This window comes from Mustela lutreola, chromosome 7 (assembly GCF_030435805.1).
Source record: "Mustela lutreola isolate mMusLut2 chromosome 7, mMusLut2.pri, whole genome shotgun sequence".
Lineage (NCBI taxonomy): Eukaryota > Metazoa > Chordata > Mammalia > Carnivora > Mustelidae > Mustela > Mustela lutreola.
In genome coordinates, this window is record NC_081296.1 from 9,802,614 (window position 1) to 9,872,778 (window position 70,165).

The window sequence follows — 70,165 nt, forward strand, 5'->3', positions numbered from 1 at the left end:
AGGATTTGTGAAAGAGCCTGCTTTTTCATGCCGCCATCAGGAGGCCCACAGCCCATGGTTGGGGCCCCTTTCGCTTGGTTTGTGTAACCCCGCTTCATGCCTGTTGCGAAGGGAAGCCCCACGCCCCGCTGCAGCCACAGTGGTGAGGGAGGCTGCACCTGCAGGGACCCCTTGTCATGACTCATCTGTTCCACAAATAAACATTTCTAGCTACTTCAGAATGTCAGAGCCTGAGCCAGGCGTTGGGCTGAGAGGACCTGTAATGTGGGACCTTTGCAGTCCTGCCTTTCCAGACCCAGTGGGGATCCAGAGTCAATGAAGGCAGCTGAGAGATGGGTGCACAAGGGCCCCGGGAGCAGAAACCCGGGGTGCTGGCACACACTGGGGGGTCAGGGCTAGCTTCTGGCAGAGATGCCACCCGAGCCCAATCCCGAAGGACGACAGGGATTAGCCTGCTGAGGAGGGGAGGGGAGAGGGAAGAGAAGGACACCCCGGCCAAGGGCCCTTTTGGGGGCTGGCATACAAGACCAGAGACCAGGGTTGTCCCTGGGCCAAGAGCACCAAAGGGGGTGGCCTGCGGAGGGCTTGGGGTTAGAAAGCCAGGCAGATCGTTAGCCAAGGAGCCACTGGTCAGAGTTGTGTTTTCAGACCACTCTGGCTCCAGAGGAGATTGGACATAGCAAGATCCAAGATTGGAGACCCAGGAAGAGGCTGTCATGGAAGGGACAGTATCAAACACGGCTGGTGGCTAAGGGACACCCAGTGAGGCATCCACGCAGGCTGGGTAAGGAGCCTGGAGGGCCAGAGCTCTGGACCGGAGGTCAGGAAGGAAGGGCCAGGATCTCCCCAGGCAATGCTTTGTTGAAAAGGAAAATCAATCAGTTACTGCGTGCCAAGCACGGTATTTTAGACTGCGCTCTCATTAGCTCCTTATATCCTATCCACAACCTCATGAAGCAGATGCCGTTGCGTTGTGGTCGGCACCTGGAAGACCGGGAAGGAGAGACGAGGAGGCTTTTCTGGGTCGCTCAGCCACTGGCCCTTGGTCACTGGGCGGAAGAGCCGAGATGTGAGCCCGAGTGGCCTGTATCCAAAGCTTCGGTTGCGAATCGTCCTGCTTTGCCATGCTCCTCCACCTTTCCGAACAGCTCTGCGAAGGAAGTAACATATCCCCGTTTCCAGACGAGCCTGTCAAGGCCCAGAGACGTAACTTGCTCCAAATAACACACGCCGTGCGTGGCCACGTCAGAGAGTGAATCCAGTCCTCTCGGGTTCTGACGCCCCAGCTGCTTTCAGGCAGGGCCCGGCCAGCTGGGGAAGGGGAAGGGGTGAGTGAGGACCCCACCCACAAAAGGCTAAGGTGGGAGGGAGTCTAGTGAGAGCAGCAAGTTTGTCCTCTGGAATTCTGCCACCACCCCTCCCAGTCTCTGGCCTCCTGGTGTGTCACCTCGCTCAGCCTCAGTTTCCTCACCGGTAAATAGGCGCAGGAATACTGACTTCAGGGTCACGAGGATGAAGTGAGGGACTGCGTGCCTGACACACTTCTCAGGGAGCGGACAGCTTCTGAGGGCCTGGGGAGCGAGCTCGTACTGGAAGGGTAAACCGGGCATTTCCCGGTCCTTCCTCCCATGAAAGGAAAGGCCTAGCTTTTCCCATTTCTGGAGAGACCATGGGGGAAGACAACTCTAGGTTCTGGCTTCCCTTCCAGCTGGTGCTTATTGATGAGGTGAAAATAGGAAGCCACCACCTCAAGGCTCCCCCACTGTGCAGGCGAAGGCCTGCTTGCCTTAGCCTGCGGGCACCGTCTAGGCGCTTGCTTTGTGTCTGGGAGCCACAGGAGGACAGGAAGTCTGGCTGGTCGGGGGAGTGGTGGCTGTGCAGAGGAAGGCTGTGGAAGGTTGTGTCTCCTCCAGACAAAATACGAAGTTGTGGCTGGACTCAGCCCCTCAGCGTGGCAGGTGTCACAGAACTGAGGATGGTCTCCTACGGCGCCTAATTCAGAGCCTCCTGACAGTTTCAAGTCCAAGGCCTCCGTTCACTCTTGAGTGATGTGAGTAGGCTCCTCCTACAGCTCTGCTTTTCATACCATCGGGGGACACTGGCATTTGTTTGGTGCCCCCAGCATTCGAACCTCTTATTGGGTTCGAGGAAATCCTACATTTTCTGAACTCTGATGGGGAGCCAGGACCAGCTCCCGTGAGGGGACGTCGCGACCCAGGCTCTCCCAGCCGGCCTGCCTGCACCAGACATGTGGGCCCAGCTCTGCAAGAGGGACACATGGGCAGCTCCCCTCCTAGGGCAGTCCTGAGTCCCAGCTACTGAGGTCTTGGCGTCAGAAGTGCCTCTTTTAAACACAGTTCACATCTGGAAGGAGCAACAATTACCGAGAATCTACTGCTGGAATCATGAGGTTTAGGCAAAGTAATACCCATCTGAGAGAATGGGAGGGCAGCTCAAAACAGCATGGGGGTGTCAGACAGGGCCAGAACTAGGGGGTGGGCCTTTTGCTTCCTAGTCTGTGCACTGGATTCTGAAGGTCCTGTCCCAGGTTTCAGGACATGTGCTGAAGAGGGTTATAAAGCTATTGCTGTGGCTGTCCTCACTGGAGTGCAGACGGATAGAGCTGAAGGCCCTGCTTGAGTTAAAGGGGATGTCTGCTGCCCACGGTGCCTTCTGGAAGGTCACCTGGCATTTTCTTGGGCATGTGGGCCAGACACTGTGCAAGCTTCTCTGTGTATATTAACTTACTGAACCCTCTCAACGAATCCTCTCAGCTCTCTGGAGGGCCTCCTGCTGTCTCCGTCTTCTCTCGGGAACCCAGGCACAGAGAGACGAAGTAACTTGCCGAAGGTCACACACCCGCAACCGGAATGCAGTGTGGCCTGAGAGTCTGAGGGGCCCTGGGGAAGGACGTGGGACGCAGGAGGGGAGATGGCATATCTGGGACTCACTGCCAGCAGAAAGCCCTGTGGGACAGATGGAAAATCCCCATCCCCGCCATAGATCCAAGCCAGGGGGCACAAGGGGAGATAGATGCTCCAAGGGATGAGGGCCTTAAAAGACACCGGTGAATCTCAGGCAGGGGAGGGCCAGTGGCAGATGGGCAGCCGTGGAGCCCAGCCCCGACCAGCTGTTGTTTGCAGAGTAGGGCGAGCGCATGGTGGCAGCTGGATTAGGTGTACCCAACTGCCCAGTGACCATCAGGTGGAGTCAGCCCTTCCAGCCGGCCCTGCCAGCCCCACCCTCCCTGGGAGTTTAGCACTTGATAATCTCTGTCCCTGTGGCAGCAGGAGGTGACAGGGCTGTGGCTCCCGCCAGGAATCTCCCACCTCTTGCTGGCCAGGGAGCTTTAGATCAGAGACTCTTCTCCTTTCCAGAAAGGAAGATGTAAAACTAGGATGATGGGTCCAGAGTCCGTAACCAGGGCGGACCATGTCTCCTGACCTACTCTCAATGCCCCTCTCTCCCTGGCCTTTTTGTCACCTTCGATTTGGGTCTGCTGATTCCAGTTGTTTTGTCTGTCCCTCTCTTTCCTGTCTTCGTTTCACCGAGGGCTTGAAGCAGCTACCAAAAACACATTCTCAACAGTAGGCCAACAAAATAGATATTTGTGTCTCTCAGGGCCAGAGAATACATGTGTGAGCCCCCAGAGGTGTGTGTGGAACGCTAGGGTTCCTTAGTGACCCCTTTCCAGAACAACGGCTTCTGCAGCCATTCCAATCCGTCTCGTACCCCAAAGCTCAGAAGCACATTTTGGGCGTACCTTCTCTTTTGTATTACACAAGCAGCTGATTCACTTGGTAAATATTTATTAAGTACCTGATAAGAAGAAAAACATCCCCTACCTTCATTTCTAAATTCTCTTGTCACATTTGGGAAACATTGCTGTGGGGTCCCTCCAGAACCAGACACCGGCTAATGTTTTGAGTTCTGGGTAACACTTTAGAATCGGCCCCTACATATCATTTTATGATTGGTTGCTGTTGTTGGTAATCCAAAGCCTTTCTGCTTATTGTTTTGGAATGTTTCTTCCTGCAATAGTCTAGAAAACCATTGTAAAAATCACTTTATGTAATGCCCTCCAACACTCTCATGGTATTTTTCTGGAAAATGGCTCAGCCAGCAGCTGGGTACGTTCCCCTGCAGTGCGGAGCCAGTGGGGGCAGCCCTGAGTAACTGAGGCCAGAGGTGAGGTATCCCCACCCCCACCCCGGGCTTGCTGAGCGCTCATTATGTGCCGCTCTCTCTTCCTCCCTGCGCCCCCCAAATCCACAAGCCCCGCCTTTGTGGAGTTACATTCCTGCTGACAAGCAGAAGCTAAACAAGAAAAGCAACAATGACATCCCCTGGTTTTTGAAAGACCCCCTGGCTACTGGGTGGGAAACGGGTCCTGCCCAGGGAAGGTGGGGCAGGCAGGACACGGGGAGGCCGGGCAGCAGGCCGGGCAAGACGAGGGGGGAGAAGACACGGGGAGAAGAGGTCAGAAATGGGACCTAATTTGGAGGTGAGACCATCCGGATGAGCTGAGGGATTTGGCCCCGGAGCAAGGAACAGGAACCAATTAGCTGCCTTGGGTGAGACAGGGAGAGGGAAGGGTTTATGTTGGCCGTGTTAGTCAAGATAGCTGTTAGACCTTTCGGGGAGAAGATCTGCAATCTCCTAGTGATCGGTCGCCACTTTGCGGACTCGAGGCTGGGGGTGCGGAAGCAGACAGGACGGTCCCAAAGGGACAGGATGCACTGCCTTGATGGACTCCCCCGGGAACACCCCCTCCCCAGGCATCTTGCTTTAGCCTTACACGCTCATTCCCCTGACACACACAACCCATGTTGATTGAGTGCTGTGTTCAGTATTTTCTACCTGCCCCTCAAAGGCACATGTTTAAGAGGTCATCTAAGTGGACAACATGTCCTTCTGTTAATCCATTTAGTATTCTAACTTCTGAAGACAGGTGAAAGCACCCAAATAGAATAGACTGTTTATAAAATATGCATAATAATGCCTATGAGGCCAGGCTCCTATAACCTGGGCCAGTGGAGGACACGTGAACTCAGAACCTTTTTATCCTGTGTCCCTGTGCCTGAGGCTACCACCTCCCTCTGCTCGGGATGGTTGTCATGCCTCTGACAGAGCTCTGCTCAGGAGCTTGGGCTCACCCCAAACCCCTTTGTGTGGCTTTCCCAGCGTGGCCTCGGGCCCCTTTCAATCCTCTTCTCAGCCTTCCCTGCCTGCCTCTGCCCTGACTGCGCCTCACCCCATCCCACCCTGTCTCGGGGGGCTGTTTCCAGAGCTTGTGGCTGGCCAGCCCCCTTTCCCTGCCCCTCAGCAGTGATTCTGCTGTTCCTTGCCCCCCACCCCCACGATGCCCTCCACCCTGTCACTAGTGTGAACACTAGGCCCAGAGCCACAGCCCTTTCCCCCTCACTGCCCCAGCCCAAATGCCTGCGTTGCTCCCCTGTGCTCCTACAGTGCAGCTCCCCAAAACCCCCAAATCACTGCTGACCTCTGTCTGGGAAGGGAGACTTCAGTCACAAGGTGTGGAGGAGGCAGGAGGCCATGTCCCCCTTGCCCTCCAGGCTCTGTGTGCTGTGATCCTAGAGGGCCCCGAGTGGGTCTAACTCACCTTTGTGACTCCTACTCACCTGGCCCAGCCCTGCTTGTGCAGGATGGTAAGGGGGCCACTTCCTGCTGCCTCGGTTTTGCAGCTTAAAGGCCCACAGCCGAGGGCAGTAGATGCTAAGTACCCTCACGGTCTGAGGCTATGGTCCTTAGGACGCCTGTCATAGGGTTAGTGCAAAGGCACTACCAGGAACCTGTTAGAAGCGCAGACTCCTGGGCCTTATCCAAGACCCACAGAATCAGACACCCGCATTTTAACAAGGGTCTCCTGGGGATCTGTGTACACAGTCAAGGAAAGGTAGCAAAACATGTGGCAACTGCCACCCCATCCCAGGAAAGGAAGAGACTGGAAATTCAGGAAGGTGTATAGTTGACAGGAAACAGAAACTACTCTGGCTGTTTTCAGTTGAGAAGGATTTGTTACTGGAAGGTAGGTGTTTACAACACTTGGAAGGGCCCAGAACATCCCTGCAGATGGGAGCTGCTGCCCCTGTTCCATCAGGAAGGCTGAGCTTTCAGCTTTCAGCTTCTCCTTGACCCCAGGCTGGGGACAGTGTCCTTACCACAATCACCTCGCAACACACGCAGAGCTGGAAAAAATCCAACATGTCCCCCGCCAAAACAGTGGGCTGGGGATAGTCTCTTCTTCCTGCCAAATTTTCTATCTAGTGAGACCTTATTTAGGGCTGAGACTACTTTGGGCTTGGAAGTCAAGTGATGGGGGGAGGGCTGGCAGAGTTGGGGTGCCCGTGGGAGAGTGCCCAGCTGCGGGGAAGCTGTGTACCTGCTCCAAGCCCCCTCTCAGGCCACGTTCTACACAGAGTTGTTGGGAAAACATCCATGGACAGACAGTGCTGCCTGCCTCTGCTTCCTGCTGCGGGGGAGGGAGGCCCGTGGAGGGGGGTGAGGTGGGGCCAGGGTTGGGTGAGACATGCTGCTGGCATTTGGTGGGGCTGGAGTGGGGTGGGGGCGTCCCCAAGTTTCCTGTGGCTCGGTGGGCACTGGGGAGGGAGCCCCATCCTATCTCTACCCCACCTTCCCGCCATGCTTGGGAGAGGCCACAGAAGGGCAGTGAGAAGCACTGGACAGCCATGAGATTGAAGTTTTTTTTTTTTTTTTTTAAAGAATTTATTTATTTGACAGAGAAAGATCACAAGTAGGCAGAGAGGCAGGCAGAGAGAGAGGGGGAAGCAGGCTCCCTGCCGAGCAGAGCACCTGATGTGAGACTCGATCCCAGGACCCTGAGATCATGACCTGAGCCGAAGGCAGTGACTTAACCCACTGAGACACCCAGGCACCCGAGATTGAAGTCCTGTTATGGGTTTGTCTGGATCTTGGATCCCTGAAAGAGAGTGCTAACTATCCTCATGGGCTTTATTCTTAAAAGTCCATAGGGGATGGGGATGATGGAGGGCGCTTGTCGTGATGAGCGCCGGGCGATGCGTGAGAGTGTTGAATCACTACAGTGTACACCTGACACTAATATTACACTGGATGAAAAAAACAAATGCAAAAAATTTTAAGTAACCACAAAGCCACGGCATCTTCCTGGGCTGATGTCATAGAAAGGGAGGCCTGACGTGGTTGATTTGAGGCAGTGATGAGAGGAAAATAAAACCGGATCCCGTCAGACTCCATTCAAGTTCCGCCGGTTCCTGAAACTTGTCCTTCACCGAGGGGCAGCGTCGAGAGCCGGCTCTGTCCTTGGGAGGCCTGGGAGGGGCTGGGCCTGCCCTCTGCTGGTGGTGTCCTGGGAGGCCCTGGGCCCACATGGTGACCCAGTTTCCTGCTTCCGTCAGAGCAATGTGAGCTCTGATTATGGGGGCTGTGAGGGCTCTAAAGGACGGCAAAGTACTTTCCAATCAGACAGAAAATAGGTGAGAAATGCATTTCCGTTAATGCTCCAATTATCCCAATCCTGATAGGACAAGAAAAAAAAAAGAGAGAGAAAGTGCCTGCTCCCAGGGACGGGCTGTCAGGATCCCCTGATTGCCCTCGGCCGGAAGCAGCTTTGTCCTCAGCTCACACAGCTCTGGGGCTGGAGAGCCACCATTCTCAGGGGGCCGGGGAAGCAGAGACCATGAAGGGAGCCCTCCTTTCTGCCCGTCTGCACCTGCAGCCCCCCAGACCTCTGCTGGGAGACGCATCCTGGGGCATCCTTGGTGCTTCTCGGTCTCTTCCTCCCAGAAATAGCAGTTTTGCCCCGTGGACCTGTCTCGGATGGGCCCTGCCCACAGTTCTGAATGCTACCATTCTCCTCCACATTCTCATCTCATTTTTGGGGGTGGGGGCAGTGGGGAGAGCCGGTTCCTGGCCTCTGGTAGAGGCTTTTGGTGACTGCAGGTGATCCTTGGCTGTGGCTGTATCCTCGCCCCCCTCTGTCTCTGTGGTCACCCGGCATCCCCTCTTCTGTGTGTGGTACAGCCAGACCTGGCCCCCATTTTATAAAAGGACACGCATGATCTCAATCAGAGCCCATCTGGATAGTCAAGGCCATCTCCCTTAACTAAGATCCTTAAGTTAAGTCTTATCTGTAAGGACCCTATTTGTAAGGTGGACATGTACCGGTTCCAGACTTAAGCCCTGAGACCTCTGGGGACTGTGATTCAGCCTGCTAGAGCCTCCCTACCTCACTTTATGCTCCGAGCTGTGTGCAGTTTACTGCCCAGACTGTGTCATCTCTGCCCTTTGGTCATGCCATCCTCTGCTGGAAACGGTCCCCTTCACTCCTTACCCCCAACATCTATCTGCCTTCTTGTATGCACTCTTATTTTCAGCTCAGGTGTCACCTCCTCTGGGAAGTGCTCCTTGATACACATATACCTCCCAAAACACACCTGGGTGCCCCCATTCTGTGGTACTACTGGTGTATTACAATGGACTTTTCTAGAATTTGTCTCTCCCACTAGCCTCTAAGCTGCTTGGGGCAGCGACCAGGTTTCACACATATTGTATCTGAATGTTTTAGATTTTCGAGGAAGAGGGGAGGGAAGAGAGACCCCTGAGGGATAGACTCTTGAGTCATCTGGCTTTTTGATTTAATTTTTGGCTGCAAATTTTTAACAATCTGGCTTAATCTACAGTTGAGTGGATTTAAGGGAGTAGGAGGACAGGTGATTGGCTCCTACAGAACATTTACTGATTAAAATCACAGGGAAAAAAAGCTTTTGAAAAGCAATGCTGATGAGGGAGGCAAGACGGGCCTCACTGTTCCCCGTGGCCCGGTCGCATAACCCGGAGCCCAAGGGAGCCTTTCCCCTGTGCGAGCACCTGTGGTGCAGAGCGCAGTACCCGGTCATTTTAGCAAATGCTAGAATGCTAAAAGCACCTGGAGCGGGAGAAGCGGAGGTTCGGACGGTCGCAGAGCTGGTTTCCAAACACCAAGCCTCTTCCCCCATCCCAGGCTAGAAGGGATAGGCCGCCGGAGGAGCCCTGGGGAAGGCTCGGGCTTGGGGTGGAAGAGCTCATGGCATTTCTGGGACACGCGGGCAGGCCTTTGTCACACCCCAAGGCTCTCCCCAAATATGATCCCTCGCGTCCCAGGACCTTGGGCTTTCCTCCTGGCCATAGGCCACCTGCACGTTCCTGGGAGGCCAGAGCCTCAGTCCACGCCACCCCCTCTTTGACCAGAGGGGCAAAATGAGGTCTGATAGGGGAAGGGGTGTGTGGCCTGTCGCCAGCATGTGGAGTCTTTGCTCAATGGGGTCTTGCTGACATTTTTTTTTAAAAAGATCTTTCGGTTTATTTGAACTCATTCCAATTGCTGTTGCTTTTTTCCCTTTTTTCTTTTAAAGATTTTATTTGACAGTTAGAGACAGTTAGAGACAGTTAGAGACCACAATTAGTCAGAGAGGTAGGCAGAGAGAGAGGAAGGGAAGCAGGCTCCCTGCCGAGCAGAGTTTTGGGGTGGGGGGTGGGGGCTCGATCCCGGAACTGTGGGGCTAGATCCCAGGACTCTGGGATCATGACCTGAGCCAAAGGCAGAGGCCTCAACCCACTGAGCCAAGGAGGTCCCCCCGGTCTTGTTGACACTTGTTGCACTGACCAGGCCACCCCCGCCCCCTACTCTGCTGCCCCTTAGTTGACATTTCCTTTCCTGCTGGAGGATTACGCAGATCCAAGGTGGTTAAGCTGCCTTGGGGCACTATGGAAACGGAGCAGTGAGCTGTCTGCCCCCTCCTTCCAGCCCAGCAATACAGAGGAGTCCGGCTTCTCTGGCAAGACTTGCGATGCTAAATTGCAGAGCATGGGCACAATTTAATTTGAACCCGGGCAGGCAGAGGGGAGAAGCCAGATTAATTACCAGAACAAATTTCCAAGCCAAGTCACCAGCAGGACAGGGCTGGGGGACATTACAGGGTCTTTTTAAGTATCTTTTGAAAAATGTTATGTGCATACTTTAGCAGATAATTTATACAATGTCCAACTCTGCAGAGTTGTACATTTTTTTTTTTACAAGCCAGTCCTTCATTTCTATTTTTACTTTACTTTATTTTATTTTTTTAAAACATTTTATTTATTTATTTGACAGATACAGATCACAAGTAGGCAGAGAGGCAGGCGGGGGTGGGGGGGGGGGAAGCAGGCTCCCTGCTGAGCAAAGAGCCGAATGTGGGGCTCGATCCCAGGATCCTGGAATCATGGTCCGAACCAAAGGCAGAGGCTTTAATACCACTGAGCCACCCAGGTGCCCCTATTTGTACTTTATTTTAGATGGTTCATTAATTAATCTCCATAAACACCAATGTGTCACAAGGCACCCTACTGTAAGGATGGAAAAGGTGAAAGGTGAAAGGTGAAGTCTGCTCTCCAGTTAGGGTTTCCCTCCCCACAGAGATGCTACCGCTTGGGGATATATCTTTTCCGATACTCAATGCATATATATTTATGGACTCATATCCTGTCCTTTGTGTACAAATTAATGGCTGTACTTTGTACATTGCCCCCCCCCAACCCCCACCCCAGCAACCTCTTTCTTTTTCACTTAGCAGTACCTGTTGGCCTGTTTCAGGGCTAACGTTCCATTATATGGAAGCGCCCTAATGTCTTGAACTGGCCCGCCGTGGGTGCACATTGAGGTTGCAGTATTTTACCATTACTCGTGGAGCCCCAGGAAACACGCACCTTCGAATCCTTGCTCCACACTGGAAAGAGAATCTGAGCTGCACTGTCCGAGCTGCACTGCAACGTGTTACTATTTACGTTTCAGTGAACTGGAAGAAAATTGAAAATTCAGCTCTTCAGTCATGCTGGCCACAGCTCAGTGCTCCTGAGCCCCCGGGGGCTGCTGGCTTAGGAGGCAGCTATGGGGAGACTCATTTCTGTGGCCCAGGGGGTTCTCTGGGACAGCGCGCCCTGTAGGATAAACTCTGAGAGGGGATCCCTGCGTCTCACATGGTGACAGACACTGCCGAACCTCTTCCCCGCAGTCCGGGCTCAGGCACCTATGCATCTATGCAATGTGTGTGTGTGTGTGGGGGGGCAATGTCCCCTGGGTGCTGTTTGCAAGGACGTTCTGTTCCTGTTGTTGGTGGCCAGTTGAACCCTGCTGTCCCTAGCTTCCAGGGGGCACGCCTGTCACTGGGAGTCTCGCCACTGAGGCCTGGCTTCCTTTGCCTGTGCTGAGGGCAGCCTCTTCCCAGATCCAAGCCACCTCCCTCTCCTCCCTGAGGCCAGGGCGCCTCCCCACCCTGAGTCCCGGCCCTGCCACGTCTCAGGGGACAGTGCTGGTGTCCTGGCACGTTCCCTGTCACCATGACACAGCCTTTACTGGAAGGAAGGCTCGCACGGCCTCTTTCCTCCCCTCCCCCTCTCTCCCAGTCGCTCTCCCTTCGGCGGGTGGTGACCTCTGCGTTGCCAAGTGCAGGTGGCCTTGCCCAGTCCCCATCTGGCTAGAGCTCTCAGCCACAGCCTACACTCTGTGCCTCGGCTTCCAAGACACCACCCGCTGCCTCTCTGATCACTCTGTCCCCACCTTGTTTGCAGCCTTGTCTCCCTCTGGCATTTGTAACTCAGCCTCTCCTTTCCCTGGGCAGTCTCACCCCTGCAGTGGCTTTGATTGGCATCATTTGGGGAATGACGGGCATTTTAATTCCCGTTTCTTGATTACTAGTGAGATTGAGCATCTTTTTTTTTTTTTTTTTTAAAGAATATTTTATTTATTTGACACAGAGAGAGTGAGACAAAGAGTGAGCGCACAGGCAGGCAGAGCAGCAGGCAGAGGGAGAGGGAGAAGCAGGCTCCCCCCTGAGCAGAGAGTCCGATGTAGTGCTGGATCCCAGGACTCTGGGATCACCTGAGCCGAAGACAAAAGCTTAACTGACTGGCACCCCAAGACAGAGCATGTTTTCATAGTTTCTGATCTTTGTGTTCCTTATCAAAGCAGGTTAGAAGCAGAACAGGTTCCTGTATAGGCCAGGGACCTAGGTTCCTGGGCAGACTGGAGCTATGGCAGGTCCCTTCCCCGCCCCCTCCAGGTACCACCGGGCCCTTCTGTATGCACCCCTTTTTGCATCAGGCAGCCCTGCCCCAGCCTGTGTCCACCCTGGGATTCTAGCTACCCGCCCGGCCCCTAGAGCTCAGTTCACTCAGCTCTGCACCACCCACGTGCAGCGGCCACGGGTGGGGATCACGCCATCCTTGTCTCTCGGCCACTCCACTTTGCTTGGGGACCTTTGACCTTACAGCCGCCTTCTTCTGTCCCCTTCCCTGACTTCCCTTTGCAGCTTCAGCAGTAAGACTGACCGCTTTCTTTCCCCAAGCTCATGGTTTCTTGCCTTAAACCTCTGGGATTCCTATTCCCACTTGGTTTTAGACGCCTACATACCTCACTTCATCGCCTGTAAAGGAGCGAGCTTCAAAGTCCCTAACGCTCCCGTCCCTTCTTGTCTAGAAACTTCTGCACACCCACCTCCCCTTCTCCACATGTGCTGAATCTGCTCTTCATCCTCGGTGTTTGAATCCTTCCTGTTCTCTCACCCTTCGGTCAGCTTTTCTTTCCAGTTGTCTCTCTGTCTGGTCTGAACTGGGGACCCTCCATGCCAACCAAGCCATACCCCGTAAGCCAGTAACCCCTCCCCCCTTCACCTGGGCGTGTTGCTTCGCCAGCTTCCAAGCCTAAGGACGCCCGCAGATCCAGTTGCTTCTTTTGCCTGCCACCTCCTCCAGAAAGCCTTCCCAGCATCCCTTAAGCTGAGGGGGCCATTCGTGCTTCTTTCCTGGAACTTCTTTCTGACTAATTCGGCCCCATGTCTGTCCAGCTTCCTTAGACTGTGAGCTGCATACAGGACAGTCAAGCAGTGCCCAACCTGTTTGTGCAAAATAACCTATGTTTGCTTAATTTGGTTGAGTGGACAATTTCTGCCTTGGCAGTGACTGCTCTCCATCACCTGGCACGGATACTACTCAGATTTAAAAAGCAATGTGTCTAGCCAGTACAGGAAGAAGGGAATTGAGAGAAAGCATAAAGGAGCCCAGGGGGAAGGGATTATGCAATTTTTTTGTTGAATGGACATGTCAGAGCACGGTCGCAGGCAGAGGCGACTGGAGAAGGGCTTCCCCTTATGTGCAGTGATATGTGCATCCAGGGACTCTAGTGGTAAGCAGGCTTATTTTGGTGGTGACGGTACTCTTGGGTCAGGTGACGACCTTGGCTCCAAGAAGGGAAAACACAGCATCAATGCAGAAAGGAGAGAAGCTGTATTTGTCCTTTATGGCTTACGTAGAGGCTTCCCTGATGTAGCCAGTCCTGGGCCACCAGCTCCGAGCCTGTAGGAGTAAAGCTGCCCACGTACTCGTGGAAATAATCTGAGCCCCGGGTGCCGGGGAGGGAGGGAGGGATGTATTATGCAAGCTGATGCCAACAGTCTGTGCAAACTCGGGCTCCCCTGCCCAGCTCTGCCTCTTCGTTGCCCTCTTCTCTGCCCCGGGCAGGTGCAAGCACACGGCCCTGTGTTCTCGAGGCTGTGAGGAGGGGAGGGTCTGTGGCAGCAGGGGGCTGGGTGGCCAGCATTTTCAGTCAGTGATGACTGCCTTAGTGGGTCAGGGGCCGGCGAATGTACCTCAGTTTTCCCTGGGATGGACTAAGACCTAATGAGGGAGAGGCAATCGTTTCAGAGCACCCCAGCCTCACTGGCCGCTCGGAGCCTGGATGTGGCACCAAGAGTTCACCATAAGGCAGTGTGTGTTCTCCAGCACCTTGACCCTGGGCACTGGCGGAGGTGCCAGGCATCTGCTTCTGGGCCTGAGACTGTTGATCTTATGCGGCTCCCAGAGTCCTGTCCGTGCTTGAGCATTCCCTTCCGTTTCAAAGCCCTCTCGTAAATTAAAGAACATTTTCTAACACTACAATGTATGGAGGGTTTCAGGAATGAGAGAGGCCACCATTCCGTGGCCTGGGAAGCTGACCCTCCGGGACCACACCAGCCTGCTCCCCTCCCTGCTGGCTTCAGGGTTCAGCCACCGGGACGCCTGCAGGTGATTGGAGGGTGGGAACAGTCTGGGCATTTCCTTCCTTTCTCAGCCAGGCCAGGGTTTGGCCTCGTGGCCCAGTTCTGGGAACTGTTCCTGCTCCTGTAGGGGGGATACAGAGGGGATGGCTTCCTGCTCTGGCTGGTCCTAGAGTGCTATTTATTCTCTCAACCCTGCTCACCCCTCTGTAGAGAAAACCTCATTAACCTTCTCAACCTTGGGAACCATCTTGCTTGGGTCCTGCCGGATAAACTCTCTGACTGTCCTCTGTCGCCCCCATAAAGGCTAAACCATATCAAATCGTGAAGTGGTTCTCGGGAGCCGTGTGAGTGAGCGCTCATGTTTTTTCATGAATCATGTTTACGGGTTAGTTTGATGGTGAGACAGCGGAACTCCTTCCAGCAATGGCCTTAACCCGACAGGCTTCCAGCTGGGTTTTAGTCAGGGGTCACAAGTGAACCTTCATAGGTCCTGCCAAGGGTGGGAGAGAAGGCAGTAGGGAGACATTTCCCTTTCAAGTTCATGCCCAAGTTGTGGTCTTTCCCCGCTCCAACCCCGCATAACCCAGCAGCTTTCCTGTCTAAAAGGGCACCTATGGATGAAGTCCCTGGAGTCCAGGCCAATCGCACTGCCCAGCCAGCGGGGCCCAGATGTGGGCCACCGGCCTCTTGGCTCACCTGGCCCGTCCCTGCTCACGTGGGAGGAAGGGCGCTCCTGTGGATGTGCCTGCTCCTTCCTGACTGTGGTGCTCTCAGTTCTGGCCCTTTCTGCCCAAGGAGGTGGGGTCCCTCCTGTCAGGTCTCCGGAACCCTCGCCTTCGGTTCTGAGTGGTGTCCAGGGAGCTCAGAGGCAGTCAGTGAGCAGCTAGTCCTGCCTGGGACTCCCAAGCTGAGCCCACCTGTGTCCCCACCATCCCGGCTCCACACCAACTACTGCTCCTGCCCGTCCCTCCATCCAGCCAGTTTGGAGAGAATCCTTTCTTATTCCCCTCTCCCTCCCCACCTCAGGGTCCCTGGATCTCAGGTGCGGGGACTGCTCAAGTCCCCCAGCGCAGGGGAAGAGGTCACCGCGAGGGAGCTCAGGCAGTCCTCCCACACCGCTGGCACAAACTTAAAATATGCCTGCTAGTGGCGGAATTCCCACCACCAGAGCATTCCAGAGGGAGGAGGCAAGAAGCTCTCCATTTGGGGCCCCAAAGGAAACACCTGGGAGCAGGGAGGAGGCTGTTGGGTAAGCGGCGGCTCCAGTGTATGTTCCCCCCTCTGCCTGGGGTCTCACGCCTCCATTCACAGTCACCTTACATTCAGAAGTCAGCGGGGATTACTGTTCGCAACTCGGCAGGCAGAAACCTCACAGGTGACTACAGGTGGTAGAAAGTGTTTTATTTCTGCAGAGCAGAGGCAGCATTTACTGGTTTCGGAGTCTGGGCTGCAGGTGCACTGGGGGTCCTCTCGAGTCCCTTCTGGACACCGGTCTCCAGTTGAATGAACAAGCAAGGCCACCACGTGAGGGGGCAAAGCTCCCCCTTGCTCCCCGAGGGTTCTCCAGCGAGCCCGGCTCCGGAAAGAGCTCCGTGTGCCTTCCACGACGTCCGACTGGACATGGGACTTGAGGACAGTTCAGGGACAGGCTTCCTTTCCATCACAGCCTCCGAGCCTTCCTGGGGCGGCAGCCGTTGTGCGGGACGGGGGTGTTGTCTGTGATTGAGATCACTTCCAGGCCCCCCATGGTGAGTCCCTTGATGGCAGACTGCAAAGAGAAGGAACAGCAGAATGCCATGGTCCCAGACACGATGGCCCAGCACGTGCAGGCAGGGCTTGGAGGGATGGGGTGGGGGCTCTGCTCCCTACGGTCCTGACTGTCTTCTCTCTCCATGGACTCCCAACCAAACCCTGTCACTGTGTCCTCACGGCCGTCCCTTTCTCCAGGAGCACCTGTCACTTCCTACCTTGTGCTTTATGATCCGAAAACTGGGACCACCTGTAAACCCCAACACACCTTAAGCATTACCCTGTGTAGTGTCCTCTGCCTGGAATGTCCCCTCCCTCCCTGCACACCTAACTAATGCCTTGCTGTTCTTGGAAAATCAGTATGGATGTCACCTCTTTGAGGATATACCCAGTGGGCTCCCAGCACCCTGGGCACGAGCTTTACCAGCTGGACCCACCGGTCTGTACTGGGGTACCCACTGTGACAACCTCACGGAGCACCTTCCCATGCCCAGTGCCTGGCACGCAGCAGGCACGCCGTAAGCATCTGATGAATTAGACTCGGTGGCCTGGGCTTGCTTCTGAGAAGCTCAGTGGGTTAGAAGATCAGACAGAAACTCAAGCAGTCCTGGAATTCAAGGAGAGGGTTCTTCCCCTCTCCTGACTCTATGCTCAAGCCCCGTTTCTCTCACTAAGGAAGTGCACATGCCGCAGAGCCTCCCGGCCACTTACCAGGCGCCCTGGGCCCAGGCCCTTCACCACCACTCGGATGTGGGTCACACCCTTTCCTGCAGCTTTCTGGAGAGGAGGAGCAAGTGGTTAGTGCTGGGGGAAAAGGCACCCACATATGTAACCAGACAGCAAACACAGAAGGCAGCAAAGGACAGATGAATGCGGTGCAGGGCAGACACCAGCTAAGCACGGAATGGGAACATGTCCAACTCTAGATTTACAGCCGCCTGTGTCCCCTGTTATCCCAGGGCAGCACTGCCACCTGATGGAGATTCCTGAACATTGCTCACATTTTTCTCAGTAAAGGCAGAATTTTAAGACCTCACTTAAATAACCCACTTAAAAACCGTTACCATTAAAAAAAAAAAAAAGCGTTATTGTTTTAAATTACTGAAAATTTTAAGTGTTATCATTTCAAATTTTCTTTCTTGATTATAAAATCAGTTCATTACAGAAAGTCTGGAAAACACACAGAAGCCACTGTTAAGACTGACATTTTAAGTGTATACAATCCGTACTATATTTTGATGATCATTAATATACAGCAAATAATGTTTTGGGGCATCGGGCTTTGTTTGAAGGCCAAGGTTCTCCTTCAGGAAGTACTTCCAGTTTGGCAGAGCAGAGCCTCTGTAAGGTGGGCTGCATGGCAGACTGTACACAGGCCAGGGCCCCAGACCAAGGACTCAAAGCAAGTCTCGCTCTGGACCTTCCTTGGCTCTCAAAGACACGGGTAATACAGAGCGTCTTGAGGATTTAAGGTAATGAACGTAAACTGTCTGGCGTACAGCAGATGATCAATAAATATACTAAAATTTGAAGCTACTGCCAATTTGCTTCTAGAAAGGTCTGAATAGCTCACAGTGAAATCGGTGTTGCATGAGAGAAAGAGAGAGACAGACCTCTTCAGACTGCACAGGGTTGGAGTAGCGAACAGGAGTTGTCAGACACCACTGCTTTTGAATGACGTCGAGGAGAATCTTCCTCACGGCCATGAGCCAGGCAGAAAACAGGACACACCACAGAGCGAGCCAGAAAGAACACACACTTACCACCGCGGCAGCTATGCCTGCTGTTTGTGCGGCGATGCCCGTGGCCTTCTTGGCATTCCGGAATCCCTCTGTGCCACAAGAAGTGCGAGCGAGGGGCTGGTGAGTGGCGGAGACCACCTGGATCTGTGTGCTGGGGAGGCAGGGAGAGCGCAGGACATAATGACTGGTCAGGGCAGTTAGAGCACTAAGCCAGGCCCTCAAAAGCCCGAGTGAGAAAGATAAAAGCCCTCGCTTGGCTGCTCTCCTTTTAAGCTTCTCCGATGAATGCCTTTTGAGCTCCTACAGAAGGTGTCAGGAAAGGTCAGAATCACCCCCTAAGCCTCATCAAAAACAGACTCATCATATCATCTGAGGACCGCTCCGTTATGGACTGCATGCTTGTGTCCCCCCAAAAGTCATGTCTCTGGGAGAGGAGTAGGTGGCAGGGCTGATGGGGCCCCAGAGAGCTCCCTCGCCCCTTCCATCATGAGAGGACACAACGTGAAACCGGTCCCCTGAAACTCAGAGGAATTCTCACCAGAACCCCCCCATGCTGGCTCCTTGCACCCAGCTTCCAGAACTGTGAGGAATCCATGTCCGTTGTTTAAGCCCCCCGTTTGTGGTATTTTGTTTTAGGGGTCTGAGCTAGGACAAGCTGCAGAATCCGGAGTGGTTAAATGTCAACCCAGAAGAAGTCTGGCACGTTTTCCTCCTGGTGTCTTCCCTGTGGCTGGTGTTTAAAATTAGATTGGATACCCGTGTCGGGCTTTTTTCCCCAAGAAGTTAGATGTTTCACATCAGGTCATTTAAAAAAATAAGGCTTTCATTAGAGAAAGTTTCAAATATACCCAAAAATGAAGAGAAGAGGATATGCACACCCATGGACCCAGCTTCAGGAACCATTAGCTCCGATCCGATTTAGTCTCCTCTGTTTCCACTCCCTTCTTCCCCCACAACGGGTTGTTTTGAAGCAAATCCCAGACCCATCATTTCATCAGGAAGTATTTCAGTACACATTTCTAAAAGATGATGGCTTAAAAAAATCCCATAAAACCTTTCTCATACCTAAAAAAAGTGAGCAATAGTCGCTATTGGGTCATTTTAATGCTAATGACACTCTGTTCTACGATCAAAAAGCTTTTTTTAAGTGAAACTTCTCTAGTCATCCCCAACTGACTTCAAGAAATACTTAAGATACGTTCGTCATTTCCCCTTGGCCAGTGTCTCTCTATCTTCTGGTCTAGGAGCTCCCTGCGGACTCCCGGTAAAGAGGGAGGTGGAGAAGCAGCTCCGGGGAGGCCGGTGGGTGGTCCCGGGTCCAGACCATCGGCTTGTTGGTCTGGCTACTACTGCCCTTTCCCCCTGGCAGGGCTCCCAGGTTTTCTGTGCCGAATAAAGCACAGGAGAACTGCTTGTCCCTGACACAACTTCAATAGAGACACGTGGGGTGGGCCATCGGCGCTTATACAGAGCGTGCTACCCTGTGTCCTTATCAGTCTGAGAAGGGAAGAAAAAGAAACCCAGTTTCTCTCATTTCGAGCTTATCACATGAATGCTGGACAAATCCTATGGCATCTCAGCTGTGCACACGCCATCCCCGACCCACAGTCCCCTGTACGGTTCTCTGAATCGCTTCCTGGGCAGGCTGAGCCCAGCTCGCAGTGGGGGCTGATCTGCAAAGTTGTCCCTGCGGTCAGCAAGGTTTCTGTTGCCAACATGCAGCTGGGAAGGCCCCGACACTCATCTGGAAGTCACACGTTAAATCACGACTCTGCGTAGCCCTTCAAGGTTGGAGGTCAGGGCACAGTCGCCCAAAGTCGCTTCCAAGGGACAATACTTACGTGCAGATTTACATTTTGGTGAGTTTGTCAGTAAATCATAGACTCTGAAGCCACCGGTCTCACGTGTATCTCACGCATCCTCTGTCCCCAGTATCCATAACACTTAACACACGCACTCTAATAACCGCTCTCCGACTTCAGAGAACCAGGAAATACTAGTCCTAAGGCAGGCTAAGAAAGCTTAACACTAGGATCTGTCCAACCTAGTTAACATTTTCATGAAATCTAAAGAAATTTTATAAAGGCAGAGGTGGTTTCCCAAAATAAGGAGGAGGGGCGCTGGGGGACCCCTACATCAACATTAACATGCAGAACGTGGCCCCCTGGGCTTGCCCTCCCCCACGAAGGGGAAAGAAGCCCCCCGAGATCTTCCCAGGTGCTCCTCCCTCTTACTTGTTGTAGGATGCTTTGATGTGTGCGATTGGGATCTCCTCGAATTTCTTCCCTGCCCACCTCAGAGGGCTCTCCTGTCCTGGAACTGGAGGGTAAATGCTGTAATTAAAGAAACACTTTAGGTAAATCCTGATTTTTCTTTTTTTTAAAGATTTTATTTATTTATTTGACAGAGATCACAAGTAGGCAGAGAGGCAGGCAGAGAGAGAGGAGGAAGCAGGCTCCCTGCCGAGCAGAGAGCCCGATGTGGGGCTCGATCCCAGGACCCTGGGATCATGACCTGAGCCAAAGGCAGAGGCTTTAACCCACTGAGCCATCCAGGTGCCCCAATCCCGATTTTTTTTAAGTCAGTGAAAACCAACAGCCCTGGACCCCAGACCTGCTCCCGGGATAGCTGTCCCCAGTCCATCTGGTGCTACTGCTGTTCCCACGAACACTGGGCTGAGGCAGTCTTTCCTTAAGTGTCGCCTATGGACACACCTAGTGACTTTCCACTAGGAGAAAAAGAGCATTTAATCCACCCTCCCTACCTTCCTGTGTCCCTCTGGGACATTCAGATCACTGTTTTCAATTCTCTATGGGCCACTCTTTCTGCGACTAAAAAAATAAAAAAATAAAGTCAAACCTCTATTTCTGGTTTCAGATGATAGCTTGACTATTTTATAAAAAAGGACAAAATAATTTTAATAATATTTGTAGTATCATTACTATAAAAAAAAATCCTGTATCCCCCATGATAGAAGTCAGCAAGTCTTTTCTGTAAAGGGCCAGATAGTAAATACTTTAGGGTTTGCAGGCCACGGAGTCTTTGTTGCAACTAGGCAGTTTTGCCTCAAGTGCAAAGACAGCCACAGACAACGGTAAATTAATGGGTGTGACTATTTTGACTATGTTTCAGTAAAAATGGTATTTACAAAAAACCAGGCACCTGGCCAGATTTGGGTAGGGACCCAGTTTGCCAATATCTATCCTAAACCAGTAGCATTCCGTGTTGGCTGAACGGCAGAATCTCGTGGTTCTGATGCTCAATCCTGATGCCTCACTTCTGGATGGGGTCCGAGAATCTATTCCTAAAATATCCCCAGTGAACCAGATGCGAACCCAGGGTTGAGAATACTGATCTAGACATTATGTTGAGTTCAAGATCTTTCTCTGTCTCGGTCTAATCTGTCCTCTGGCTACCTCTAGGTCAGTACTCTAGGTCAGTGTGCAGGTGGAGAAACTGAGGCACAAATAGGAGAACAGGGTCAGCAAGGGAAGCCAGACTTTGTGCCTAGGAGATCTGCCTCCATTCAAGGCCCAGTCTGCCACGCTGTGCTTCCTTGTACTCAAACACAGCGTTGTCCTTCAACATTCCAGACACAAGTAAGCCTGCTGTCGCGTCCTGCCTATATGCATGGACCAGACCCGTGTTTGTACCTCCCCACACCTCCTGAAATTCAACAGACTGCGGTTCAGAAAATATAAGAGTGCTATCCTGATGACGAGCCCCACCTGCTTTCCTAGAGATGTTTTTCAAAAACAAAACAGAAAATACCCAAATGGTCGTCAAGAGTTACAAGTGTGATCCTCCCTGCTAGGCCTGATGTCGAGATGATGGGGCCCTGAGCAGGCTGCTGGCTTTTCAACCTACAAGCCAAGATGGAGAGCGGCTGAGGCTCTGAGAGGACATCGATTCCCCACGGGTCACTTCCCTCCTGACTCAGGGGTCCGAGAACTAAGCCTACTCAAGTGTGACCATACTAATACCATGCTTTCATATACAGTAAGGGTTTTGAACTCGGGAGGATTTGGAACTTGAACCACTTAACTGAAGGCACAGACAAGATCAGGCCTCGAAACCGAGCAGGTTCAAGTACAAATGAGCGAGTGGTTCCCCGAAGAGAAGCCCAGACAAAGGAAAGACAAAGCCGTGGGGGTCTGCTGCCTTTTCATACCTGTCCTCAGAGTCAGGAAAACGGAAGGGCTGAGCACTGCAAACAGTCTCTGCTCTCTGCTGCTGAAGGGCTGGAAGGGAAGGCTGATGTCTACCGCAAGCAGCTCAGGCACGGGAGGGAGGGCGACCACCCTGAACGACCCCTGACAGTGCGCCAGATGCTGGGACCTGGGCCGGGTGTGCTGTATTTCCACTTCCAGATAAAGAAAGCCTGGCCGCACAGTCTGCAACCCACGTGCTAATGGTGGCTAGAGACGACTGTTTAACAATGCAAATAAATGTAGAAAAATGCAGCATGAGAGCTCCTGGCTCACCACTCCTGTCACAATGAGACGTGTGGCATCCACAAGATCCTTCCAGCTGTATGCGTTGTTTCTTGACCTCCCTTTCTCCAGTGATCCTGTGTCCTCTATCCTGGCCTGCTGCTTCCTCCTGTGGTCATTCCTGGCCTTTGTCATTGCCAGGTCTGCAACCTCCTCACGACCTTGGTTTTAAGCAGCACACTCAGGCCACCTACCTTCAGGCACACCCATGCGACCCCTACTCCAGGAATCCTTCCCAGCCCACCGACCCTCCTGCTGGCTCACTTTCCCTCCCCGCCCCCAGGCCCTCACCTCTCTCCTGGCCTCCAGTAAATTTCATAACCAATCATTATCATCGTTCCCTTGCATACCCCCTCAGTCCTCTGCCTCCTCTTATTTCATCGTACCTTCCCGGCAAACCCTAACCCTGGCTGAATCCATCCCTCCAGCCACATCAAGCCTGGGCATGCTTCTATGCAGCTGGCCAGAGAAAAATCCACGCCAGTGTCGACTGGTCTCTCTACATATCATGGTTTCTCAACTTCAGCACTACTGACATGTTGGGCAAGATAATTCTTGGTGGTGAGGGGCTGGCCTTGCCTTGTGGGGTGTTCAGCAGCATTCTTGGCCTCTACCCACTAGTTGTCCCTCCACTGCCCTGTGTTGTAACAAGCAAAAATGCCTGCAGATGTTGCTAGAAGTCCTCTTGGAGGCCAAACTGCCCCAGCTGAGAACTACTGCTTTATTTTAATGACTTCTGACATCAAGTGGGCCCTCAGCACTGTACGCATGTCCCCAATTCAATCATCCTTCCAGGCTCCTGGATGACTACTTTATGCCTTCCTTTGTCCCCTGAAGCCTCTACCTCCTTCCTGTCTCCTCACGGCCAGCTGATGACCTTCGCAGAGAAATACAAGCAATCAGTTTCTCCCAGCTTCCACTACCAAACATCTGTGCCCACAATCTCTGCCTTCTCTCCTCTTGTGATGTTCCACCTGCGTTTGCCTCTCAAGGACATCACTCCAGTGATGTTTCCACCCCCCGTATCATTCCCATCAGCAAAACATGTCCTCAATTCCCCAACCTAAAAACAAACAAAACCCTCTTTATCTCAAAGCCTCCCTGAGCTATTGCCCATTTCTTGATTCCCTCTCAAAGAACTGACTACACTTGATGTTTCTTTCTGTCTTCTATTCTCCTTGAACCCACCCCAATCAGACTTTAGCCCTATTATTCTGCCAGAAATGCTCTAGGCAAGGTCATCGACCAACTCACTATGTTAAAACCAATGAGCAGTTCCATCATCAGCCCGGTAACTTCTCATAAAACATCTGACACAGCTGATCTCTCCAGTCTTGAACTACATTGAAAAAAAAAAAAAAATCCCTCTCAGTTTTCTTACTACCTCTCAGGAATTTCCTTGTCTTTTTTGATGATTCCCCTGGTCTCCTAAATTTCTAAATGTTAGAGGGTTCTAGGATTCAGTCCTTGGACCGCTCCTCTTGATCTACACTTACTGTCTCGATGATCTTGTACAGTCTTGTGGTTTTAAGCATCATCTGTATGATGAATCAAATGTGTGTCTCTAGCCCCAATCAGTCCCCTGAACTCCATTCCAAAAGCCAACACTGTACCTCCACTGGATGTTAACCGAGCAAAGCCAACCTCCTGCAGCCTTCCCCATCTTAGGAAATGACGACTCCACCTTTCCAGCTGCTTAAGCCAAAAATTTTAGTGTTCCTTCCTTCCTCTCTTTTTCTCACACCTTACATGAACACATCCTGTTGGTCCCACTTTCTGTATGTCCTACACGGAAAGCTGTCATCCTGGTCCAGGCCACCATCATTTCCTGCCTGGAATGTTTCAAATATCGAACTGCTTAGAAGATGTCTCCCAGCTTCCATCCTTCCTTCTCTGCACTGTGATATCGACACGGCGGCCAAAGGGACTCTTTAAAATGAAGCAACATCATTTCAAGTCTCTATTCAAAATTCTCCAACGGCTTTCCATCTCACTCAGAGTCAAAGCTGGAGTCCTCACGAGGTCCTACGAGCTGGAACAGATGCAGCCCCAGGTGTCAGCTGCACGACTCCTCCCCATCCTCTCCTGCACTCCTCACTCCACACTGACCTCGCTATTCCTCCCAAACACTAGACAGACACACTCTCACCATCTGTCATACCCTCACGTTTTACATGTTTTCTCTTCACTGCCCCCTAACCACTAGAATTTAAGTTCTACAGGGGCAGGATTTTTGGGGTGTATGGTCACTGATGTGTCCCTAATGCCTTAAACAGTGCCTGACATTGTTGAATGACCCCCAACAGAATCTTGGCTTGAATTGTTTCAGCAGCTTCCCACTGTCTATAGTGGGAAGAGTCTGAAAGCAGCACTGTTACAGATAAGACCCTCAGCCTTCCGATTCCTTCTTTTGCTGGCCTCATCTGCCATCAGGCACACTCCTGAATATACCATGTGCTTTCACACTGCATGCCTTTACACAGAGTATTAGCTTTGCCTAAAATTATGCCTTCCATGTTGACCAGCTTAATTCCCGTTCAATTCAGTTCTTAGCTCTACATTATCTTCCTGGCAGTCTTGCCTGACTTCCTCAGGAGTGAGACACTCAGTCCTTCACACTTCCTACCAACCAGTTCTTACTCCAGCACACTACTGACCAGATTATGCCGAAAATGCTTGCATGACTGTCTTCTTCCTCTGTAGCCTGTGACCTACTGGTGGGGAAAGAATGATCTTTTGTATTTGTACTCCCAGCACCTAGCACAGTACCTGGCACCAAACAGGTTTTCAGTAAACATTTGTTGAATGGATGCGAATGAACATAGGGGTAGCAGCACTGATGGAAAGCAAGGGGCCAGTCCCTAGGGGTGAGCACAAAACCCCCCTGCCCCAACTCAATAATCTACACCGCGGTGTAGCAGCCCCTGCTCCCCCAACTCCCATTTTATATCTAAGGGAAGGCTGTTAGTCTGCCGTGACACCCCTCTCAGAGGGCAGAAGGTGGTATTTACTATACACTTCCGACATTAACTCATTCATTCATCTAACCGTTCACAGAGCGCCCACTTTTTGCCAAGGCTCATCTCATTGGATCCTCGCAAACTCTTTCGGCATCCTCTCCATTTGTAGACGAGAAAGCCGGGGCTCAGAGGCTCATCTGCATTAGGGTCTCAAAGACGTCAAGGGCAGAGTTGAGAATTCACTGGTTGTCGGGCTCCGGACCGCAGTGCCGGTGTCCCGAGGGCTGGGCTTAAGAGGCCCTCACCTGAACCTGCTGCGGCTCGGAGCCGGATCCGCCGCCTTCTCCTCAACCTCCTGCTTGGCCGCCGCGTCTTGCAGCTGTTGGGCGCCGGTGTGGATGGTGGAGGCTGGCGCCCCGGCCACGACCCTGCGGGGAGGGAAAGCTCGGTGAGGTGCAGGCGGCTCAGGGACACAGGCAGGAGCGCAGTCGCGGGGATGGCCGTGCGTTCGGGGAGGAGGTGGTGATCATTCTTACCTGGGCGTCGGTGGCCAACCCCAAGACCGCAAGAGCCAAGACCCCGTCTTTCGTACCACCTGCATGACTTGGATTGACCCCCGTCAGCTTCCGTCCGCGGCGACCTCGGAGGTTGGCGCAGCTGGAGAGGCACCAGCACCTCGAGTGCTCGTGGGGGGGGCTACAAGGAAAATCATCTCATTCCACTCCTTGAGGTCCATTAAAGATTCTTTATTCCCATTTAAATGCTCTGCAATAATTGTCCTTTCGAGTGCTAACTGGGAGTTTCTTCCCTTTCCCCTAAACTCCTTCGCCTACCCCTCCATACTGGAGTGGTTCGTTCTGGTAGTTCCCGGGACAGAACTCTTCCGCCGGCCGCTCCCGCGCTGCCTTGTGGGAGCATGGGATTGGTCCAGGACCCCGCAGGGAGCCGCGGTACATTGTGGGAGGGCAGAAGCATGGCGGCGCCCATAAGGCAGTCTCTGTTTGGGGTGGCGAAGGGCAGGTGGCGCTTCGAGGGGCTCTGGGCCGGTAGCCTGGGTTCTCGCAGCCTAGCCCTTGCGGCTGCACCCTCGATCAGCGGGTCTCCATGGCGTCTTTTGGGCGCGGTGTGCCTGCAGCGGCCACCGCTGGTCTCGAAGCCGCTGACCCCATTGCAGGAAGAGATGGCGGCTCTATTACAGCAGGTAGGATTGAAGTGCGGCTAGCGGCTTCAAGGTGCTGTTGGGGAACCAAGAGAAGCACCGTGGGCCAGGGTTCGATCCCGTCTCCGGCACCAGTCTCAGTGACCTTGGGGAAGTCACTTCACCTCTCTGAACTTCAGGGTACTCAACCTGCGCGATGGTATCTACCTTACTGGGTTGGTTTGGTACATAGAAGGTGTTCAGTAGGGCGCCTGGGTGGCTCAGTGGGTTAAGCCGCTGCCTTCGGCTCAGGTCATGATCTCAGGGTCCTGGGATCGAGTCCCACATCGGGCTCCCTGCTCGGCAGGGGGGCCTGCTTCCCTTCCTCTCTCTCTGCCTGCCTCTCTGCCTACTTGTGATCTCTCTCTGTCAAATAAATAAATAAATAAAATCTTTAAAAAAAAAAAAAAAAGAAGGTGTTCAGTAAAAGTTTGTTTTCACTGGGATTCTTTGTTGTCGCGCCAGGCAGCTCTTTAGAGTTGCTTTTCTTTCTCGCTGAATATGGTAGGTACGCGGTGCTGAACAAGACGGCTTAGTTCCTATCGCAGGTAGTCTGAATGTCTGAAATTTAGAGTCTGATGTAGTGTTTTAGGAGAATATAATGGGCAAACATATAAGATGGCTGTGATAAAGTCTGTGTGTGAGGGGCAAGTGAGGAAACAGGGGCAAATACTCAATGTGAGGGCTGTGAGGGGCTTAAATCCCCATAGACGGCGATTGAAGGTTGTTTGGTTAGAATCTGAGATGTTTTTTGTGTTGGCTGCTGGGAGCTCCAAACTTCACTTCCTGCTTTTTACTTGGCTCATTAACTTATTCTGCAAATAGTTGATTAATTATTTTATAGATAATCATTTATCGCCTATTTTGTATGGACACTGTGCTGAGTGCTAGGAACCAGTAAGACAGATAAGCCTTTGGTTCTCAGAGTGTTCAGTCTAGTGGAGGTGGGCGGGTCAATAACCAAATAATCACATGACTGTATAACTGCAGACCCTGGTAAGTGAAATAAAGGAAAACACAGGGTACAATAAAGGTTTTAACCGGGACATCTAATTTGATTTTGTGGCTGGTGTCAAAGAAAGTGGTACTTAAATCTGAAATCTGAAGGATGAGTAGCAATCTCCTAGGAGAAGAGCATGAGGGAAAACATTCTTGGAAGAGGGAACAGCATCTGTAAAGTCCCTGAGGCAGGAGAGTCTGGTGAGATCAAGGGCTGACAGGGCTGGAGTGTGGTTAAGTGGGCAGGCGGTGCCTGTCCCAGTTCTCTGTTCTTTGTAGCAGCTTGCCCTCCAATCACATTCTATCATTTTAGCAAATGTAACTCAAGCCCAAAGTGCAGGTGACTGTTTTTCTTTCTTTTTATTTTCTTGTGGTGTTTTAATTGTACGTCTGGTTATGCTGGGTGGTATGTCAAGTGTGCTATATAGCTCTGTTTTCTATTCTTGCCTGTTTTTTGTTTTGTTTTGTTTTGTTTTGTTTTTCTTGTCCTTTTAATTTTCTCAGATTGAAGTAGAGAGAAGTTTGTATTCAGACCATGAGCTTCGTGCTTTAGATGAAGCCCAGCAACTGGCAAAGAAGAAAGCTGACTTGTATGATGAAGAAGGAGATGAACAGAATGTACTGCTGACGCAGGATATGGAAGACGCATGGGAGCAGAAGTTCCTACAGTTCAAACCTGGAGCTCGTATAACAGGTTTGTGGTCTTTTTAGGCCAGCAGGAGAAAAGGAAAAGGGGTATTTTGGTTCTCAAAGGACATTTGCTTAGCCTCTGCTTTGTATTTTAAGTAGCAAATGGTTGCAAAGCTTCTTTGGGTGGGAGAAAAATAAAATCTTTTCCCTGTTCCTCATTTCCAGCTGAATATAATTTTTAAAGGCCAGTGCTATTTTTGAGTGGGAGGTAAGAGTGTTGGGATAACCTATTCTTTCTCAGTTAAACTTCATGAATGTATCTGAGTTTACTTCCTAGTGTGGGGGTGAGAGTGGGAGGAAAATCAAGCCTTTCCCGCTAGTTTTCTGTGTGTCATCTGAAATTTCTCCCAAAGCAGAGGATTGAGTTCTCTTATCTCAGATGAAGACCGAAGAACAGAGAAAGTGGGGCCAAGTTAAGTCAGTAATAGTGTCAAAACGAGTGAAGTCGTAGTGTTTGAAGTAGTTTGGGTATAGCTTCTTTTCCAAAGGCTCAAAGTACCTGCACAAGGTAGTGCTCTTCAAAGGAGAAGTTCAGCTTTTGGTCTTCTCTTCTTTCATTGTAGTTTTCTTAAGATTGTGAGACTCTACCCCGAAAGAGGTCTGAATTAGAGAGATGGGTCAGGGTCGTAATTTGATTTTAAGATGGTAAAGGTTGTAGCTCTACCTTAAAGGAAGACTGTAAAACTGTTCTCCTTGGTTCTGGCAGATCACAGTCTTTTTGTCTTCTCTGATCCCCTTTTCTTCATAGAAGCCGATAAAAAGAATGACCGAACTTCATTGCACCGGAAGCTAGACAGGAACCTTGTTCTGTTGGTCAAAGAGAAGCTTGGAGACCAGGATGTTTGGATGCTTCCCCAGGCAGAGTGGCAGCCCGGGGAGACCCTCCGAGGAACAGCAGAACGAACCCTGGCCACGCTCTCAGGTGAGTTCTCTGCCTCTCTCCGAACCTCACAAGACTCCTTTCACACTCAGCCTTGGAATTTGCAGACTGGCTTGTGATGACGGCTGGAAGGATTGGAGGGGGGTCTTAATGGGAACTTTGATATCTATAAAAATTTCACCTAGAAAAAATTTTAGGTCAGGTGAAAATCTTTGTTCAACTGAGATTTTTAAATTTTCTTTTTTCTTTCTAATATAGCACATGGGTCTTATTGATGGTAGAAAAAATAATTCTTTCATTATAAAAAATATATGTTTTTTGAACTCTGTATTTTTTTTCCCATCCTTTGTGTGAGTTGAGCCCCCCCCCCCCGCCCCACTTAATCTACTTTTTCATTCACCAAGTAATAATATCCACCACAGCGGCGGCTGCTGCTTCTGAAAGGAAAGCAGGAGGTCTGTCAATAGGTTTTGATCTGGAAGTTGTAGTCAATGGCTCCTTTCTACAGGAAGACTCTGCTTGGTCTTAGTTCCAAGCCCGGGGACGTTGGCGAAGCTGCTGGATTGGTTGAAGAGATCCTCTTGTTGGGCCTTTACCTCCTGTGCAGAATTGAAGAGTGTGGTTTTAGGTCCTTCCTTCTCCCGTGCCTCTCTTTAAGCAGGTCACTGTGGCTTAGGGGCCCTTTGTGGCTGCCTCACTGAGCAGCTGCTGTCCTACCTGAAGGATGGAGAGCTTCAGTTTCTGCTCAGTCAGCTGTGTCTTCCTGACAAAGTACAGAACTTTCATTTCCAGGTTTCCACAGTTGTGCATATTCCATAGGAATGGATCATTCTAGTACCTTTTCCGGTTTAATTGGCCCACATCTTCCCTTGAGCCCGTGATTGTAAGATATTTCATTGTCATGGGTAGCCATCGCAGGTCCTGCTGACTCAAGGGGTCCTACTTACCTTCCCATTAATGGCATTTCTGTCTCTGGAACACCAGCGGAACTAACCGTTCAGACAGGATTCCCAACCATCAGTATTTACAGTAAAATGTTTTCCAGTTTCTATACCACTGAAAGCTTCGTTATTTATTGTTCGTAAAAATGATCATGATTTGCTGTTTGGTTTTTATCTTTTCTCACGTTTTTGATTACTTTAATCTATGGATTACTTGAGGAAGTGGATTTTATTTCACCTTTGCATAGGATGGCTCTTTTCCCGATCTGCTCTGCATAGAGTTACCCTTTTTTTTTTTTTTAAAGCAACATACTGTACTGAGAACTTGAAAGTGTGTTTAGTTCTTTCATATATGGAATATGACCCGTCACTCCTGATTTCTCTTTAGCCCATACTTCAGATGCTAAAAAAGGACTTGGTGTCTCAGAACACCTGTGTAGATAATCCACTGCCTTCTCAAACTGATTTTGAATTTTGAGTCTCTCTTTGAAAAGGAGGACATTTTGCATTTCTTGGCTGTCTGGTGTCATTTTGAGGAAGACGTCTTGGTGACTCAGTATTTGACACTCTGTTACCCCTGATAAAGCTCTTTCTGCTCTGATTTAGGTTCTGCCCCAGGGCCCAGCGCGGGCAGCCAACTGGAAGGTGCCTCCTAGACTTTCTATGAAAGAGGCTTATTTGCTTCTCTTAAAATGGTTGGCTTGAGGGGCAAGTATCCAGTTCCGCACACACCTTAGGGTCTGCTACAGTACTGTCCGGGGAGGTAGGCTGGCAGGTGCCATCCCCATGCTCTCCCTGTCCCTTGCTGAGATTGAAAAACCAGTGTGTACTCTCAAAATTGACAGTCCTACCACTCGCAGCCTGTGCCTCTGCTTGTCCCCGCGGCCTTGCTTACTGGCCTGACAATGCATTTACCCAACTGGAAACCTCAGGATCTCTTGACCTCATTCTGACATCCTGAAGTTCTCAAGTCCCTCCTGGTCGGTTCTAAATATTTCTTTTTTTATTCCCACAGCATTAGCTATCACCCTTTTGTCAGATTAAGTTTTCTCATCCTTGGCACTGTTGACATGTGGGGCCAGGTAATTCTTTGTGGGGGCTGCTCTGCGCATTGAGGGAGGCCGGCTGCATCTCCAGCCTGTGCTCACTAGGTAGCAGTGGCGCTGGCCCATCTCCACTCCCCCTAGTGTAACAACCAAAATTGTCCCTAGACATTGCCAGATACTGCCTGGGAAGTGAAGTCACAGTGGTTGAGAACCACGGTGCTGGACCTTTGAAGTAGGTGCCAAATAAGTTCCCTTTTGCCTTCATGTTGTGCCCCTCAGCGCTGCCAGAGTGAGTTTTCAGACACATCCCCTGTCGTGTCTCTGCCTAAAGGGTTTCCCATAGAAGTTCAGGCTTTCGAGCACGGCCTACAAATCCATTTGCTCTGGTCCTGAGCTTGCCAGTCTTCCGTCTGGCCACACACTGACATATAGTCTGAGTTCAACCGAGCAGACCTTCTGCATTCCTCCAGTAATGTGGTTGTTTGTGCGTCTCTTTTGTGGCATGCTGGCCTCTGAAAACGGTTTGCTCCTTCTTCGTCTGACGACTCCGTTTTGAAGACTCAGCTTGTACATTATACATTCTGTGCTGGAACCTTCTCCAAGCCTCCAGGTAGACAGAGCTACTCCTCCCTCTAGGTTCCTGCAGCATTTGTGTGTGCATTTATTCACCTTCTGCAATGAATGTTTACTCTGAGCCTCCCATTTGCTGGACACCGTGCAGGCAGTGGGGTCACAGATGAACAGGACACCGCCCTTGCTCCGTGGGAGCTCATGTTCCAGGGGGGAACACCTCTTTCACTTACTGCAGTGTCCAGTAATCGGTGTATGGCACATTCTCCTCCCAGCTAGAATTCTGACTCCCTTGAAGGTCCAGACGGCATCTGTTCCTCCCCATCATCCCGGCTCTCCGCAAAGTGCCTGGCTCACAGTAGATGCTCGCGGAATGTTTATCGGACATGTAGATTTGGCAGGATCAATGCTGCTCCATTGGCCCTGTCGCCAGCACAAGCGCCTGCTAACAAAGCAGCAGCCGCTGTGTGCCCCCTTGCTCCTTGCCCACAAGGGGCCTGTGTGGCCTGTGAGAGTGGGAGCGAGACACGATGGCGTGGGTGGGGACCTTTCCCGTGCTTCCGTGGCCTCTGCTGTCCTCTAGGTGGTGGCGGGATCACTGTTCAGATGCTCAGCTTCCCTCACACACACGACGGCCGCTCCACTGTCCCTCCCGTATGCCACGTGGAAAGGGTTTCTACCGCGGAACCCAGTGTCCTTGTAATGTTCCCGCTGTAATAAATAGATGCGAAAGGAAAGCTACGAAAGAGATTTTGACATTAAACAGGAGGATAACAAATAAAACATGTCATTTATTGCGGAGTTATTAAAATGGCAAATAATAGAAAATAATTAAAATGGCAAAGGAGAACTCAAGAAATGTAAAAATGTGTATATGTACATCTCTGTGTGTGTGTGTGTATGTGTAAGAGTCCATTTATTTCCTCCCCATTGGCACCTCTCTTCCTAAGTCCCGCAAGACGGAATTCCTTGAGGTGGAATTAATGGTCAAGGAGGGACACATTGACGTTTTCCATGGGTCTTGCCCACTTGTCCTGCAGAATGTACATACCGTTGGCCATTCAGGAGGGCCATAGAGAAGTGCGCATTTGTCCCGACCCCACGACACATGGACGATTCTTTTTAATTTTTGCCTGTCCAAGTCAAAATGATCTCCTTTGGATTCGCATTTTCCTGATTGTTAGTGAGATTGACCATATTGTCATGTGTTTATTGGCCACGTGTATTTCTTCATGATTCTTTGCTCAGTTTGTAATGAACTGTTCCTTTTTTCATCTTGATTTAACTGTATTTTAATAGAGAAGAAATAGAGAAGAAAAATAGATAATAGAAAAAATAGAAAAATAGAAAAAATTTTCCACATAATAAAAAAAATGGGAAGACAGAAAAATATTCAGTGAAATAAGTGGAAAATTCAGGAAAGTATAAAGAAACTTGCCAGTGTAATTCCACCACTCACAGATACCCCTGCTGGCATTTTGTGTTGTAGGTGAGCTCACATATCAGTTCCTTCTCTGATGCCAATAGTAGTTTTGCTTCGGTTCTGTTTCTGTTTTCGTTAGTACTGAGAGAAGCAGTTCGTTATATATGGTTAAAAAAAACTATCAATATAGTGTTTAGCGAATGTAAGATAGGGCGAGAAGTGATTTTCCTGTTTCAGAGGCATCCTTCATTAACAGTTTCTGGTGTATTCTTTTATTTTTTTATTCATTTAATTTTGGGGGTATATATATATATATATATATATATATATATTTTCTCTTTTTTGGTATATCTTTTTAAAAATTACAAGCACATACATACTTCATCTGGTTTTTCTCCCCCATATGGAGCCTGATTATATACCTTTGTTTCTCTTCTGTGCGGCATTTAAGCATCTCTCTGTATCAGCGTGTGAAGCCATACCTTAACGCTTTCTAACCCCAGCATAGATGTTATAATATGCGTGTGCTGCAGTTCACCTGTCTTGCTGCTTTTACAAATACGCTGTAATGAGCGTCCTTGTGTACTCAGCTTACACAGGCAGAGAAACGTATCTGGGAGGCTCAGGTTCTAGAAGCAGAGTCGCTGGCGGAAAGGGTTCACAGAATTAAAACTGGTGACTCTTGCCAAAGAGGGCGGTTCACGCTAACCTCTCCCCCCGTGATGGTGTGTGAGGGCCCATTTTCCTCTTGTCCTTGACAAGCAGAGGACAGCTCAGAGTTTTGGGACTTCAGTAATAATGACATGTCTGAATCTATATTTTTTAAATTGTTAATAAGATGGAACATCTTTTCATGAGTTTATAGGTCAGTGGTGTTTATTTTTTTGTGAACTGTAGGTTCATACGCTTAGTTCACTTTTCTTTTAGAAAGTTTTCCTTCTAAAACTTTTTCCTCATTGATTTCTCGTACTTACACCTGAAGACACTTCCTTTGTGGAGTGTGTTGAAAATATTTTTCTTAGTGTGCCGTTTTGTCTTTGACTTCTTAACGCTTCGTTTTTTCCTTGTAGAAAGATTTAGTTTTATGTAAATAAACACTTTTTTCTCTTACTGGTTTTAAAGATTTTGTGTCTTGGTGAGGGCTTTCCCTCTCAAAAACGATCCAGAGAGTATCCCACATTTTTTCTATTTTTTTTTCCACATTTTTTCTAGTACTCTTTTAGGTTTATTTTTTTTCCCTTTAATGAAAAATTTGAAAATACAAAGAAATTCAGAAAGTATTAAACATCCATGAAACCATCATCCAGAATACTCAGCCTTTTTATGAAAGTGAAATTTCTGTTGTTCCGTCTTTGATCCGTGTGGTATCCGTTCAGAAGTGAGGACCGAGGTGGGTGGACTCCAGCTTTATTTTTTCTGTTTAGCGGGCGGCTTCCCAAGTGCTGGACTGATCTGTCCTTCCCCCTTCCTTTGAAATGGCTTGGTTGTGGTTAACCCTTTGTTAGAGATTCTAGATAACATCCAACCATCTGTCTTTGTCTTTTAACTTTGGTTATGATGTTTTCACCCCACAGAAGTCAAATTGGGTCCTTTTTATGCTTTTCAAGTGACAGTCCCTGTGAAAGGCTTATGAGCTTTGCTTTACAGATAACTGAGCGTCTTGGTCCTTCATCAGCAGACCGACGCCGGTGGCTGGTGGCCGGGCTGAGTCTAGAAACTTGGGGCTCTGACTCCAGCTAGTGGTCTCTGAACAGCATCGCTGACTTCCTTCTGAGAGCAGTAGCTTCACACACCGGATGGACCCAGTGAATGTGGAGCCCGTGAGCCCATGGATGGAGAGGCGGAGAGCCTCCTCAGGAACAACCCTCATCCTCACTCTCCGGGATTGCTTTACCTCAGGCAGGAAATGGCTCTCAGACCCCCGCTGACTGGGGGAGCCGCAGTAAACAGGTGGGTCCATCCTCATCTTCCCTGTTCACCTCTCCCCTTCAGAAAACAACCTGGAAGCCAAGTTCCTGGGAAATGCCCCCTGTGGCCACTACAAGTTCAAGTTCCCTCAAGCAATGCGGACAGAGAGTAGCCTCGGGGCCAAAGTATTCTTCTTCAAAGCACTGCTAGTAACTGGAGACTTCTCCCAGACCAGGAAGAAGGGCCAGCACGTCTGGGTCTGTAAGGAGGAGCTGGGCGACTATTTGAAACCCAAGTACCTGGCCCAGGTACAGAGATTTCTCTTGGACCTCTGATGGGTGGTGCGGCCTGTGGACATTATGTGCTTGTCCCGTCTTTGTAGGGAACAGCACGCAGCCAACTAAATGCAGAGAAATAAACGAGTTTATCATCGTGTGGGTCTCGGCTGATTTATTCTTTTTTTTTTTTTTTTAAAGATTTTATTTATTTGATAGACAGAGATCATAGGTAGGCAGAGAGGCAGCCAGAGAGAGAGGAAGGGAAGCAGGCTCCCTGCTGAGCAGAAAGCCCGATGTGGGGCTCCATCCCAGGACCCTGGGATCATGACCTGAGCCCAAGGCAGAGGCTTTAACCCACTGAACCACCCAGGCGCCCCTCGGCTGATTTGTTCTTTAAGGATGACTGGCTTTTCCCTGTGCAGAGAGAGCTGTCTCTTAGGGTGTCTTTCCCTTGTTCCAAGCTGATAGTTGAGTGTTCCATTGCTTCACAGTGAATCAGCTTCCTGGATGCAGAAAGAGAGAACTGAAGGAAATGAATTGACCTCCTAAAAGCCCGGAGTTGTGTGAAAGCTCCTAGACTCATGCAAAGAAACTAGTTCTATGTAGTTCCTTAGTCATGAACCATTTTGTATTTTCCTCCCTTTGTACTTGACATGAAAGTGTTTCAGCCTAGCCTAGGAAATAATTTCTTCCTTTTTCCATCTCTTTCTTTTTTTTAAAAAATATATTTTATTTTTATGAGAAAAAGTGAGCGAGAGCATGCACACCAAAGTGGGGGGCGTTGTGGAGGGAGACGGAGAAGCAGATTGCCCTCTGAGCAGGGACCCCTGTATGGGGCTCTGTCCCGGGAACCCAAGATCATGGCCTGAGCCAAAGGCAGTTGCTTAACTGAGCCACCCAGGTGCTTCCTTTCTTCTCTTTTCTTTTTTTCATTCCTTTTTTTCTTTTTAAGCATTTAGTCCTATCTGTTTTGAAACAGTTGTGTGAGATAAGCAGGGTTCAATTGTCCTCTCCATTTTACAAATGGGGGAATCATGGCCAGATGCGACTTGGCTAAGAGTCTTACATCACTCATGGTACAGGAGGAGAAGGCTGATTTCTCGCTTCTGGGCTGGGGCTCTTGATCCCTCCCTGAGTTGCTGGAGTCCTCACTGGTCCCAGTGCCTGGCGCAGAAGGCACTCAGTGAACGTTTGCTAAAAGAGTGGAAGGGAGCAAGAGTCTCAGGCCTGCCTCTGTCTGCGTCTTTGCTGGATGGTGGTTCCGGTAGCACGGCTGCGTCCTGGATCCCAGCTTCCTGGTTTCCACTCAGCGGCCTATGTGATGGAAGCCGGTGAAATGGAATTTCTGTTTCTGCTTCAGAAGGAGCCTTGTGTTCTCACTCAGAGTTGGGGAAGTTGCTTTCTGTGATCAAAATTGAGGTTCCTGGTCCCGGTATGCCCTACTTCCCCTGTACCTGCTCATTGCAGAGGGGGGACGTCCCCGAGCTGACGCTTGCTGATTTCACGGGCAGTCGGGCTGCCCTGGGAATGAAACATAGGTCCGAGGAGACGGCAGACATAGGGCCAGGGGTACATTTCTCTTTCTGGGTTTCGGATGAGTCATAGATGTGAACTCTAGTGCGTATTCGCCTCAAGGACCTCCGGTCTAGAAGAGAAGGAATCATCAGAGTGAGGTGGAGACTATTTTCAAGACTGTGATACTGTGATACATAGTAAGAAATAGATATTTATATTTGGTCTCTGCACAAAACTCCTAAAACCTGTGGAGTTTCCTGTGCTGAGAGCAATCAGGGTGTCTTGCGTTACGTTAACGAGGTGAGTTTTAGAAGGCCCCTTGGTAACCTAAGGATTGGGGGTGGGTGCCAGGGAAGCCAACCTTGACTCAAGGACTCAAGTCCAACCCCCTGATTTGGGAAGGAAGAGGCTAAAGATTGAGTTCAATCACCAGTGGCCAGTGCCATGAAATGAAGCCTTCATAAAAATCCAAAAGGATGGGTGTTCAGAGAGTTTCTGGAGTTGGTGACCCCTTGGAGATTTGCGGAGAGTATCACGCTCCAAGACAGCATGGAAGCTCTGCACCCCCACCCCCACATCTCACTTTGCCCTGTGGATCTCTTCCATCTGGCTGTTCTTGAGTCAGGTCCTTTTATAATAACCTAGTATTCTAGTAAGTAATACGTTTCTCTGAGTTCTGTGAGCCATTCTAGCAAAGTAATTGAACCCTAGTTGGAGGGGGGTTGTGGTCCTTGGAACTTCCGATTGAACCTCTTGTTCAGAAGCACAGGTTCCTGGACAGGTGATTGGCTTCTGATGGGTTGGGGGCATATGGCGTGGGGGTGTGTGTCTTGTAGGACTGAGCCCTAAACTTGTTGGATGTGAGGGTCTTTCCAGGTAGATGGTGCCAGGATTGAGCTGAATTATAGGACAGCCAGCTAGTGTCTGAGAATTTCTTTGTGTGTGGGAAGAACTCACACACTGGAATTGGTACCAGAATCTTAATGACTGTTTTTAAGATGCTTTGGGTATAAAGTTGTTTCTTTAATGGGAAATAACATATATAATTGGTAAAGAGAGAAATGGTGTCAGGATAACCAGAAATTAAGTTAGTTCCTGTAACATTTTCCCCAGAACATTAATATTTTGAAGTGGTCAGGGACCGGATTGAATTACCTTAAGAAAAAAAGCTGCACATTTTATAGAAGTGCCTTCCTTTATTACGAATAGTGGCTGGTTTAGTAGCTTCAAAAATCACTATTAGCATCTCCACTGTGTTAGGCTGTCTAGGGAAATGGAGTGGAAAGACAGATGCTGGGAAGGCACCGCCCTCCCCTTTGTTTTACAGAATTGATGAAGAAGGTCCCTTCCTGGATCACGTTTTTTATTTTGATAGAACTAGTCTCTGCGTGTCAGGAAGAAGTGTGAGCCCCAGGAGTAGAGGCACAAGGACCAGTGCACATGGCCAGTGGGAGCTTAACTGCATTTCCGTCGCTGGGCTTGGTTCTGTTTTATTTGTGCTCTGGCCTCAAAATCCCATAGTTTCTGTGTGGTCTGCCCTAACCCCCTTTTCCCAGAAGCCTTGCTATTTTTGGAGTGTGATTTTACAGAATGCAATCTTGTTTGGCATTATGGTCAAAATGACTGAATATTGCTGAATGCCCGCCCGAATCTTCCACTGGCTGCCAAACATGACCAAGAACTTGTTTCTAGTGTATCCTCTGGGAGAAGATCACCAGGAACCAAGAGGTGATGTTCTCTGTGTTTCAGGGGATGGGCACCTTCCAAGAAAATGGTGGGAGGAAGAAAGAGGAAGTTGTGAAAGGTGGGAATTGGGAGTTGCGGTTTGAGGTATGCTGGTGCACCCTCAGAAGAAAATGCCACTGTGTGTGTGTGTGTAAGACACTAAAACAGACTACCCAGCTCACTAGAAGCCTCCTCTCAAAGTTTAGCTCCCTCCTGGTCCTTGTCTTCCCAAGTGATTTCTAGTCACTTCTGTTTTTTACCTTTGCTGGTACCATGGAAAAAAATACCATTCTTTCGGACTTGTTTTCTAGGAACTTTGCCGCAAGAGTACCTCCTGATGTGCCTTTTCTGTACCAAGTACATGCTTCTAGACTTAGCACTTTACAGGGCAATGAGTTCTTTGGCTCCCACACCTAAAACTTCCAGATCCTAGGGAACAGCCTGCCTCAGTGGCCACAGTTTAAAAAAAAAAATCCCCCTGAGCACTGAACTTGGGAATCAGGAAACCTGGGTTTGAATTTGTTTTATGACCTTGGGCAAGTGTCAGCCGAGAAGGCATTCCCTGAAAACGGAAGCAAACGGGAGTTTTGGTTGGGCATTTAGTTCTGCCATTTGGGATGCCCAGTCCCAGGCCAAAACCTCACCGCGCATCCTAAGGAAGACAAGGAAGAGGCTGAGCGGAAAAAGGCCAAAGGTGGCAAGGGCCGCTCTCATTCAGGGCCTCTATGCAAATCGGGGATTGAAACTAGGTTAATGCAAATGAGGGATTGAATTGGCTCTTTTCAAAGTGAAGAATGGAAATGATTCAGGGGTGGTGAGTAAGGGAAGTCCAGGCCCAAGGCTTGTAGCTGGGAAGAAGTTTCTAGTTCTCCGCTGAGGGATGAGGGCGGGCCCAAGTTCCTCCACCCTTGTGGCCTCCCAGCCCTATTTTATTTTATTTATATATTTATTTATTTATTTTTTAAGATTTTATTTATTTATTTGACAGACAGAGATCACAAGTAGACGGAGAGGCAGGCAGAGAGAGAGAGATAGAGAGAAGCAGGCTCCCTGCTGAGCAGAGAGCCCGATGCGGGACTCGATCCCAGGACCCTGAGATCATAACCTGAGCCGAAGGCAGCGCCTTAACCCACTGAGCCACCCAGGCGCCCTATATATTTATTTTTAAAATTTATTTATTTTTTTCAGCCTAACAGTATTCATTGTTTTTGCACCACACCCAGTGCTCCTTGCAATCCGTGCCCTCTCTAATACCCACCACCTGGTGTCCGGCCCCCCCCCCCCCCCCCCCCCCCGTCTTCAAAACCCTCAGGTTGTTTTTCAGAGTCCATAGTTTCTCATGGTTCACCTCCCCTTCTAATTCCCCTCAACTCCCTTCTCCTATTTTAAAAGACAGGCTCTAGGGGCACCTGGGTGGCTCAGTGGGTTAAGCCGCTGCCTTCTGCTTGGGTCATGATCTTAGGGTCCTGGGATCGAGCCCCGCATCGGGCTCTCTGCACAGCAGGGAGCCTGCTTCCTGCCCTCTCTGCCTGTCTCTCTGCCTACTTGTGATCCCTGTCTAATAAATAAATTAAAAAAAAAAAAAAAAAGATAAAAGACAGGCTCTAGGCAGTGGGTTGAGCCTCTCACTCTCACCCCTTGATTTTGGGTCCGGTCATGATCTCGGGCGGGGCGGGGGGGTGTGGGATGGAGCCTCACCTGGTCCTCTGTGCTCAGCACTAAGTCTGTTTCTCCCTTTCCCTTTGTTTCTCCTACCCCCATCCCCCTGTGTGCATGCCTGCTCTCGCGTGCTCGCTCTCTCTCGCAAATAAATGAAATCTTCAGAGAAATAAAAGACATTCTCTGGGGGCGCCTAGGTGGCTCAGTGGGTTAAGCCGCTGCCTTCGGCTCAGGTCATGATCTCAGGGTCCTGGGATCGAGTCCCGCATCGGGCTCTCTGCTCAGCAGGGAGCCTGCTTCCCGCTCTCTCTCTCTCTCTGCCAGTCTCTCTACCTACCTGTGATCTCTCTCTGTCAAATAAATAAATAAAATCTTAAAAAAAAAAAAAAAAAGACATTCTCTGAACTAGGCTTGCTTGCTCCATCCTGAATCTTTTACACAAGTTACTAGTACTGGCCCTATTGGCTGAGCAGAGAAACAGTGCTAGGACCCCTGCCCACAGCATACGTTTCTATCTAAACCGGTAGGGCAGGCAACATTAGCCTTAGTTTATGGAGGAGAAAACAGAGGTTAGTTAACTTGCTTAGGGTGACTCACTCACTATAAGGCGTGGGGTCAGCGTTTGAACTCAGATCTGTGCACAAAGCCAGTTCTTAAGTTTTCTTAACGTTACCTTCCTCACCTGTCAGAGGAAGATGATCGTCTTTCTCCGGTAATGTGATCATTTAGTGAGAATACCTCGCATTGCGCGTGGCTTGTTGTGAACACTGAGCAGATGTTCGCCCCTTCCAACACATTAGGCTCCTGACTTCTCCCGAACCCACCTGGATCATCCTCACCTTTTCCAGGTGAAACCTTGCGGCAACCAAGCGTTTCTGACCTACCTGGACAGGGACATGGGAAATCGTAGATTAATGGATTCCAGCAGCCTACTTCAACATGGGGGGGTGGCAGGTCAGTCCCCTAACCACATCCAGCTGGGTGGGCACGCCAGCCCCGTCCCACCAGGGCCTGGCAATCCAGAGCTGTTGGTAGGCTCCTGCCAGTGGAGTACTAACACTGGAATGGACTCGTGGACGCCTTCACTACCCCGGAAGGGGGAAAAGCAGAGCTAAAAGGTCAGTGACCCAATTATTAAGAGTTCACAGATTACTAAGCTGCAGTCACACACAGCAAGATAAAGGCTGTTTGCCTAAAATCTTGGGGCAGCCTCTGTCCCCCCCTTCTCTGCTGTATTTCCTAGAAGACTGGGTGATAGCCAGTCCCTGTGGGCTATGAGGCACCCCCCCACCTACCTTGGAATGTTTGTGCTGAGGCCCATGAAAGGGAAGGGGGGACTTGCTCTTCTTGCTTCCAGGAGAGATGTCCAGAATACACAGGCTCAGAGGTGGGTCCAGGCAGCTGAGTCACTGCCTCAGCTGAGGTCCTGGCACTGCGGGTTACAGATGGCCAGGGAGGGCATTACTAGTCCAGAGCAAGGAATAGGTGCGTGTGCATGTATGCTCACTGCCAGCTCTCCTGACCCAAGTCATCCTCAGATGGGCCAGAGGAGCCAGCAGCAGGCTTGGCTGAGATTTGGAAGTACAGACACAACATTAACTGCCGAAGAATCAGGCCCGGAGTAGCTTGTGGGTGGCAGGAGAAGGGACTGAGGAGGAAGGCGAGACCCCCCGGGGTTCTCCTTTGGCCCAGCAGGGAAGGCCCTAACACAGCCAGACACGGACCGTGGAGAACAGGACTGGTAGACAAAACAGGGGACATGCTGGGGCTATAGGGTTCGGGTCCTCCAGGACACCTCTAGGTCAGGAACACTTGGGGTAGACAGGGCTGAGAAGAGAGGACCCCTCCCCCCCAGCAGCCTGGGGGTGGGGGTGGGGTGGAGAGGGCTGAGGTGGGGCTTTTGGATCGGGGTGGCTTGGATCTTATGCATGAGTACCACAAGGTGGCAGAATTTGCTTGACAACCACTTTGTTTCTTGCAATTTCACAGCATCTGGCCTTAGGCCACCGCCTTGGAGAGATTCCCCGCTTAGGTTCTGCAGAACCCCCAGTGCCACGTCCCCTGGGGTCAAGGGGCAGCCTGAGCCGACGTGCCACCGGCCAGCACAGGTGTGGGCCATGTTCACATCCTCTGCTTCACCTGGTTCTCTGGGAAGCCCTACACAGCGGCTTGTATTTGCCCCACGTTTTGGTCAACAGACAAGTTCGGGGAAGTAAAGGGACAAAGACCTCATAGATTATGTGTGGTGGAGCCAAGACTAAACCCGGGGCCGCCCACTGGCCCGTGCTGCCTAGACAGTTGTCTTTGCATCATCGAGTTCCCGCACCTGTCACCAAGGGCCAGTCTGCTGCAGGCCCACGGGGGCCTGGAAGGGCCTGAACGGGTGTGGTTCAGGAGCACGGGAAGAGGATTTGGAGTTGAGAACAATGAGAATGAAGAGGCTGAAGCCCCTGAACTTGGAGAATGAAAGAGTCATGGTCCCTTTCTCCAAGGGAAGTTGATCAGTGTCCTTTGGATGAGAGGCAGTAAGCTTGGAATGCAGCAGGAAGGATTTGGGGGACGACAACAGAAGAATTCCTTGACATTTAGGCTTATTAAACATCGGAGTGAATTCCTGAAACATTCCAGTGACCATTCAGCAAATATTTGTGGAGGAGGTGGTTTGACTGCCAAGTACTGGGAATAAAATGATGATCAAAATACTCCAGGCCAACTTTGTCTCTATGGGCTGAGAGTGGGGGCAGGAAACAGACTCATCAACCAGCAAAGGGCAAGTGTGCCATGGGAACGCGAGTGCTGTGCCCCCAGCCTGGTCTGGGGTTCAGGGAAGGCCTCCTGGACACATGGCTAAGCCGAGGCCTAAAGAGCAAGGAGGGGTGAGCTGGGGGAGTAGGAGGAGGGGGGAGCCTGTGCCCACAGAGGCCCGAAGCCCTGTGAGGCTAGAGTGCAGTACACAAGGGGATTATTTTACAGTGTCCTGAATATTCTTAAGAGTTGTGTTGTCTGAAGGATGACGTCCACCCTTCCATCCTTCCAACCAAGAGAACGGGTTCCATGATCTCTTGTCACAGTGAAGCCACATCTTCCCTGGAGGCGAGATTCTAAGGCCGGTGCACACATCATGTGCAAAGTTACTAATGAACTATCCTTTGGAAAGACTTCCTGGGAGTTTCCTCCTGTGATAGAACCAATCATCGTTGGTTTGGTTTAGTACAGCCTTTTTTTTTTTTTTAATTTTATTTTTATTTATTTATTTGTGTGTGTGTGTGTGAGAGAGAGAGAGAGAGAGAATGGGAGGGGAAAGGTCAGAGGGAGAAGCAGGCTCTTTCTTGGGAGAAAAAGCCTAAACTGGGGCAGTTGGGATGAACACATTCAGACCCCCACTGGGTCATCACGAGATGCACACACAAAGACGGGTGTGCAGGATCCAAGATGGAGTTGGCTTCCCCGTCTCGGGCTCATTCCAGAGCAGGAGCCCGTGGGAGCAGGAGGCTCATTTATGGTGGGTGGAAATGCCTGCACTGTTTACACATTATTAGTCTCACCTTTAAAAATCCCTGAGCAGTAGTTCGAATTCTTAAGAGTCAAAGGTTTATATGATGTGATTCTATGGTATTTATCTGGTTCACAGTTGTTTCTGTAGCTCCCTGGACACTCTCTGCAGTGGCTAATTATCAAGCAATGAAGCGTATGTTTTAACTCCTATTCCCCGAAGAGACTTGGCCTTAAGGGTGACAAATTCACAGTTTTTTTTTTTTTTTTTTTTTGGTTGGTTTTTTAAGGAGAGAGACTTGGCTTTTGGCAAAGTTCTTAAGCCAGAGTTGGGAGTGTGTAAGTGATTAAGTTGGGTAATTGTAACCCCAGCCAGTAAGAAGTGGGGTGACGGTAGCAATGATTGTAGATTTTACGTACGGTGCACACACTGGCTGAAAGCAGGTCCTAAAACTTCCCTGAGCCGTAGCTGCATCAATAAAATAAGAGTTTCAACTTTTTAAAAGGTGATTGGTTGGGGGCTGTTCAGATGGAAAACTATGTTTGCTAAAAAAAAAAAAAAAAAAAAAAAAAAAAAAAAAAAAAAAAATTGATGTTTCTTATAGTCCCACCTTGTATATATCCCTCTCTGAACCCCATCCTCCTGGGCATTTTGTGTGCGTCTGTGACAATGACAAGTTTTGTATACATATCTGTCCCCGACACACACACACACACACACACACTTTCTACCACGCCCATAAAGAACATTTCTGAACACTTCCTCCCTCCTATCCCCACTTCTCACCAGTCTCTCTCTCTCACACACACACCCTGGAACATCATGTCACACAGCTTTGAGCATTCACAGCACACACACACACACCCCTCCTTGAACATTTCCAGCACAGCCCCCTTCCCAAGAGCTTTAAATATTCTCATCACATATACACGTACCCTTGAACGCTCACATCGCACACAAACCCTCAGAGGCTGCCTCCTATCACACATTCATACAAACCCTCGAAATCCATCTGATCCACACACACCCCTGAGCAGCACTAAAAGACGCACAGGCACATTCTATACACACACACATACAGACACACAGACACACACACACATACACCCCCTTCGCACCTGCCAGCGCGCATGCGCACTCTGGAGCATTCACATCACGCACAGACTTGAATATTCACCTCACATGCTGTTCGGGTCACTTGCCTGTTGCTCTCCGATCCGCTCCTCACTCTTCCCCCGTGGTGCTCTGGAGCGTGCGTGTGCACATGCGTATGCACGCACGCATCGAGGCCGGTGCTGACCCCTGAGGATTGCATTTTCCAGGTTTCCTTGCCACTGGGTTCCAGTTGGGTTTGGCCAGTGAGCGGTACTGGTGAGGGATGGGAGGGTGGAGGAAGGGCCAGGTGTTTCTCCTCCTCCTTTGCCTAGGTGGCACTGTCCCCTCTGCGGTCCCGCCTCCCACTAGCCGCCTTCTTCTTGATTCCAATTCCCGCAGGACACCCCCCCCCCCCCCGCCCCGTCCCGCCATCCCGGGGGTGGTGGTGGCCTCTACTCTGGCTCATCTCTGGGTTGTTTCACCGTCCCGTTTTTGTTCAGCCTTTCCAAACCCCTGTTTAACTAGTTCCCTGGATCACGTTCCCTCTTCCTAACCCCCTGGCACGGGCGACTTCCCCTACCTGGACCCGCGTGCGCTTTGCGTTGGAGAATATTCTCTTCCCTGACCAACAGACGTTCTTCCAACTGCGCTCGGATGGATCTTTGTTGGATCAAATCCTCGCGCGGAGTAGGTGTTCGGTATTTGTGGAGTCAATGAGTACGGTGGCCCCTCCTCCCTGTTCCAGGATATTTTGAGGTCGCAGCTTGTGGTATTTATTCCTGATTTGCGTGGCTCGGGGGCATCTTCACCCCCTCTGGTTGGGTCACCAATGGCAGCAGTGAGCCCAGCCTCATGGGATCCTGATCATCCCAGCCAGAGCCCATTTGGAGAGTGGAGTGTGGACAGCCCTTGACTGAGTCATGGAAACTTTCCTGTTGCCCAAGGTGTAACCAGGTTTTGCATCAGTAAGATAGATATGGTTTCGGAAACACAGAGGAGACTCTCAGGGTCTGAGATAAATAGGAGAGAATGGAGATCTCTCTTTCCCTAATGGTTTGGGCGCACCTGAGCTCTGAGCACTGGCCCCCAGGTCTAAGTTCCTAGCTCAGAAACTGGCCGGGCACGCTGCTCTTTGTTTCGGCATTCTTGCCGTGGAATCGGGAGCAACTGTTACCCAGCACTTATTCCTGTCTACAGAATGTCTAAGGAACTGTCTGATTTTGGACAAGTCAGATGCCCTCGGGCGAACCTCGGCTTTCTCTGTGGCAACATTAGGAGGCTGGATTCACTATGCTGGCGGGCTGGGCGGTCCTGGGCTGGTGAGGAGGCGCCGCTGACCAGGCAGTACCCGTATTGTCCACAGGGGGGCTCCACACTCAAATGCACGCACAGCCCCAGACCTTCCAGGGCTAAAGCTATGCTGCCCCAGGCTTCAGAAAGCCGGCGGTGCCCTTCCGCACGGCCTCCCTGCATCCCTGGGCCTCTGAGTGGCCAACTGTCTGTTGCAAATTGAGTTAAGGCGCTGAAGGCCAATGCAAATAGGCAATGATAATGGGGAGGCAGAAGTCACCGACTAAGGCGTTCACACGTTAGCCTGAGCTCATAGGATTAGACAGAATTATGAAGAGGTTGTGGGAACTCAGGGGAGGTGAAATTCGAAAGGGAAGACAGAGATGGGGAAAAGGTCATGATGCCAGCATCCAAACATTTTCACAGGTATTTGATTCATTTTAACCTATTTTTACTTTGAGCAGACCGTTACGCCACATCCTCTGTTGTCCAGCGTCCTACACGTGTGTGACCTTTACAACATGCCTGGGGAGGTCAGGGCCATATCGGTATTCCTAATGGACAGACTGGGGAGCTAAGAGCTGGGGAATAAAGGGTCGAGCTGGGACTTAATCCAAGTCCTCGTGAGTCACAAGGGACAGCCCTGGGTATCAGGCACAGTCAGTAGGGCGGCCACCTGCCTCTGGGTGGGCTCCAGCGATCCTATCTGGCCAGCAGCAGCTCCTGACATGGGGCTAGGAGGGTGTGCCGGCCTGATTCTCACATAGCAGTGGGCGGAGCAGGTGAATTCCTTTACATTTAGGGCAATGAGGCCCAGAGGAGGGGTCTCTGCTTTTAGGTCTCATGCAGAGCCAGAGGCAAAGGGAGGAGACCCAGGGAGTCCTGCCTCCCAGCCTGGGACGTATGTCTAGACACCATGTGGAGTCTGCCTAGCCACAGCATGACATCCAGTTCCTTCTGGAAGGCTCTGAGAACCAAGGAACTTCCCCTCTTGTCCTCAAATTCCAGGCTCCGAGGAGTCAGCAGGGCCATGGTGACAGGCTTTCCCCAGCTGCCTGGCAGGGCTCCTTGGCCTTCATGACCCCCTCCCAGGAGAGCAGGGATTACCCAGCACACCAGCGCCTGTGGAGGTAGCGAGAGCCAGGCTCTTTGCTCTGCGCAGCTTTCCCTGGGATTACAAGATAATGCATGTGGAGGAACATTAGCTCATCCAAGTTTATGGATTTTGTGGAAATCAAATTGTAGTAATCTCTCTGGCCATCTGGTCTTGGCGCCGCTAGCCAGAATCTCCCAGAAACTTTCTGAGGTCTCCGTGCAGGGCTGGACGAGATTGTTGTGCCCAGCGCCAGGCCAGGATTGTCCAAGGGGTCTGGATGGGTTTCTGCACCTGGTACCTGAGTGAGGAAGGCAGGACGGGCAGCGGCAGCGCCAGCAGGGCTGTGGGTGCCCATTCATTACCAGCAACACCGCTTGTGCGTGGCCCACCTGTTCACGTTATGAAAACTCAACCTTGCATTGTAGAAGGCATCATCAGGCACATTTCTGGGGTTAGGGTGGGGGGGAGGGGGATTTTCCTCAATGAGATGCCAAAGACTCCTGTCCTCTTTAAGAAATGTGGCCCCAGGAATGGAGTGTGCTTCCGAAGGCCTGGGCTTTCCTTGCCTGTGAGGAATGGACGTCAGAGTTTCTGTAGCTAGTAGTCTGGTCTCTTCATGGCTGACAGAGAGCCCGTAGCCCACTGAAGTTTTTGAGGGAGGAAGAAGTGCAAAAGGACAGGGTCCTAAGGTGAAGCACATGGACTCTCGCTCTAAAAGGTCAAGTTTTCTGTTTTGTTTTAGAGAGGGAAGTGGGGGAGGGGAGAGGGAGAGGGACAGAGAATTTTAAGCAGGCTCCACACCCAGCATGGCGCCAGACATGGGGCTCGATCTCGTGGCCCTGAGGTCATGACCTGAGGTGAAATCAAGAGTCAGACGCTTAACCCACTGAGCCACCCAGGCACCCCTAAACGATCAAGTTTGAACTCAGCTCTGCCACTTAATAGCTGAGTGACCAATAGCTAAGTGGCCTTGGGCAAGTCATTTGACTTCTGTGCACCTCAGTTCCTCCCCTGCAAAATGGGAATATAAAGAGGACACACTTGTGGGGCTCCTTAGTCACTCCCAGCAGTGTGCAGGCAATGAGGTGTTTGGAGGTGGTGGGCCGGGGGGCGGGGGATGGGGGCGGGAGTGCTGCTTTGTAGTTCCCGCCAATCTCCGTGGTGTAAACATTCCCACTGTGGTCAGTTTGGAGCCACGAAGGAATGGGAAGTGGTGCCCGTATTTGGCTCTCAAGGGTTGGCGGGAGCTCTGGCCCAGGACCAGTGGTAGGATGAGGCTGTTTAATAAATACTACACATTTTCACACTGGCGGGTAAATAGGTTCTGCCTCGGGAACCCGCCTCCTAATCCGTTAGCCCCGCCCCTTTCATCACGCTTCTCGCAGACTCCCACCAGCCGGTTAACCCTGTCCCCCTGATTTGGCCGGATCGGTTCTGAAACGGTCAAGGCTGGGCCTGACCAGTAGGAAAACCACTTGAATATCACAACTCCACAAGCAAGAGGCGCCAGGCCAATAGGCTGAGTGACCCTGCCTCGTGGACGTGATGCCCCGGCCCACGACTGTCAGCTTCCTGCCCGCGGTGCCCCCCGCACGGCCACGACACAAAGACAGAGGCTCTGTATTTGGAGGTTGAACTGGGCAACAGGGAGTGCCCATTACCGACAAAATCGCGTTTGCATATGATTTGTTTAAGTGATTAAGAAATGTAATGGATCGGGGCGCCTGGGTATTTCAGTGGGTTAAAGCCTCTGCCTTAGGCTCAGGTCATGGTCCCAGGACCCTGGGATGGAGCCCCACATCTGGCTGGCTGCTCAGCAGGGAGCCTGCTTCCTCTTCTCTCTCTCTCTGCCTGCCTCTCTGCTTACTTGTGATCTCTGCCTGTCAAATAAATAAATAAAATATATAAAAAAAAAAGAAATGTAATCGATATGAACGGCTTCACCAGGTTGGAATGCAAATACTGTCACATTTCTTTAATTTCTCCAATTAATTGCTTGAGCATCCTTTCTTATTCTGAAGTTTAGGATCTCTCTTTTGAGGCTTTCTGCCCCCTTTGGATTATTGGCTCAGCATGAAGGAAGGAGACCTACTTCCTAATGCCGGACAGAAAACAACCAGAGTCTGATTAGTCCGCTAGCTGGCGGTCTGGGTAGGCGGTCGCTGTGGTGTCCTTGTTTAGGGCTCCGGTCTTGACCCGTGTGCTAAAGTGGTTGGATCTGGGCCCAGGCAGGCAGCAGAAATAAGGGGGATGGATTGGGGTGAGCAATGGAGAGTGGTGGGGTCTGTGATTAAGTGGCCTGTGCTCTCCCTCTGCTAACTGTGGCCAAATGTGGGCTCTGTGTTGCCAGATTTTCTCATGCTTTCAAAAGAAATGAGATATTTGTGGGGTTTTGTTTTTGAGGCACACTTTATGTAAAATAAACTGCACAATTTTTCATGATGAATGCTATACTTTCAAATTTCAATTTAATTTGATGTAATTTTTTCCCCTCATGAATAGTGCACTTTTTCTAAAAAAAGATTTTATTTATTTATTTGACAGAGAGAGATCACAAGCACACAGAGAGGCAGGCAGAGAGGCCCGCAGAGAGCGAGGGAAGCAGGCTCCCGGCTGAGCAGAGAGCCCGATGTGGGGCTCGATCTCAGGACCCTGAGATCATGACCTGGGCCGAAGGCAGAGGCTTTAACCCAGTGAGCCACCCAGGCGCCCCGTGAATAGTGCACTTTTTTATCCGAATCCCCTGTTACAGCCCTCCCCCTCACTGCCCCTCTGGTAACCAGCAGTTTGTTCTCTAGGAAGAGTCTGTTTCTTGGTTTGTCACTTTCTCTTTTTTCTTTGCTCACAAATTCCACGCATGAGTGAAATCATATGGTATTTGTCTTTTTCTGAGCGTCTTATTTTGCTTAGCAGTATACCCTCTAGCTCCATCCACGTTGTTGCAAATGGCAAGATTTCATTCCTCTTTATGGCTGAATAAATAATATTCTGTTCTATCTGTATCTGTATCTATACACCACTTTTTCCTTATCCCTTCATCAATCGATGGACACTTAGGCTGCTTCCTTAGTTTGGCTATTGTAAATAATGCTGCCATAAACATAGGGAAGTGTGCATCTCTTTGAATTATTATTATTATTATTATTTTATTTTGGGGGTAAAAACACAATGATGTGATTCCTGGACATAGAGTTGGTTCTATTTTTAATCTTTTTTAAATTTTTTAAAAAAGATTTTATTTTTATCTATTTGACAGACAGAGATCACAAGTAGGCAGAGAGGCAGGCAGAGAGAGAGAGGAGGAAGCAGGCTCCCTGCTGAGCAGAGAGCCCGATGCGGGGCTGGATCCCAGGACCCTAGGAACATGACCTGAGCCAAAGGCAGAGGCTTTAACCCACTGAGCCACCAAGGCATCCCTATTTTTAATCTTTTGAGGACCCTCCATACTGTCTTCCACAGTGGCTGCATGGATTTCCATTCCCAGCAACAGTCCCCTTTCTCTGGTTAGAGAATAACACTTGTTATTTCTTGTTTTTTTTTGTTTTGTTTTGTTTTTGTTTTTTGTTGTTCTAGCCATTCTGAGAGTGTGAGGTGATACCTCACTGTGGTTTTTGATTTGAATTTCCTCAACAATGAATGAGGTTAAGCATCTTTTCATGTGTCTGCAGGCCATCTGGTTGTCTTCTTTGGAGAAATGTCTGCTCATTTCTTCTGCCCATTTTTAAAATTGGATTATCTGTGGGTTTTTTTTTGGTGTTGAGTTTCAGGTCTCACCTTTAGGTCTTTAATCCACTTTGAATTTACTTTTGCATATGGTGTAAGAAAGTGGTCCAGTTTCATTCTTTTGCATGTGGCTGTACAGTTTTCCCAACACCATTTGTTGAAGAAACTGTCTTTTTCCCTAAAATGCACACATTTTATGGAATTATTATGTGTATACATTTTACATATGTAACCACCACCCATATAAAGATAGGGAACATTTACACCTCTCAGAAAGTTTCCTGTGCTCCTTTCCAGGTCAATAGCTGCCTATTTCCCACCAAAGTTGACCAGTGACTTCTATATTCATAAATTAGTATGTCTGATCTTGAACTTCCTGTGAATAAAATTTTAACAGTGTGAATTCTTTTGTGTCACACCTCTCAATATAATACTTTTGAGATTGTCCATCTTGCACATTATCAGTAGTTCATTCCTTTTATTCCTGGGTAATGCAAAATACCATATTTTACTTATTTATGCTCTTGTTGAGGGATATTTGGATTGTTTTTACCTCTTGGCTATTGTGAGTTCAGCTGTTTATGAACCTTCATGTGTACATCTTTTTTCTGGACATATGTACTCATGAGATATATATACATATACATATATGTATATATATACACACATATATATATATGAAACACACAGGTGTAGGAGAGGTATCGCCAGGACATAAAATAGGTCATGAAGCTTTATTGGAAATGGACAGTTTTCCATGAAGATTATGTCAATTTACATTCTCATCAGTAACGTGTGAGAGTTCTAGCGGCTCCCTATCCCCACCAGCATTTTTGGCTGTTCCAGTGAGTGTATGGTGGTACCTCATTATGGTTTTAATTTGCATTTTCATGATGAATAAGGATACTGAGCACCTTCATATACATCTGTTGGCCATTCAACATTTTGTTTTGTGAAGTTCCTTTTCAATTCCTTTTCCTCTTTTTAAATTGGGGCAACTTATTACTATTTTATGTATATATATGTATCATAAAAAATATGTTTCATGTATTATATGTATTTGTTTTCTATTCTTTATATACTCTAAATACAAATCCTTTGTCAGATATATGTTCTGTGAATATTTTCTCCCAGTCTATGGCTTGCCTTTTTACGTTCTTTGTTCCTTAAATGTTTGGTAGAATCTATCAGTGAAAGGGCGTCCGGTGGCTCAGCTTGTTAAGTATCTACCTTCGGCTCAGGTCATGAACTCAGGATCATGGGATCGAGCCCCACATCCAGCCCCCGCATTGGGCTCTTGGCTCAGTGGGGAGCCTGCTTCTTTCTCTCCCTCTGCTCTGCCCTCCGCTTGTGCTCTCTCTCTCTCAAATAAATTAAAAAAAAAAAAAGGAGTCTATCAGTGAAGCCATCTAAGTCTGAAGTTTAATCTTACAAGGTTTGTAATGACAAATTCAGCTAACAAAGATGGGATTTTCTTTCTTCTTGTATGAGTTTCAAAAGGTGGTGTTTTTCAAAGGATATTTTTTATTTCTAAGTTATCAAATTTATTAGCATAAAGTTTTTCATAATATCCCCCTATTATCTTTTCAATACCTGTAGGATCTGTCATAATACTCTCCTTTTTATTCCACATATTAGTATTGTATTTTATCTCCTTTTGCCTTGATAATTCTTACTAGACATTAACCAATTTTGTTAATTTTAAATAACAAATTTTGCTTTGTTGGACTTCTCTGTTAATTTCCTTTTTTCAATTTCATTGATTTTTTTGCTCTCTTATTTTCTTCCTACTCCTTTGGGTTAAATATATATTTTTTGGTTTCTTGTGGTAGACTTGTTGGCCATTACTTTTACATCTTGATTCTTTCCTAATAGATGCCTTTAAAGCTATGCATTTTCCTCTAAGCATTGCTCTAGCTGCATCACACAGATTTTAGTATGCTGTTTTTTCAGTTCAAAATATTTTCTCATTTCCTTGAAATTTCTTCTTTGATACTTGGAGTTGTTTCTGTTGTTATGAAAAGTGTTTAGAGATTAATACTTGTTCCTACATGTTTAGAGATTTTTAGGCTTTGCTTTGCTAATGATTTCTATTTTAATCCATTGTGGTCAGTGAACAGATTCTGTATGATTTTAACCCTTTGAAATTTATAAAGACTTGATTTATGTCCCAGCATATGGATTATTTTCATGACTGTTCCATGTGAGTTTAACAAACGCTATAACCTGTAGTACTGAATCTTAGTTTTTATAAACATATTTATTTATTTAAGTAATCTCTACCCTCAGTGTGGGGCTTGAACTCCTGACACAAGATCAAGAGTTGCAGGCTCTACTGACTGAGCCACCCAGGCACCCCTGAATATCATTTTCCATAAGTATTAGTTAGGCCAAGGTACTTGTTAATATTTCAAATCCATATATTTCTTGAAGTTTTTTTATTGGTTATTCTATCAATTATTCATCTGTGATTGTGGATTTGTTTATTTCTCCTTTTATTTATGTGAGTTTTTGCTTCATGTATTTTGAAGCTCTCTTATTAAGTGCATATGCGTTTGTGATTATTGAGTCTTCCTGATGAATGGACACTATTATCATGATAACATCTTCCTTTTATTTCTAGTAATATTCTTTGTCTTGAGGTCTATTGTTCTGATACAAATACAGCTACACCAACATTCTTCTCATTAACATTTATATGGTATGTCTTTTTTCATCTTCTTACTTCCAAACTGTGTCCTTATATTTAAAGTTTGTCTCTTGCAAGTAGCATAATTTGAGCTTGATTCTTTATGTAGACAATTTTTTAAATTGTTTCATATATTTACATTTAGTATAATTAAGGATATGTCTAGCTTTAAGTTTTCCCTTTTACTACGTGTCCCAATTTCTGTCTTATATATTTGTTCCTCATTTCCAGCCTTCTTTTGAATTAATCAAGCATTTTTTAACTATTCTATCTTATTCTTCTGTTGGCTTTTAAACTGTACCTTCTTGTATTATTTTAAATGTCTACTGTAGAAATTATAATAATCATACTTAATTTTTTCACGTTTAATAAATCATAATATTAATCAGTATTATTACATTTAACAATATGAGAATCTTAGAAACTATGATTCCATTTACTTCCTCTCCCACATTTCTGCTATTTTTCATGTATTCTACATCTGGACACAATATAAACCCCACAATTCAATGCTATTATTTTTTTGCTTTCAATAGTCATATATATACGTATGATTGCCAATATTTATCCTTCTTTGTAGTCTTTATTCCTTCCTAAAGATCTGGGCCTCCATCTGTTCCTCAGCCTGAAGAGCTTCCTTTAGTATTTTTTTTAGTGCAGTCTGCTGGTGATGAATATTCTCTTTTGTTTTTCTGAAAATGTCTTTATTTTGCTTTCATTTTTGAATAATGTTTTCAAAGCATATAGAATTATAGATTGACCATTTTTTTGTAGCATCTAAATAATATCATCCCATTGTTTTCTGAGACCCACTGATTGTTGCAAACAATGTTTACATTGTTGAGATGTTTGCTATAAATCTTATGGTTATTCCTTCAAATTTAATGTCCCTCTTTTCTATGGCTGATTTAAAATTTTTCTCACATCTTTGTTTTTGTGGTCTTACCATAACTTGCTTAGTTGTGTTATTTGTATTTACTCTCTCGGGATCCATTGATCTTCTTGGATCTGTGGGTTGGTGTGTATCACAAAATTTAGAAAATTCTGGTCATTTTGTCTTCAAATATTTCTTTTGTTCCAATTCTCCCTTTCCTCTCCTTTTTGGATAATTGCATTTGTGTATGCTGTTTATTTTATTTTTGTTTTCTTCCCCCCACAGCACTCTGGTGCTGCATTCTGTTTTTAAAATTATTTTCCATTTTAAGAAAAAATAATTTAGTTTTACAATTTTTCTCATTGACCTAATTTTGAGTTTACTGATCCTTTCCTCTGCTTTATCCAGTTGATTATGAAGTGATTTCTTCATATATATATATATATATTTCAGACCTAAAAAATATATATTTATTTACATTATATATATATATATATATACATATATATATATATATATATATATATTAGGTCTGAAATTTCCATTTGGTTCTTATTTAGAATTTCTCTTTCTCTGATGAAATTATCTTCTTAGCCATTGTGTTTATACTTTCCACTTATTCTTAAAATATTTATAATTATTATTTCAGAGTTCTCTGAAAATTTCATTATCTAGGTCATCTATAGGTCTGCTTCTATTGACCATTTTCCTCTTGATTAGAGTTGTCATTCTGCATTTATTGTAATTTTGGATCACAAACTATATGTTCTGTGTAAAAGGACAGAAGAACCTGAAGTAGGTAATATTTATCCCCAGAAATGTGATGTCCTTTCTTCTATCAGCAGTAAAATAACAGTTTCATCATCATTGGTTTCAAAGCCTTAAGGATAGGATCAGGCTTCTCCTTGATATCTAAATGTTAAATGATTATAAGATCCCTTTCTGATTTCCTTTCATGCTTTCACATTTTCATTCTGTGGGAGAATCTTGCTCTGCTGTCCAGCACAGGTCCACATGCTGCTGTATATTTCATAAACATCTTTTGGGGGAGAATTGGTGGGCAGTGGGTGCCATCTCTACATGAGGACTCAGTTAGAATCCAATCCATCATGTCAGACCTTATATGTCATTATGAGTGAATCCAATTTCATCTTAATTCAGCAAAGTACCCCTCTCTATTGCAGATTTGCTTCTCTGCCTCCGCATGTCCCCAAGAATAAAAGTAGCTGCTAGTCTCTATTCAATTATTAAAGACTTATCTCTCTTTAGGATTTAGTTCGTTTAGATTTCTTTGCATCCTTAGTTCTTTGTTGGATTACAAAATATGATTTTATGGTTTACTTGATGTTTTCTCATTGTTAAGGTAAGGTTGATTATCTTTCATGACCTCCATCTTAACTGGAAGCCCAGATGATTGTTCCTTTAGTGTGAAATCATCTCATTATCAAGGTAGCAAAAAAAATCCCAATATTTAAAAAATGTTATGAAGGCTGAAGGAAATATTTCTGTAAGCCAGACTGCTTTTAGCCTGTGTTTGTAGCTCTGATCTAAAATTATTTATTGATTAATAAATCATTATTGATAGAATAACTATAAATTACTATAATATCCTACTTATTTCCCCAAAAAATCGTTTGAGGTTTTCATTAAAATCTATCATGCTTAAGTTCTTCACATCTTTCACAGGTGTTATGATGGTGAAAAATGTTAAGAATTTGCTTGCTTTTGCTGTTGGTGCTCATGGTTGATAGTCCTTCAGTCACTTAAATCCTTGGATCATAACAAGGCCTACCTTGAGTGCAAACAGGATGGGATCTCCTGGAGTGGAGAAGAGAAGGAACTGAGGCTGCTAGGGTTGTGTGTGTGTGTGTGTGTGTGTGTGTGTTGTGTGTGTGTGTTCATGTGTGGTGGCAGGGAGCAACTGGCAATTGGAGAAACTAATTAGCTAGGTAGGGCTATCCAAATCACCAAGTCCAATGTGGTGTGTAATCCCACTTACCTGGACAGAATACAAAGCTGTCCTTTCTACAAGTCCAGTAAAGACCAAAGGCTTGGATTAAGAAGTCTATCAGAAGGACCCAAAAGGTAGAGAATGGCTCCAGGGTCAGGGGCTGATGGGAAGTGAGCCATACCCAGTGTCACAAACATACTTCATTCTAGCATATCTCACCTACTATTAATAAAATCACATTTTTAAAATCTGTCTCATTGTGAAAAGTTAATCTTATTCTTCTCAAATGTAACTCTTTTTTTTTTTTTTTTTAAAGATTTTTATTTATTTATTTATTTGACAGAGAGAAATCACAAGTAGATGGAGAGGCAGGCAGAGAGAGAGAGGGAAGCAGGCTCTCCACTGAGCAGAGAGCCCGATGTGGGACTCGATCCCAGGACTCTGAGATCATGACCTGAGCCAAAGGCAGCGGCTTAACCCACTGAGCCACCCAGGCGCCCTCAAATGTAACTCTTAATGAGCTCAATAACCGAGGTCTTGAAAGAGCCAATTATTCTTCATGATTTGAAGTTCTACCACAAGTTTTTCTTTTGGGCCTGCAATCATTGAATAAACCAGGATCTTGTCCTTTTGAATATGTAGGGCAAAAGGGGGAGTTAGAGGTGATTACTGTCTGAGTTCACTGTGATACTCATTATTTGTTACATCCTATCTTAGGCCCAGGCATGCTTATTATAGCTTGGGCTGCTGTAAAACACAAAATATAAAATACCACAGACAGGGTAGCTTAAACAATAGACATTAATTTCTCACAGTTTTAGAGGCAGGGAAGTCCAAGCTCAAGGTATGCGCAGATTTGGTTCTTGGTAAGGGCCCTCTTCCTTGCTTGCCAATGGCTGCCTTCTTCCTGTGTCCTTGTAGGGTGGAGAGAAGAAGCTCTGGGGTCTGTTTGTCTTCTTTAAGGGGACCAATGCTATCATGGTGGCTCCATCCCCATGACCTCAAAATTAAACCTAATTATCTCCCAAAGGCCTCTCCTTGTAATACCATCACATTGGGTATTCAACATGTGGCTTTTGGGAGGACACAAACACTCTTTGTTCAGCCCATGACATTGATTGATGACTCATATCCTGAACATCTCTTCGTCTAGCAGTTCTGCAGCATTTTCTCTTCTCCTGTTTCTAGTTCTTTTTTCCTCTCTGCTCTCAGACCTCTGCTCCTCTGCTTCCTGAGCACTATCCTTTATTTCACTGCTTCTCCAAAGCTGTATAAGCAGTTACTTTGTGGTTGTTCAGAGTTCTTACATTTGGCTAGCCATCTCTACCCTTCTTGAAAATTAGAAACTGTCAATTAATTAAATGAATGCACAAACACACAAATTTTGATTAAGCAGATAAATGCTCAAAAACAATGCAATCCTTGTGCATATTTTTATGTACTACATTAAGAGAAAAAGAAGTGACACACTTAGTGAGGCACTTCGCAGAAATTCAAAGGTTAATTTAGGAGATTAAGTAAATACTTGGAAATGCATACAGTTCTTATAAACAGTTTACATACAGTTCAAAATAGGTGACACATATTTAATATCAATGCTGTAAAAATTCTAAATTTAATTTTTAAATATTAAGTAAACAAATGCTCAGAAGCATACCAGTTCTTCCAAAGGCAATCACCAAACAGAGAAGCGTGTTTTCCAGTGGCTGGACTCATATTTTAAAAATGTGTGCTCAGCGGAATCTTAAGGAAACAAACCTTTGGATTTTATATGTCAATAAATGAGGTTCATAACTCAGCCTTGCCCTGGCCCCAGTCTCAGGAGAGGCCTGAAGGGTGGCAGGAGGTGGGGGCATTAAGAGAGGATCAATGAGGTCACCTAGTATCACTGAGTTCAGCTGACTCTTTATTGTTGTCCCCAGGACACATGACATGGTAGCAAGACCTTCTCCAGATCCATAGGGAAGGAGACCCTGGTGGCCAGCTTGGTGGGGGGTGGGGAGAATGGTTTATTGCATCTGAACTTGTCTGGGCTGGGGCAGCAGGGACCCAAACTTTGGTGCTCATGTCCTTTCCTTGCCTCCTTGCCTCCAAACTGTGGAAAGGAAAGAGCCCATACTTTAAAATGAGAACCCTGGGTTGAGATTCTGCCCCAATACTCATCAGTTGGGCAAGTCGCTTGGAGTTGACAAGTTTCTTAGCTTCACTGATTTTTAGTTTTCTCATCTGTAAAAAGAGGCCAATAAAGCCTATTTTTCCTGGGTGTTTGGGAGGATGAAATTGGGTAAATGGATACAAGAGAACTTGGTAAATTATCTAAAGGCTGCACACAGTGCTGTGTGCAGGTCTGTGTCGAGGTCCTCTGCAGATGCTCAATTCAGTTCAAGAAGCAGGTATTAAGCATTCTTGTTTACCAGACGGGTCCTATATTATGCACTTCAGGTGTTAGAATGATTGGATAGGAATCAGCCCTTGGGCGGCACCTGTGAGTGGCTCAGTGGGTTAAAGCCTCTGCCTTCAGCTCAGGTCATGATCTCAGGGTCCTGGGATCGAGCCCCGCATCGGGCTCTCTGCTTGGCGGGGAGCCTGCTTCCTCCTCTCTCTCTCTGTCTACTTGAGACCTCTGCCTATCAAATAAATAAATAAAATCTTTTAAAAAAAATGAATCAGCCCTTGGGAAGAGAATGCAGTATGTCCAAAGTATCTGTGATGGGATCCCTTCTGCGTGGATTTATGTCTGCAATGGAAATGCCCCGTTGACAAGATGTCCAGTTTAGGATAATTTTCTGCAGTGGCCACAAGTTATTTGCTTCTCAAGCATCCGCTCCCCATTTTTCTTGTAACAGTACTTTCTCATTTTCATCTGAGGGTCGACTTCTCCCTCTCTTTCTACTTTGAGTAGACTCTATCCCCAGCCCCAGGGGTGGGGCATAAGGCTCAGGCTTATATAATGGCCGAGTTTTATTTCCCTGCTGACAGCGACTACTTTGGAAAACTAAATTGTTACTCAAGGCAGGCCAGTCAGAATCCTTGAAATTGAACTCCAAGATTTTTATTTGTTTCAGTACTGGGGAAGCAGACTCACATTTTCTTGTAGGTCTCAAACCTAGAAGTATGTGGTGTGGGAGCCACTGTTGTCACCTGTTGTTCTGTCAGAAGAGCCCTGCTGAGAGTAGGTCCTATCCAAAGAAAGTAGACCTTAGAGTTGAAGAACCAAGTTTTGGTGATTCTCTTTGAATACCCAGCCATGTCTGAAGCTCGCATTAATTCTGAACTTTTCTGTTCCATGTGTTGCTAAATTCTCTTGGCTTAAGGCTGTTTGGGTGGGGTTTCTGTGCCTTGTGACGCTAACTCTCACTGGAATACCAGGAAGACTCCCCAGTAGACTTTCTGGACGCCTTGTAGAGAAGACCATGCACATCAGATGTTTCATTTCCTGTCTGCACCCTACTGCTACAGCTCTTCCCTATATGTACGCACACCCACTGGAGACTTGAGGCAACATCAAGACCTTTCTATCTTTATTGAGATATAGTTGGTGTTAAAACACTAAGTTTAAGGTGTACAACGTGATGATTTGATCACCACAACAAAGTTAGTTAACCCATCCTTTGCCTCACGTACTTACCTTCTTTTTGTTATAGTGGTGAGCACACTTAAGATCTACTCTTTCAACTTTCAAGTATACAATACAGTATTGTTGAATGGCGATCACTATGCTGTATGTCACATCCCAGAACTTATTCATCTCATAACAGAGTATATGTACTCTTTGACCATTTCCCCATCCCCCAACATCTCCCCATTTCCCCCTCTCTACTCTCTGTTTCTGTGGGTTCAGCTTTTTAAGATTCTGCATATAAGTGAGATTATGCAATATTTGTCTTTCTCTGTCTGACTTATTTCACTCTTCAGAACGCCATCAAGATCCATCCCTGCTGTTGCAAATGGCAGCATTTCCTTCTTTTTTCATGGCTGACCATATCTTTCAACAGCAGGATACCAGTCCCTTGTTCAGCCACAGGTACCAGTCCCATGAGAGTGACACAGCCCCTTCTCCCAGGTGGCATCTGGCCTGAAAACTCTTCCCAGTTTACTGCCCTCATCCCTCCCTCTTATTTATTTATTTATTTATTTATTTAAAGATTTTATTTATTTATTTGACAGACAGAGATCACAAGTAGGCAGAGAGGTAGGCAGAGAGAGAGGAGGAAGCAAGGCTCCCCGCTGAGCAGAGAGCCCGATGTGGGGCTCGATCCCAGGACCCTGGGACCATAACCTGAGCTGAAGGCAGAGGCTTAACCCACTGAGCCACCCAGGCACCCCCATCCCTCCCTCTTTTAACCAATTCTGGGACCTGACCTCCTTCAGGGAATATTTTCTAAGTAGGGGAAAGTATGACTCATCTTTCCTTGTATATACCACCCCACTAACTCTGTCAAGAATGACCCTCAACCAAACAAGCTGGGAAGGCAGGCCATAGAGGTCATCTAGATACAAAATGAGACAGTGGCTTGTCCACCCTCATTTGGTTGAGCTAGTTTCAGGGTCAAGACAAGCAACCAGGTCTCTGCATTTCCAGTTCAGCCCTCCTGCCACCACTGTGACTAGCTTCTTTTCCTTTACATCCCGTATTTTTGAATCATGAGTGATCTTAGCTGCTTTTAGATCAGTGTGGTGTGTGTTGACAATGCTCCTAGGGAGCAGGGATGGTATTGTTTGGTTGGGTCATAAAGCCACCTCTAATATGGTAGTCTGCTCATGTAACATTACAGCAGGAGTTTGTGATGATAGGCTGAGGATGGAGGGGCTATTTGGGGCCCCAGGCCCCGGTAGACCGAATGTCAGGCTGGTCACTGGGGGACAAGGGTTGGGTCAGTGTGAAATGTGGGAGTTTGCTCCTGTAGGGCTCCAGCTGAGTTCCTTTCCTGACATAGGGACCTGGTGCTTTGGATTCATTCCTCTCTGGGAAATGGGACTGTGCTTCCCTCTCATCTCCTTGAAGGAGAGTCTACTTAAGGTCAAGCTCTCCCAGGAGATGGTGAGGTTTTTGAGAGCCAGAGCCAGTCTGCAGTGTACATGTGAGTGAGTTTGTGTCTCTGCCTCTATAACCTACTTTTTCCATCTCATAGGCTTCTACTCACTGGAAGGGGCAGTTCTTTGTTCCATGTTGTCTCTCTCCCTTGACCTTAGCTGATTAGATCAGGGGTGGACATACGACCCAACATGATCAGATCTGCCCTCAAGAATTTGAAATTAAGATTCTGGGGGGCTTAGTTGATGAGCTGGGACACTGAGCTGGGGCTCCTGTGGAGTCAGACCTGGGCACACAGTCATGACACCAGAAGCAGGATAGAGAGAGGGAGAGAGAAGCTCTGCATGGGGGTGGGGGAAACGATTTTCCAGCTCCTGTGAACATGACTTTCACTTCCTTCTCAATACTTCCTTGAGTTTTCTTGATAATCCTTCAATAAATCCCTCGGGTAGTTGAGCTCATTTGAGGCATTTCTAGTCCTTGCAGCCAAATGCTCCCTGATTAGGACAGTGTCTCACACCTCCTGCATCCCCAGCTCCCCACAGCAAACCCTGCCTGTTAGCTGAATGCAAACGTGCACCTCCAAGGGCTGTGGTGCACGATGGAGGAACATCAGCAAGTCTGGCGGGCCCAGGGCAGAGACTGGGGGAAGACACAAATGCTTCTTAACTGGACCAGGGATGCTGGGGAGGGGTAAGTTGCTGGGTGTCTCCAGGATTTTCTAAAGGGAGGCCTGGTTTCGGGGACAGAAAGCAAATAGTCTAGCATCCTCTCCAGAACCACACAGGACCAGGTCTGCAGTGGTCTTACCTACATGCTTTTAGAGCCCTCATGCCTCCCCTTTCCTGTGACCCAAGGTTCTCAAGTTGCTCCTCAGTCCCCCTTGGCTGCACTCAGTCTTGTTCTTTGAGTCTCAATCAACAGCAGTGTCATTCTCTCTCTTCCTGTTCTTCTTCCTCCTTCTCCTTTTCTTTTGATGTTGAAACCTGTACAGCCAGCAGTCAAAGAATCTGTAATACAATGTGGATATACTCCCTGCTTCAGCCTCACATCTTTGGGGCACAGCCTTCCTCCTGATCTCCGGTAGGGAGATGGTACCAAGTCCTCTCTTAGGCTGCAACATTGGTCTCTCATCCTACTCTGTTCCCCTCATGTGACAGGTGCTTTGGCAACATTTTGTGGAATTGAATTTGGGGGAATATACTTGATAAGATTGGATGCTCTTCTAGGGAGATATAGGCAACCTGAACGGAGCTGGGGAACTCCAAGCCCTTGGGGAATTGGAGATGAGGGGACAGAAGTCTGGGAGGCAGGGATGTGGTAGGAGGTGGAAGCAACCAAAGACATGTTTTGGCAACTGAACTCATCAGGGTGGACCAGCTGCTCTAGCCAAGGAGCTCAAGATTGCCATGTCTCACCACAATGGAGGTTTAGTGTCTGCTCAGGTCGCAGTATTGATGTGTGTCTGAGAGGTGGCCTCCCAGTGGTAATTCAAGCATGCAGCCGCCTTTCGTTTTATAGCCCACCATCTCCCAGGGCCTCAGAGTCCTCTGCTGGGTGGGATGCTCTAGTCCAGCTCATACATAAGGAGAGAGAAGGTGAGGCAGTCAGGGAGGAGACAGATTGAGAGGCTTGTGTGGTGGGCTCCTACAGGCCAGCCCTGGAAGGTGTTATCTTTTATTGCTGATCACATTCCATTGGGAAGGCCAACAAGTAAGGAGCTGTCTGCCACCAAAAACAGTATTACTCACAGTTACCAAGAGCGGGGGTGGGGGGGTTACTCCAAATCCATGGGGACAACACAGGGAAGCAGCAGGGTCAGTTGGGAGGCAGAGGGAGGGTGAAAAGCCTTTATTGTATTTTTCGTGGGGAGGGATGGGTGAGGCAGAGTAAGCTGCTTTAGGATTGGCTAGTTGGAATCATTTTAGGGGCTCAAGATGTAGGGGCTGGCCCTAGCTGTTTGATGCCTGACCCTGGGGTGATTAGGGCAGAGAAATAGGGTCACGCAGTCTAAGAGCCAAGAAGACAGGAGATTGGGGGTTTGGGTTTGGACTGGTTAGTTTGCAGGTAACAGACATGCTCTTGGGAGAGTTGACTATGTCTAGAAATCTGCTAACTCTTGACAGGGCAGTTCCCCCAGGGTCAGTTAAGGCTCCAGATGTGGAAACATCAGAATAAGAAGACATGCTTAATTCAATGACACAGTTTACTGTAAGAAAGGCAGGGAAATGGAATCTAGCTGTCTGCCCAGGGCCAAGAGATCAATCTTGGTGAGCACATTTAGTATTTACCCCAGCAGCTTAATTAAGTGGAAAGAGCTTCTGGTTTGGAATAGAAGACATGGATAGAGTTATAACCCTAGGACACAGAGCTGTGTGAGCCTGGACTGGTCACTTTCCAAGAACACTGGTTCCACCAGCTTTCAGAAGAGGGAAATGATTAGAGCCGCATTTCACTGCAGTTGTGAGAATCAAGTAAGATGTCATAGAAGGTGCTTTCAGCCAACTCCAGGGCACTGTTCAAATGTTAACTGTAACTGTGTGTGTGTGTGTGTGTGTGTGTGTGTGTGTGTGTGTGTGTGATCTTTCCAAGTTTGGGGGCCCACAGTGGCTCTTGGAGGTGGAGCTCTGCTGTCATTTACACGCAGAGCCCGCCCCCAACCTGCCGGGAGTGAGACCAGAGAAGCAGCTGGGATGACCTGTTTGCCCAAAGCCACACGCAGAGGCTCAGAGGGTCTTTACAAGGATGGCTCAGGATTAACAGATGCGGCTGGGGGAGCTCATGCCATATCCAGCTGGGAACACATGCAGCTCAACAGGAAAGATGGTGATTACTGCCTCTGCCAAAGCTTTTAAAAAATGATTCTTTCCCCCATTTTAAATCAGTACATGCTCATTAAAGAAATAGGGTTAAATATAGAAAAATACAAAGAACAAGGAAAAGCACTCCTGGTATCACCACGCAATCATTGGTAACATTTTGTTTCTGTTTTTTTTTTTTTCCTCCCCCCTTTTGGTGTTTTCCTACTGTGAAATGGCTTTTAATTCATTTATTCTTAATCAAAAATTCATTTGGATACATAGTATATACAAAATTCAGAAGTTGCAGCGAGTGTTGGGTGAAAAAGAAGTTCTCCCCCTTCCCACCCCTGCCTTGTTCCCTTCCTGGAAGGCAGCCTCCGTTACCAGCCCCTTGTGTTTCCTTCCAAAGTTAATCAATAGTATATGTAAGTATATGCATGTGTAGTATTTATTTTTAAAACACATTCTTGCATGGTACACACCCTCTCCAATGGCTTTGCTCTTCCACAGAATAATACATCTTAGAGAAGGCTCCCCTTCAGTTCATGGGAGCTGCCTCATTCATTTTAAAGGCTGTATAATATTTATTATATGGATTGTTTCATGATTTATTTAACTAGTCTGATACTGAAGGATATTTCATTTGTTTATAGTGTTTTGAATTTTTAATGATGCTGCAATGAATACCCTTATGCATATGCTATTTCACACACATGCGAGAATATCCGTAGGATCATCTTCTAGAATTGCAACTGCTGGGTTAATGACTCTGCACGTTTTAAATATTATGGTTACTGACTCCAGAAAGTTCACATGCGCGGAATGAGAGTGTTAGTTTCTTCATACCCTTGCCAACAAGCTGCTATTTAAGCTTTGTCAACTTGGCCAACCTGATAGGTAAAAATGGTACCTCATTTAAATTTTCCCATCTTTTTATATGTTTAAAATTCATTCTGTTTCAGTTACCGTTAACTGTTTTATCTTGTCCACACTTTTCTACTGGAGTGTTGTTCTTACTGATTTGTAGAAGCTCTTTATATGTTAAGGGAATTGGCCTTTTGTCTGTGATACATGTCGCAAATATTTCCCTCAGTTTTTACTTTTCTTATGACTTTCTCAGAAAGAAAATTTTTATTTTCGTGAAGTTAGTGTAATAATCTTTTCTATCATAGTTCCTAGGTTTGTATCATACCTTGAAAAAGGCCCTTCTCACTCCAAGAGTGTAAAAGTTTTTCTTGTACTTTTGTGATTTTATTTTACACACTTGAACTTTTCTTTCAGCAGAAATTTATTTCGGTATAAGAAATAAGGTTGAGATCAAACTTTTCTTCTCCAGCTAGAGACACAGTTTATCCCAACATCACTTCTTGAAAACCATGTCCTTTGTTCCACTGATTCAAAATGTCCCATTGACCTTGGGCTATATTTTCACCTAGATTTGGGTATGTTTCTGGAATCTGAAATCTGTCTCATTGCTGGATTCTTTAAAAGGACAGAGTGAGCGAGGAGGGGTTGGGGAAGGTCTGTGTGAGCATGTTCAGCAAAGGCTAGCAGGTGGAGGAAACAGCACATGAAAGGTCTCTGAGGCAGGAAAAGCCTTGGTGTGCTGGAGGAACCAGAAGACAGAAGCCTTGGCGTGGCTGGTCTTCAAGCCAAGAAGCAAGTGGTACGAGATGAGGCTAGAGAGATGCAGAGGGGCCTGATTAGTCCTCACGGGCCATGAGGAAGCTCTTGTACCTCCCCTGTGCAGTTGAGAGACTTTGAGGGTCTTAAGCAGGGGAGTGACCGAGATGTGGATGATATAGGCACTTAAAATCTTTCTTTAAAAAAAAAAAAAAAGCATAAGATGTTTGTTGAATGAATGAAGACATTAAGTGTAAGGTTCATTATGCAGGGCCTCTGGGGGATGGGGGAGAAGTGCCGGTCTTTCTTTACCCTTGGGGTTTCCAGCATAGCCCGCAGGCCTCCTGCTGAAAGCAGTGAGACCAGCATATTAGCCAGTAATTAGCTTTTAATTAGAAAAACATGGCTCTGCCTCCACGAAGGGACAAATACCTTTAAAAATTGAATCACTTTAATTGAATAAATCTTTTACCAGATAGTTTTGAAAATTCTAGTCCTCTCATTAGAAGACCCATCGAGCAAAGCCATTTGGAATTGCTCAGTTAATACAGCCGTCACGGGAACACCATCTTGGATATATTGTTTTTCATCACAAAGGGTAATCCAGTGCTTGGCTGAACAGTGCTCTTTCCCTGAAGGCTCCAGGCCTCCCTTGCAGGTGTGGAGTGGTGCTTCTCAAAGTGGAGCCCCGGGCCAGCTGTGGCACCCTGGGGGGAGCTTGCTGGAGACAAGAAATCTCAAACTCACTCCAGTCTCTGGCACTGGGTCCTGGAAGTTTGTGTTTGAAGAAACTGCCCAGGCAGTCCGCCGGTCTGCTCAGGTCTATATTCAGAGCTCCGAAGGCCATCAGGAAGCACCGTCCCATCAGCCTGGTGGACTGCAGGCCACAGCGAGGCATTCTCGGGAGCACTTTTGAGCGTGTGTGCCCTCTACAAACAGGCACGGTGCCAGTTCAGACGCCAGGCACCTCCTAGGGATCTGGAAGACAAGGAGGTCTCCCGTGCTCCAGGAACTTAGTCTGGAGGGCTGTTTTGTTTATTCATGTTCTGTTTGTAAGAGTGTGAATGGAGTCATCTAAGAGGGAAGTCTAGGGTTCTAGGGAAAGGTCGAGAGGCACGCCTGAGGTGGGTATCTGCTGTTTCTCACTCTGCATCCGGTCTCACTTTGGGGGGACAACTTCTTATGCTTTGGGGGAACCACCTCCTTCCCATCCTCCATATTTATGTTTCAGACAGAGCTGAGCCCATGCTGGGCCCACTCACAAGCCAGGTCACAGGATTGTGGCCGCAGTGGGCACAGGGACTCAGACCACTCTGGAGCCATGAGGCGCAGCCAGCCTTCAGTGGCTTTCTGGCACAGAGGCTCCTCTCCGCTGGATGTGAAGGTGAGTGGGTCTGAGGTCTAGAGCTGCCCCAGCCCTCTGGTGACCTCGACGGGGAGCCTGTCTGCGAACCAGACAACCGTGGAGGAGAACAGAGAGAGCCAGGCCAAGCGACGGAGTCAGCCCAGCTCGGTGATATTCTTCAGGCCCTTGCAACCAAACTGGGCCTGAAGCGGGCCCCCTCCCCTGGAGCTGTTGGCCTTGGGAAGTCAGCGTGGGCTGGGTTCTTAGCGCTGCAGCTAGCAGAATACTGATCAATATGGGGACAGAATGGTCATACCGTGGCCTAGTATGTATTTCATGCGAAGCTGAACTACTAGTGTTAATCCTGCTACTTTAAAACCAAGTATTTAAAATTCATTTTTAAATAATCAGTGACACTAAAACCTTAATCCCTTTCAAATATAAACTATATATAAACATATTACAAGACATCAACTGAAAGCATTAATTAAGGTATGAACACAAAACAAACATTATTATTCTACTATCTCTCTGATATGTGATATTACCCCCCACGAGCCTTGCTGCTTCCCTCCATCCTTCCCTCCTGGTCCTGCTGAGCACTCCCTGCTGGTCTCATGGAGCCCATGTGTGTGTGTGTGTGTGTGTGTGTGTGTCTATGTGGTTCAGGCTGCCCTCTGCTGCTAGCTGGCGCTGTCTCTCTTTGTTCTCTTGAAACCCTGCCTACACCTTTGTCAACAGTACCTTTATTAAACTTTTCTCAGTTAGCTAGTTTGAGTATGCCATCTGTTTCCCCATACAGGTCTCAACCCCAAAGCCAAAGCACTCTACCCCCAGGAGAGGGCTACCTGGTGCAGCATCTGGCCCGACTGTGGTGGGGGGAGGGTCCTCGGGAAGTCTTTCTGGGGTAGGAGCTATGTGCGCTGCTTTGGGGGAACGCATAGGAGTTCGCCAGGTAAATGGTGATGCAGCTCATTTCTCCAGACTGATTCTAGGATTCCCAGCCTTTGGGAAGCCTTCCTAATCTGGAGGAGTTGGAGGATGACACGGAAGACATTCCAGACAGAGCAGGACAGAAAGCCTAGGGAGATACGACAGGGCTGAGATCTGCCAGTGTTTCTGAACGTAGGTCATAAGAATGAGTGGAAGTAAGGGGCACCTGCGTGGCTCAGTGGGTTAAGCATCTGCCTTTGGCTCAGGTCATGATCTCAGGGTCCTGGGATGGAGCCCCATGTTGGGCTCCCTGCTCAGCGGGGAGTCTGTTTCTCCCTCAGCCCCTCCTCCTGCTTTTTTCCTCTCTCTTAAATCAATAAATAAAATCTTTCTAAAGGAAGATTTTATTTATTCATTTGACACAGAGAACCCAAGCAAGGGGAGTGGCAGGCGGAAGGAGAGGGAGAACCTACCTGCTCTACTGTAGGTGTGGTTGTGTTGAAAACTGATAGGAATGGGCCCTCTTGATTGAAGAGCCAGACAGTGCAGAGCCTGAACCTGGTCCTGGTTCCGGCAGCCCCTGGCTGGGGGAAGCTGGACAAGGGCTGGAGGCCTCCCCTTCTTCGGCCCCTGCAGCTGCAGCCAGTGATGGCTCATGGTGGGCCCCTTCTTTCGGGGCTGGTAGCTGAAAAGCATCTGTTTAGACGATGTAGTGCACAGAGCCTCTAGAATGGATTTGAAGGAATGGCAGGCTTTGCCTTCTGTCCTGTGTTTGTTACCTCGTTCCCTGGACGAGCACAGAGTTTCTGCTGGGGACAGTCCAGTATCGAGACTTCCCTGCGTGTCTTAGGAGAGGCTGACAAGTAGACCAGCTTTCTGCGCCGTGTCATTTCCTCATCTCCGCCCTGCGCTTCCAGGCTCGCTCCGTGTGAGCTTTGACCCTGGTGACATCCAGAGCCGTGTCCACAGGTTTGCCGGCCCCTCTGGGGTGTCCCAGAAGCTGGCACCGGCTAGAACCAGCCTGGAGCCCTCTCTCCTTGCCAGCTCATATGCCACACGCCAGCCCGTTGAGCTTGTCCTAGCTCCTGAGCTTCCCATTTCTGACATGGCAGGTTCAGGCTTCCTTCTTTCCTCAACTCCATTTTGGGGCCTTCCTTGGCTGACTCTGGCCCTGCCGCAGCTCCTGGGCCCCTCCAGCCCGGGCAGTCTGCACGTACTGCACACCCACTAGGCTCCCTGTGGCTCGGTGCTTGGGACGTGGAAGTTAAGGCCTCCTGTACCATACCAGAGACGTGGTCTTGCTGAGGGGCCGCGAGGGTGGACAGGCTCAGACACGTCTGCTCTCAGGTCTGGTTCCCCAGTTTCACCAGTCCAGTTTGGGAAATGGGCATACGCTTTGGGTGAGAGAGTTGGGTGCCTCCGAGAAGAGTTCTAGAACACTGAGTCTGGAAAAGACCCGAGGGATTTCCTGCAGGTACGAAAGTACCCCTTTTGTGGATGGGAAAACAGGTTGAGCATATTTGATGCACACAACTCATTTTTGGCAGAACTGAAGCCAGTCTTAGACTCTCATTTTGATGCTCTTTGCCCCGTATTGCATGGAAGAGCAAATTTTTCTTTGGATTTAAGACACGTTTTGCTTTAAGAGGGATAGCCGTTTCTTGATGTCAGTCCTGAGCAAAGGAGCTGGTGGCAAAGAGCATCACATGTGGCAAAGAACTGATGCTCCGGTGGGGTGCTCGGTGCTCTTATAAATATCCCAGGGAGATCCTGGGATTTTTCTGGGTCCACTTTAAAGACACGGAAAACTGAGGCTTAGGGAGGACCAATGAGTCTCTCTAAGTGACCACTCATAAAGAATGGAGGAGAGCTGTACACAGTGGCTTTTTGTTTCTAAGGGCTTCCTTTTTTTGCTTCTTTCAAACTGTGTATGTACAGGTGAGGGTGTGAGCACGTGTACATGTATGAGCAAACGTGTGTGTGTGTGTGTGTGTGTGTGTGTGTGTGTGTGTGTGCGCGCCACACTTGCCCACATGCAGGTGGATAGAACAGGAGCCCTGGATGGTGTGGCGATGGGAGAAGATGAGGATGCTGATTTTTGGAAATCCCAGGCTGGCCTTCCCATTCGAGCTGGTCCATGCTGGCGTGTCAGGACTGATCTGAAAGGGCCGAGTGGCCAGACACCCAGGCAGTGACTAGCGAAACCTCTGTTCTGAAAGGGGCTGGAGCCGATGGCACCTAGAGTCCCTCCTGGCTCTGAGACGTTCCCATGACTGTCACAAGGTAGCTGAGATGACCGGCGAGCCACGGGACTCTGCGTTTTCTCCTGGCAGGTGTGGTTGGCTGCTGTGGGTGTTAGCGTGTGTAGGCAC

The 70,165-nt window shown here is 48.4% G+C and overlaps 2 protein-coding genes across 3 annotated transcripts; one reads left to right on the forward strand and one right to left on the reverse strand.

Moving 5' to 3' along the window:
• Nucleotides 1-15,449: 15,449 nt before the first annotated feature.
• MRPS11 (mitochondrial ribosomal protein S11) lies at nucleotides 15,450-25,891 on the reverse strand. The gene is made up of 6 exons (XM_059180037.1): nucleotides 25,550-25,891; nucleotides 25,319-25,441; nucleotides 19,795-19,893; nucleotides 17,582-17,711; nucleotides 16,530-16,595; nucleotides 15,450-15,837 (listed from the first exon to the last, which is right to left on the reverse strand). Exons 1-6 carry the CDS (start codon nucleotides 25,612-25,614, stop codon nucleotides 15,730-15,732), a joined length of 591 nt encoding a protein of 196 aa, XP_059036020.1. The 5' UTR covers nucleotides 25,615-25,891; the 3' UTR covers nucleotides 15,450-15,729.
• A 54-nt stretch (nucleotides 25,892-25,945) lies between these two features.
• On the forward strand, nucleotides 25,946-35,103 carry MRPL46 (mitochondrial ribosomal protein L46). Of its 2 annotated transcripts, none has more exons than XM_059180034.1 (4): nucleotides 25,946-26,214; nucleotides 27,715-27,904; nucleotides 28,649-28,822; nucleotides 31,613-32,120. In XM_059180034.1, exons 1-4 carry the CDS (start codon nucleotides 25,987-25,989, stop codon nucleotides 31,918-31,920), a joined length of 900 nt encoding a protein of 299 aa, XP_059036017.1. In that variant the 5' UTR covers nucleotides 25,946-25,986; the 3' UTR covers nucleotides 31,921-32,120. The 2 variants fall into 2 exon arrangements, with proteins under 2 accessions (XP_059036017.1, XP_059036018.1); XM_059180035.1 differs by lacking the exon at nucleotides 31,613-32,120 and adding an exon at nucleotides 34,753-35,103 and having other exon boundaries at nucleotides 25,952-26,214.
• Nucleotides 35,104-70,165: the final 35,062 nt, after the last annotated feature.

Excerpts from the sequence above, each read along its gene's own strand:
- MRPS11 (XM_059180037.1), bottom strand. The coding sequence starts at position 25,614 with ATGCAGGTGGTACGAAAGACGGGGTCTTGGCTCTTGCGGTCTTGGGGT. Across the intron at positions 25,442-25,549 it reads GGTTGGCCACCGACGCCCAG|GGTCGTGGCCGGGGCGCCAG; the intron begins GTAAGAATGATC and ends CCCTCCCCGCAG. Across the intron at positions 15,838-16,529 it reads GCCTGGGCCCAGGGCGCCTG|TCTGCCATCAAGGGACTCAC; the intron begins GTAAGTGGCCGG and ends TTCTCTTTGCAG.
- MRPL46 (XM_059180034.1), top strand. The coding sequence starts at position 25,987 with ATGGCGGCGCCCATAAGGCAGTCTCTGTTTGGGGTGGCGAAGGGCAGG. Across the intron at positions 26,215-27,714 it reads TGGCGGCTCTATTACAGCAG|ATTGAAGTAGAGAGAAGTTT; the intron begins GTAGGATTGAAG and ends TAATTTTCTCAG. Across the intron at positions 27,905-28,648 it reads ACCTGGAGCTCGTATAACAG|AAGCCGATAAAAAGAATGAC; the intron begins GTTTGTGGTCTT and ends TTTTCTTCATAG.